Source organism: Heptranchias perlo, chromosome 4 (assembly GCF_035084215.1).
Source record: "Heptranchias perlo isolate sHepPer1 chromosome 4, sHepPer1.hap1, whole genome shotgun sequence".
In the NCBI taxonomy this organism is placed as follows: Eukaryota; Metazoa; Chordata; class Chondrichthyes; order Hexanchiformes; family Hexanchidae; genus Heptranchias; species Heptranchias perlo.
In genome coordinates, this window is record NC_090328.1 from 29,259,135 (window position 1) to 29,331,223 (window position 72,089).

At 42.6% G+C, this 72,089-nt stretch overlaps 2 protein-coding genes across 2 annotated transcripts in view; both read right to left on the bottom strand.

Moving 5' to 3' along the window:
* Nucleotides 1-28,570: 28,570 nt before the first annotated feature.
* crhbp (corticotropin releasing hormone binding protein) lies at nucleotides 28,571-52,440 on the bottom strand. Its single transcript, XM_067982149.1, has 7 exons — nucleotides 52,339-52,440; nucleotides 51,420-51,492; nucleotides 49,615-49,772; nucleotides 46,363-46,570; nucleotides 38,134-38,282; nucleotides 36,254-36,371; nucleotides 28,571-28,750 (listed from the first exon to the last, which is right to left on the bottom strand). Exons 1-7 carry the CDS (start codon nucleotides 52,438-52,440, stop codon nucleotides 28,593-28,595), a joined length of 966 nt encoding a protein of 321 aa, XP_067838250.1. The 3' UTR covers nucleotides 28,571-28,592.
* An 11,439-nt stretch (nucleotides 52,441-63,879) lies between these two features.
* The window catches only part of s100z (S100 calcium binding protein Z), a 19,284-nt gene continuing 11,074 nt past the window's right edge, over nucleotides 63,880-72,089 (bottom strand). The window contains exon 3 of the mRNA XM_067982150.1: nucleotides 63,880-64,170. Within this exon, the coding sequence (XP_067838251.1) occupies nucleotides 64,006-64,170 (165 nt within the window). The 3' untranslated portion in view covers nucleotides 63,880-64,005. The remainder of the gene's footprint in view (nucleotides 64,171-72,089) is intronic.

The following is a 72,089-nucleotide window of genomic DNA, read 5'->3' on the forward strand; positions in this document are numbered from 1 at the left end:
GTTTACTGGTCTGCTTTTTCTTAAATTAATTGACACAACACCAAGGTGCAGCCAGGGACAACCATAAAAACTTTCTCATAACTATGGCTCTGCTGGTTCCTGGTCCTCAGGAAAATTAAGGCCGTTGCTTTTGTCATGGGATACTCGGGATCGATTTTTACTTGCCGAAATTGGTGGTAATGGGATGGTAACAGCCTCAAAATGGGGTTGGTAAACTTACTGCCCTGTTAACACTGTGTTAATGTCACCGATCCGACCGCTGCCACTTTCAGAGGGGCCCACCGTTGGGTGGCCAAAGTGCCTGCCTGTTCAAGCGGGAGTTCACTTTGAATATGCAAATCGGGGTCCTACGTACATCGTGCACTTTCCGCCCAGTTTCACTGGCGATAGAGCCGAACAGGTTCTGGAAGAGTATGTTTTAAACTATTTTTATGGGGCCAGGAGGAGCTATGATTGCCACAGCCCCCTTGGATGCAGCCTGGTGCCGGCTGCCAGGCCGCCCAATATTAGGCCAGCCTGAATCCGACAAGCTGCATCGGGACGCCCATTTAGGCACCTGCAGCTTGCCAGTTCCATTTAAATGAGACCGGGGCCTTAAAACGGCTCTGGCCTCTTCGTCCCCTGCACAGGCGGGCTGTCCAAACGTTAAAATCGGCTCTCACTAAAATAGCTGAGACAGCACTTTCAGCTTTGCACATAAATGGGCCCATTTTATTTCCCCCCACCCAACCCTCCTGGTGGGATCTGTTTGGCGGGAAATGGGGTGGGGGGTGGGCTCTCGCTATCTTCCTGCCTCCACCATTTTTACTTACCTGACTTCAAGCATGGGAAGGCCAGTGGATCGAGGACCTAATTTAAATGGCAGTATCATGTCCCAATAATGCTATTGGGACTTGCACGCTATTTTAACTGCAGGCACTCGTGCTCCTCCTGGCCATATAAGGATAGCTTGGGCCTCCCCTGACCTGGCTCCCCCCACCCCTCCCCTTTTGATCACGGACTTGCTGTCCCTTTCCCCGCCAATCCATACTTATCATGCAGGGGCCGCTTCCGTGGGTCCCTAGCGCTGGCCTGAAAACCCCCCTACCTATTTTGACTCGTACCCAGCCACCGGTGATGTCATTCCCGCCAGCTTCAGGGGGTAGTTAGAGTCGAGGCATGAAAATGAGGCCGGGGAGTTAAAATCTCCCAGGGCTCACACTCTGGGGGTGGCAGGGGGGAACCGGATGGTTTGCCCTGCACCTCCCTGCACCCCCCCTCTCAGTTAAAATTGGCCCTTAATAACAAATCAACAAAGATGTTGAGCCACATAGCTAAAACAGTAGAATGTGATTCTGGGAAACTTTGGATTAAGCTGTACAGTGTTCAGGTTGGACCATATTTTAAGTGCTGCGTCCAATTCTGGTCGCCGTGGAGACATTCAAGCACTGGAGGCAGCGCAGAGAAGAACCACGAGGCCGATCCCTAGTGATATGGATCCGAGGTAAGACGGACGCCTGGAGAGGCTTGAGCTTTTCAGCCTAGAAAGAAGGCCTCTGATAGGTGATCATATAGAGACTCTAAATTCACAGCCTTCACTTGCACCCAGCTTATCCAATTTATCTCTGGGAATAAGATCCCTGACCAAACCCTGGAATTTTTAAGGGAGAGTGAAAAAGCAGTCCACAGGGTCCAAATAATACCACAGCAAGAGAGGCTTGGAACAGAGAGTTGCCGAACTAATACTACAGCACAAATGGCCAGTGTTGAATTGCCCTGATCCAGGCCAGAGGAGAGTTAAACCACCTAAAGGTAGATTTTCCTCCTCACTATGTCTGGGGAATACTCAGTTCCCAGACACAGTGAAGAGGAAATGGCGGTGGACACTTGTTATGTCAGGTCTATGCGCATTGAGCGTGCTCATGATGGTGTCATCCATTCTTCTACTCTCGGTGAACAGCATAGCTGGATGGGCTCTGCTTTGCATCTAGGAAGTTGTTGCTGAATATAAGACAGTTTCAGTCAGCACTTGGTGGTCCTTTATTGTGGGTGCTTTGCTTTTAAGATGAAGATGCTAAGAGGGGAGGAGAGACTTGTATTAGCTGCTGCAGGTGGGAGGAAAATGAATAGCCTGAACCCAGGCAACAGCTTCAGTTGACATAAAGTCAGGAGACATCCAGCTGCTGGCTGGATCTAGTTAGCCAGGGTGGGGGCAAAAGGAATCATTCAGCCCCTCTCTTTCCTCCTTCCTCAGAAGTGAAGGTGAGCACTTTTGGGGAGCGAAGGGTTCGTTCCCAAATGTTGACTGTAGTTCATTGAGTGTGCTTCCCCTGTGAGTCTCAATTGTATACTTAACAGGACCTTAAAATCCTCTGTCAGTGGATCAGCAAGGGGGTCATTGGATGCTGATTTTGCCAGGTGAGTGATTGTAACTTTTAATGTTTACCCACTTGGGAATGTTGAGCAGAAGTCCAGGCTTGAAGTTTCCATTCTGGGCTTTGTAGAGGGAGGTGAGTGGGGAAAACATAGAAACATAGAAAATAGGAGCAGGAGTAGGCCATTCGGCCCTTCAAGCCTGCTCCGCCATTCAATATGATCATGGCTGATCCTCTATCTCAATACCATATTCCCGCTCTCTCCCCATACCCCTTGATGCCTTTTGTGTCTAGAAATCCATCTATCTCCTTCTTAAATATATTCAGTGACTTGGCCTCCACAGCCTTCTGTGATAGAGAATTCCACAGGTTCACCGCCATCTGAGTGAAGAAATTTCTCCTCATAAACAATGAAGAAGGTGAAGAATCTACCCCTTGCGTGACGTATAATCCCATTTCCTTCTGTTGTTTTTGCTGAGCCGTGTACTTGGGTATACCTGCAGCTGAAGTTATGACAAGATAGTGACAAGCTGCACTATACCTACTCCTTGTCTTCACATATCATCAGGTCTATATTCAGGGCTGTTTTTAAGCTGTCACATTTTTTTTAGGCTGTGTCAGCTTTTTTGTAGACGTTGTTCAGATCTTGCTAGTTTTCTAGCTTGATATGTGTGCAGAATGCCTGGCTTACATTCAGGCCTTTGTGCATGGAAACCATTTACGTTCTTTCATGGTCAGCTGGGTGTCTGACAAGCATGGAAGCCCACCATCAGATATGAGACTCCAAACAGGCTGCTGAGAAATCTACTTGTAGGATTCCTGTTTATCTTGATATGGAATGCACATTCTCCCCCCTAAGTCCAGAAATCTTTAGGTTCAGGTTGGCTTAGGGACTCTCAAGTGTGTGCAGGGTCACTGCTGGAGTTTAACCAGCTAGATGATTGTCCAGCTGCAACAACCCAGAGCATTGGCTTGCAGGGTTACCTGGGGCTGAGTGGGAAGAATCCCAGCCACCAGTGATAGATCTTGATTGGCACCCCATCCACCACCCTAAACATTCACTCCCATCACCACCGGCGCACAGTGGCTGCAGTGTGTACCATCCACAGGATGCACTGCAGCAACTCGCCAAGGCTTCTTCGACAGCACCTCCCAAACCCGCGACCTCTACCATCTAGAAGGACAAGGGCAGCAAGCACATGGGAACAACACCACCTGCACGTTCCCCTCCAAGTCACACACCATCCCGACTTGGAAATATATTGCCGTTCCTTCATTTTCGCTGGATCAAAATCCTGGAACTCCCTTCCTAACAGCACAGTGCGAGAACCTTCACCACATGGACTGCAGCGGTTCAAGAAGGCGGCTCACCACCACCTTCTCAAGGGCAATTAGAGATGGGCAATAAATGCTGGCCTTGCCAGCGACGCCCACATCCCATGAACAAATAAAAAAAAAATCTAACCTCCTAACTTCCATTAGAGAACCAAAATGGCTAGTCCTGGAGTACTGCAGACCTGTCTGGTTCACATATCAGTTTACTGAGTCTGCCATAGACGATTGGCATGGTTCTAAATATCCATTGTCAGTTGTCATCTCAAAACTAGAGAGCCCACTTACTCTGGCCTTACCATAACTTATCTACCTCTGTTTTTGAACAATATGGATAGTTACCAGTCCCTGTATGCATACCACAGCAGATTTGTATAAAAGCACTTTCTAAGGAGTTTTCACAGAGCAATAATAGCAGAATATGATTGGAGAAGTATTTTATCTCATTAGGCTTTCACATTTTTGCATCATTGCTGCTGGTCTTCAGCTTGCTTTGGTTTCAGTATTAGAGCTACTGTGTATTGTTGGGAAACCAGTGTTGTGAACATTTCTTTGTGAAACTCGATCTGTGTGAATCATAGAATTTACTTTTTACCAGCCTTTCTAAACTACACCTCAGTAGCTAAATGCTGAAAACCCACGACTGATGTCCAAACGCGCCCCCTCCCCCCCACCACGTGATGTCAGACTTACCTCCAAACTGCACCCTGGCTGCTTTCTAGCTCGCCAGACACCAGACTATCAATCTGGCTGGCTGTCGGGTGGGAAACCCATTGAAAAAATTTAATGAGTCTTGCTGTAAAAATTGGCAGGGCCTTACTTCCGGGTTTCCCGTCCGCAAACCATACCCCCTCTCCACCACCGCCCCCCACCACCGTCGCTCTCTTCCCACCTCAGAATTATTATCGGGGGCAGACTGTCTGCCATTACTCAAGTATCTGGCCCCAAGTGTCTATGGACCTTTTCAGTGCACCCCTGGCATAAGTCCACTGGGAGTGAGGTGGACGGTCTGGGATATACCAGGTCCAAGGGGAGGTCTATTTGGGGCAGATCCTCATGTGAAGACTTGGAGTTAGACTTAAGAGTACAGTGGGACATAAGCTTATTATAAACTATGCTGCAGATATACCCACCATTACATCACTTTTATTACATTACACAAAGGGTAGTTAGCAGCAGTGATTATTTAGAAATTACTGAAGGAGGATGTGAGTGCTGAAGATACGAGAGATTTTTTTTCTTTGGGTCATTGCCCCCCCCACCTCCAACAGCATTTTGATTTTTGGTACCTGATTTGATGCATTTATTGCTCAACCCTAATCGCCCTGAGAAAGTGGTAGTGAGCCACCTCCTTGCACCTTCAGTCCCTGTGGTGATGGGCTCCCAAAATGATGTTAGGTAGGGAATAAAATAATATTGACCCAGGAAGTTTGTGCACAGCAAACAATGAGAGGAAGATTGATTCCAGTCCTGCTCACCAACCTATCTTACAAAAGATCTGATTGGTTGTTACTGACAACATCCATTGCCAGTGAGATAAAGCTGATTTTTCTTCTAAAATGCTGACAATCTAACACACGAATTAAAATGCTGACCAGCAGCTTAAAAAAGCTATGGCATGTAGGTGGTAAATATGTGGCCATCCAGGCCCCCAGACATGGGGCATTCCCCCCAAACCCAGCAAAGGACAGACGACTTTCCTCCCTTTGGGGCAGAGGTATGCTCTAGATGAGCTCTTATTGGTGCAGGTTCCTGTTATTTGCACGGCTGGAATTCGGATGGGTTTGTACCTCCTTGTGGTGGGTCACATGATGCCCTGCAATTGCCTCTGCCAAATCCACGGCTGTGACAGTTGAATGGTTCTGCCCACTTTGAGGCACACTGTTATTTACACGAGGAAGAGGTGTTGATGTGGCATCCTATTGAGAGGTAGCTACCTCAGTGGTGCCTATTCCAGCCTTAACCCTGTTGCTGAGCACAGCCTCAGCATGTCCAATGGGCTGCGTGGGAATAGACCTTGAGGCAGTAATGAGATCAGTGAAGGTTCTCTAAATCTGATTCTCCAGCAAGTTGAAGCAGACAAGATATCCTATTGGAGATTGGAGTTCAAGGCCTCTATAGCAGGAATATGAGCATTCACGTGAGACACTCCAACTGGCCCTATGCATTCTGCCACTGGGGGCTATACTGCAGAGGCATCATATGCTTGATGGTGGACTACAGTGCCAAGGAGCCACTACATAGATCTGGTTTACAAACTCCTCCACACTTTCCCAGACCTTGAAAGGTGTTTTGAACAGACTCCAGTGATTCCAGCAGATAATTCTGCTTCACTTTTCCTACCATCTTTACATTCACAGATGATGATGTCCAGCATGGCCACCTCAAATTATATCAGTGACCTTACATTTGTGGAGCCCCCTCCAGTGGGAGTTTGTTCCATCTTATTATGAGCCATTTTGTCCTGGAAACAGAAGGAGGTAAGCTCCGAAAGCTTGTGATTTTCAAATAAAACTGTTGGACTATAACCTGGTGTTGTAAGATTCCTTACATAAGTTTGTAAAGCACTGTGACACACAAGAGGCCATCTTGCATCCCAGTGTGTGTAAGTAAATAAACATTCAACTATGCCCTAAAAACCCTCCCACTGGGCATTTACTCTTGTCTATCTAAAGTCATATACTTTTGCTATTTTGATCAACTTTCAAAAGATGTTTCATAAAGTACCACATAATAAACTTGTTAGCAAAATTGAAGCCCATGGGATTAAAGGGGCAGTAGCTGCATGGATATAAAATTGGCTAAGGGACAGAAAGCAAAGGGTAGTGGTGAACGATTGTTTTTCAGACTGGAGGGGAGTATACAGTGGTGTCCCCCAGGGGTCGGTATTAGGACCACTGCTGGTATACAGGGCATAATTACAAAGTTTGTAGATGACATGAGACTCGGAAATGTAGTTAACAGTAAGAGGGATAGTAACAGACCTCAGGAGGACATAGAACTGGTGAAATGGGCAGACACGTGGCAGGTGAAATTTAACGGATAGAAGTGTGAAGTGATTCATTTTGGTTGGAAGAATGAGGAGAGACAATATAAACTAAATGGTACAATTTTAAAGAGGGTACAGGAACAGAGAGACCTGGGGGTGTACGTACACAAATCTTTGAAGGTGGCAGGACAAGTTGACAAGACTGTTAAAGAGGCATACAGGATCCTTGGTTTTATAAATAGAGGCATAGAGTACAAAAGCAAGGAAGTTATGCTAAACCTTTATAAAACACTGGTTAGGCCCCAGCTGGAGTATTCTGGGCACCACGCTTTAGGAAGGATGTCAAGGTCTTAGAGAGGGTGCAGAAGAGATTTACTAGAATGCTACCAGGAATGAAGGACTTCAGTTATATGGAGAGACTGGAGAAGCTGGAGTTGTTCTTCTCAGAACAGAGAAGGTTAAGAGCAGATTTGATAGAGGTGTTCAAAATCATGAAGGGTAAATAAGGAGAGAATGTTTCCAGTGTCAGAAGAGCACGCAGGCAGAAAGGAAATGGGTGACCGCCAGGCAGAGTAAAAGGACTAGGCAGGTAGAGCAGGAGTCCCCTGGGGCCATCTCCCTCTCAAACAGATATTCTGCTTTGGATACTGTTGGGGGAGATGGCTTATCAGGGGAAAGCAGCAAGAGCCAGGTTCGGGGCACCACGGGTGGCTCTGCTGCACAGGAGGGGAGGAAGAAGAGTGGCAGGGCTATAGTGATAGGGGATTCCATTCTAAGGGGAACAGATAGGCATTTCTGCGGCCGCAAACGTGACTCCAGGATGGTATGTTGCCTCCCTGGTGCTAGGGTCAAGGATGTCACGGAGCAGCTGCAGGGCATTCTGGAGGGGGAGGGTGAACAGCAAGTAGTCATGGTCCATATTGGTACCAACGACATAGGTAAGAAAAGGGATGAGGTCCTGCAAGGCGAATTTAAGGAGTTAGGAGATAAATTAAAAAGCAGAACATCAAAGGTAGTGATCTCAGGATTACTACCGGTGCCACGTGCGAGTGAGTATAGTAACAGGAGAATAGACAGGATGAATGCGTGGCTGCAGGGATGGTGTAGGAGGGAGGGATTTAGATTCCTGGGACATTGGGACCGGTTCTGGGGAAGGTGGGACCTGTACAAGCGTGACGGGTTACACCCGAGCAGGACCGGGACAAATGTCCTCGCGGGGGTGTTTGCTAGTGCTGTTGGGGAAGGTTTAAACTAGAGTGGCAGGGGGATGGGAACCTGAGCGGGGAGTCAGAAGGGAATAAAGTTGAGAGCAGCAAGAGAGGGGAAGACCCAGGGGAAATCTACAATACAAATATTACAAACAGTTGTTCAAGAACAAGTGAAAGGGAAAAGCATAGAGCAGTAGAAAGAAAGTGTACTTTAGGCACTTTAGGTACTTTAGGCACGACAGATAAAATGAAAACTAGAAGGCGTAAGGCGATTAACCCAGCATCAAAGCTGTGGCAGGGGGTTGGGAACCTGAGCAGGGAGACAGAGGAAAGCGTATCAGGAAGGGACAGAAGGTATGGAGTAAAAGGTAAAGTGTTAAAAAAGGAAAAAGCAGGAACTAAGTGTCACAAAACATATTTGAAAGTTCTTTATCTGAATGCACGTAGCATTCGTAACAAAATGGACGAGTTAACAGCACAAATAATGACGCATGGGTATGATCTTGTGGCCATTACAGAAACATGGCTGCAGGGTGACAATGACTGGGAATTAAATATGCCAGGGTATTTAACAATCAGGAAGGACAGGCAGGAAGGAAGGGGAGGTGGGGTGGCTATGTTAATAAGGGAAGGAATCACTGTAATACAGACAAAAGATATTGGGACAAAGGATCAGGATAATGAAACAGTTTGGGTAGAGATAAGGAATAATAAGGGGAAAAAAACACTCGTGGGCATAGTATATAGGCCTCCTAATAGTTGCAACTCTGCTGGAAGAAGTATTAATCAGGAAATAGTCGGGGCATGTAATAAGGGAACAGCTATAATTATGGGGGATTTTAACTATCATATTAACTGGACAAATCAAATTGGGCAGGGCAGCCTTGAGGAAGAGTTTATTGAGTGTATTAGGGATGGATTTCTTGAGCAGTATGTAACTGATCCTACAAGGGAGCAAGCAACCTTGGACCTGGTCCTGTGTAATGAGCCAGGATTAATTAATAATGTCCTAGTTAAGGATCCCCTTGGAATGAGTGACCATAACATGGTTACATTCCATATCCAATTAGAGGATGAGAAGGTTGGTTCTCAAACAAGCGTACTGAGCTTGAATAAAGGAGACTATGATGATATGAGAGCGGAATTGATTAAAGTGGACTGGGAAAATAGTTTAAAGGGTAAGACGGTACATGAACAGTGGTGTTCATTTAAGGAGTTATTTTACAACTCTCAAAAAATATATATTCCACTGAGGAAATAAGGGTGTAAAAGAAATGACAGCCATCCGTGGCTAAGTAAAGAAATTAAGGATAGTATCCGACTAAAAACAAGGACATATAAGGTAGCCAAACTTAGTGGGAGGATAGAAGATTGGGAAATCTTCAAAAGACAGCAAAAAGTAACGAAAGGATTGATTAAGAAAGGGAAGATAGATTATGAAAATAAATTAGCAAAAAATATAAAAACAGATAGCAAGAGTTTCTACAGTTATATAAAAAGAAAAAGGGTGGCTAAGGCAAACGTAGGTCCCTTAGAGGATGAGACCGGGAAATTAATGGTGGGAAACATGGAGATGGCAAAAATGCTGAACAAATATTTTGTTTCAGTCTTTACGGTAGAGGACACTAAGAATATCCCAACACTGGACAAACAGGGGGCTCTGGGGGCGGGGGGGGGGGGGGTGGTGGGGGGCGGGGGGAGAAGCGAAATACGATTAAAATCACTAAGGAATTGGTACTCAGTAAATTGATGGGACTCAAGGCAGATAAATCCCCTGGACCTGATGGCTTACATCCTAGGGTCTTGAGGGAAGTGGCAGTAGGGATTGTGGATGCTTTGGTAATAATTTTCCAAAATTCTCTGGACTCAGCAAAGGTCCCGGCAGATTGGAAAACTGCTAATGTAACACCCTTATTTAAAAAGGGTAGTAGGCAGAAGGCTGGAAATTATAGACCAGTTAGCCTAACATCTGTGGTGGGTAAAATTTTGGAGTCTATTATTAAGGAGACAGTAGCAGAACATTTGGATAAACATAATTTAATAGGACAAAGTCAGCATGGCTTTACGAAGGGGAAGTCATGTCTGACAAATTTGCTTGAGTTCTTTGAGGATATAACGTACAGGGTGGATAAAGAGGAACCAGTGGACGTAGTGTATTTAGACTTCCAGAAGGCATTCGACAAGGTGCCACATAAAAGATTATTGCTCAAGATAAAGAATCACTGGATTGGGGGTAATATTCTGGCATGGGTGGAGGATTGGTTATCTAACAGGAAGCAGAGAGTTGGGATAAATGGTACATTCTCGGACTGGCAACCAGTAGCCAGTGGTGTTCTGCAGGGGTCGGTGCTGGGTCCCCAACTCTTTACAATCTATATTAACGATTTGGAGGAGGGGACCGAGTGTAACATATCAAAGTCTGCAGATGATACAAAGATGGGAGGGAAAGTAGAGAGTGAGGAGGACATAAAAAACCTACAAGGGGATATAGACAGGCTGGGTGAGTGGGCGGAGATTTGGCAGATGCAATACAATATTGGAAAATGTGAGGTTATGCACTTTGGCAGGAAAAATCGGAGAGCAAGTTATTATCTTAATGGCGAGAAACTGGAAAGTACTGCAGTACAAAGGGATCTGGGGGTCCTAGTGCAAGAAAATCAAAAGGTTAGTATGCAGGTGCAGCAGGTGATCAAGAAAGCCAACGGAATGTTGGCTTTTATTGCTAGGGGGAAAGAATATAAAAACAGGGAGGTATTGCTGCAGTTATATAAGGTATTGGTGAGACCGCACCTGGAATACTGCATACAGTTTTGGTCTCCATACTTAAGAAAAGACATACTTGCTCTCGAGGCAGTACAAAGAAGGTTCACTCGGTTAATCCCGGGGATGAGGGGGCGGACATATGAGGAGAGGTTGAGTCGATTGGGACTCTACTCATTGGAGTTCAGAAGAATGAGAGGCGATCTTATTGAAACATATAAGATTGTGAAGGGGCTGGATTGGGTGGATGCGGTAAGGATGTTCCCAAGGATGGGTGAAACTAGAACGAGGGGGCATAATCTTAGAATAAGGGGCTGCTCTTTCAAAACTGAGATGAGGAGAAACTTCTTCACTCAGAGGGTAGTCGGTCTGTGGAATTTGCTGCCCCAGGAAGCTGTGGAAGCTACATCATTAAATAAATTTAAAACAGAAATAGACAATTTCCTGGAAGTAAAGGGAATTAGGGGTTACGGGGAGCGGGCAGGAAATTGGACGTGAATTTAGATTTGAGGTTAGGATCAGATCAGCCATGATCTTATTGAATGGCGGAGCAGGCTCGAGGGGCCGATTGGCCTACTCCTGCTCCTATTTCTTATGTTCTTATGTTCTTAACCAGAGGACACAGATTTAAGGTAATTGGCAAAAGAACCAGAGGTGACATGAGGAAACATTTTTTTACTCAGCGAGTTATATAACATGGAATGCTCTGCCTGAAAGGGTGGTGGAAGCAGATTCGATAGTATCTTTCAAAAGGGAATTGGATAAATACTTGAAGGGGAAAATTTTGTCGGGCTTTGGGGAAAGAGCAGTGGAGTGGGACTAATTGGATAGCTCTTTCAAAGAGTCAGCACTAACCCTAACCCTTCTGTGCTTTATCACTCTATGATTCTATGATTTTACTTCCCTGAAACTGCTTGAAATCGGGGGTTAAACCAGTGGGAAATCCAAACCTTACCGTCTGTACCTGCTGCTCTATACTCAGTCACTAGGAGGAACTTGAGAATTTTACAGATTGCTCTGTGGGGAAACACCTCCACTTGGGTCCTCACTCTAACAGTGTGACGAGGATGGAGAATGCACTGTGGGGAAGCCACAGGTGCAAACCTGCTTTCTGCTAACTTGTGACATCACCAAATCCCTCCTTATTGATTTGTTTGCCTTGTAAGTGATTCATAGCTTCATTGTTTTTGTATCTTGACACCATTCAGGATTTCCACACGTTAATTTGTGGAAGATTTCTTCAAGCTTTTGTACAAATTTAGTGAATGACAAATAAAATACAATATGAATGAAAGACACATTACACTTCTTAATGTGATCACTGTTGAACTGAGCTCTATTTGACTTGAATGGAAAATGTTATTTCCAGTAACAAAACAGGTACAGGTGCAATATTAATAATCCTTTTGTTTTGCCAATTCCCGGAATAGCACCTGCAGTATAATTAACCTCTTAATTAGCCAGGAACTGATATGTTAGACTAATCATTTTTTGTTGAAGGTGAGGAAGAAATCATGGAGCCCTATTTTTTTCATTCATTCACGGGATGTGGGCTTCGCTGGCAAGGCCAGCATTTATTACCCATCCCTAATTGCCCTTGAGAAGGTGGTGGTGAGCCGCCTTCTTGAACTGCTGCAGTCCGTATGGTGAAGGTTCTCCCACAGTGCTGTTGGGTAGGGAATTCCAGGATTTTGACCCAGCGACGATGGTGATATATTTCCAAGTCAGGATGATGTGTGACTTGGAGGGGAACGTACAGGTGGTGTTGTTCCCATGTGCCTGCTGCCCTTGACCTTCTAGGTGGGTAGAGGTCGCAGGTTTGGGAGGTGCTGTTGAAGAAGCCTTGGTGAGTTGCTGCAGTGCATCCTGTGGATGGTACACACTGCAGCCATGGTGCGCCGGTGGTGGAGGGAGTGAATGTTTAAGTGGTGAATGGGGTGCCAATCAAGTGGGCTGCTTTGTCCTTGATGGTGTCAAGCTTCTTGAGTGTTGTTGGAGCTGCACTCATTCAGGCAAGTGGAGAGTATTCCATCACACTCCTGACTTGTGCCTTGTAGACTGTGGAAAGGCTTTGGGGAGTCAGGAGGTGTGTCACTTGCCACAGAATACCCAGCCTCTGACCTGCTCTTGTAGCCACAGTATTAATGTGGCTGGTCCAGTTAAGTTTCTGGTCAATGGTGACTCCCAGGATGTCGATGGTGTGGGATTCTAATGCTGGTAATGCTTTTCCATTAACATCTGTGAAGATTGTGGGAACAAAATACACCTGGAAGTCCTGGCCAACATTTATCCCTCAACCAACACCACCAAAATAGGTTATCCAGTTATTTATCTCATTGCTGTTTGTGAGACCTTGCTGTGTGCAAATTGGCTGCTGTGTTTACCGACATTACAAGGGTGACTACAGTTCCTTTATTAGCTGTGAAGCGCTTTGGGATGTCGTGAGGACATGAAAGGCTCTATATAAAAATTAATTCTTTCTTTCTTGATATAATGTATCCCCAAGTTCAACTGTAATATTACACTGTAGCAAACAGAGAGGTGCATGGACTATTCCTTGCATCCCCAAGGGAGAATTCATTGGTCATCACCACGAGCAAGGAGCTTGCTGTGCGCAAATTGACTGTCGCGTTTCCTACATTACAACAGTGACTACACTTCAAAAGTACTTTATTGGCTGTGAAGTGCTTTGGGATGTCCTGAAGTCATGAAAGGAGTTATATGAATGCAGGTTTTTCTTTCTTTCTTTCTTTACATCAGTTATGCTGTCATCAGATTAAAGCGATTACATGCCTTTGTTATAATGTTATTTTTCTTGTAGAATACTGATAATATTATTTTTTGTTACTGCACAAAATTATACAAATCTTTCTGTGTGATGTTTTCAGCACCATAGGAATTTTGTTCACTGCTAGTATAATATGTGCTACAGCAATAGAGTGAAACACGAATGTTGTTTTATGGATGTGTGATACTTTTGTATGATTTAAGAGTCAATGTGCTGTCATCATGACACAGATTTGGCACAATTTTGGCAAACACCGAATGCCTGAGATCAGTGAGTGAGATTCATAGGGATAGTGCGGGAAAGTGGAGTTGAGGTAGAAGATCAGCCATGATCTTACTGAATGGCGGAGCAGGCTCAAGGAGGTGTATGGCCTACTCCTGCTCTTATTTCTTATGTTCTTATTCCTTCACCCCTGCCAAAATGTCCCCTTAGTGAAGAATACAATCTCTTTTGATTCGGTCAACCCCATCCTCAAAGTTGTTTGATGAATTAATCCCATGTCCAAAACAGCCAAAATTAGATCAGGGTGTACCTCTGCCACTATGTAGCCATATTCACTATGTGACAGAAGAGCCCACTATATTAGGTAACAACCAATGTAGTCATGTCTTATCCAGGAGAGTGTATATCTCAGCTATTGAGTCTTGATGATTGTCCAGTATTTGGCTAATTACATTCTGGAAATGGAGATTGGCATTCAGGTTACTGCTTTCGTCACCCACTTGCTCTTCCGTGTGTGCCTGAGATGCATGGCACCTGCAAACTAACACAGATCTCTGATTTGTTTTCTTCATTGGTGGTTCCTCTGTGTTAGGTGATATTTCTGGCAGTGGTTCGATGTAGGGATGGAAGAGAAGACAGGGTGGAAAATGTGGGTGGGGGTGGCGAACACTATGCAGGAGACAATTTTTTTAAATTGAGGCCTCTCCTTCAGTGCCTGTTCCAAATAGTTTCAGGTCAAACAAGGTCAAAGAAGCCACCTACTGATCACCACTTATCGCCCCCCCATCCTCCCAAATGAAGAACCATATTCTTTCACATTGAACATTACTTAGAGGAATCTCTAAGGGAAGCAAGGACTTAGAATGTACTTTGGGTGAGTTCTTCAATGTTCACCACCAAGATTGGCTCAGTAAAAGCACTGTTACTGAGCTGGCTGAGTCCTGAAGGACACAGCTGTCAGACTGTGGCAGGTGATGAGAGAACGAACATGAGGAAGTAATCTACTTAACCTCATTCTTGCTAACCTACCTGTCGCAGAAATGTCTGCCCATGATAGCATTAGTAGAAGTGACCAGTCTACACCAGTGTTGTCCAATAGAAATCACTGACTAGCCACAGGTGTGGTTATGGCGACATTGTTTTAGCCACATGCACTAATTTTAGTAGCAAACACCTTATATACCCTCACAATACAGGTAAATGTACTTCACGTGTATATTTACTTAACAAATATCCACAACTATTCAGTAACCAAGGAAGTAAAGCACTCTGTGTTTCCTCTTACTATTTTACCAACAAATGCACAAAAAGGTTAAAGTGCACATGCATGCACTGTGTGAATGTGAGTATTGAGATCACATGCCCAATTATGATTTTTATTGTTCATTTTTTATTTACTAATCGGAAATGCAATTAGCCACATCTGGATTCCCAATTCACCACATGTGGCTAATGGCTAATGTATTGGACAACACTGCTTTATACAATGGAGGATGTGATCACGGTGAAGGTGAAAGTTTGTGAAGAGAGAGTAAGGACAGATCTAGCAGCCCAAAACTAGGCATCCATGAGGTGCTGTGAGCCATCAGCGGATGCAGAATTGTACACCACAACAATCTGTAACCTTGTGACCTGGCACATCCCCCACTCCGTGATCACCATTAAGCCACGTGATCAACCCTGGTTCTTTGAGGAGTATAGAGGGCATAAAAGAAGAAAGAAGGAGAGACTTGCATTTATATAGTACCTTTCACAATCTCAGGACGTCCCAAAGTCCTTTACAGCCAGTGAAGTACTTTTGATGTGTAGTACCAGAATACTCCCACAAACAGCAATGTGATAATGACCATATAATCTGTTTCAGGTGTTGGTTAAGGGATAAATATTGACCAGGACAACTAACATGAGGAGGAGGCTCCTTGCACCATATCTTTCATATTCTTCTTCCTCCTCCAAATAACACAAAAAGAGAGAAACCCCCCATGGAATTCCCATATTTTTAACTGGAGCAATCCAAAATATTGGTGCAAAAAATCTGAGCAAAAAAAGTGCTAAAAGCAAACATTCAAGAAAACCAAACTTTTAGTATTCCAGCTCTCAGAAATTCACTGTTAAGGTTTACTTTTGAAAGTGAGATGGGGAAAACGCTGAATTTTCTTTAAGCATTCACTTGTTAACTGCCCTGAAGTGGTTTAGCGGGCCATTGGAACACCCCACAGTGTGAGAAAATTGGAGAATTATAATCATTATACTGACATAACCATTAACTTAATTTGAAATGAAGCTCTTATTTGTGCAAGAGAACTTTGGGCTGGTGTAAAAGGTCAGTTGAAAGATCACATACTTTGCAAAACAGGCAGCAATCTGACGATATGGATCTCTGCCAGATTTCCTGGTCCCGCATTTCTATCCCTTAGTCCCAGTTTATACCCCCTGCTCTTCTGACTCTGGCCTTCTGCGTTCCCCCCACCCTCCGTCCCTCCACTTCCCATTATCAGTGGAACTTTCAGTCATCATGTCCCAGCCCCTGAAACCCTCTCTCACTGCAGCTCTCTCTACTTTCAACAGCCTCTTCAACCATACCTTCACTTGCCTCCCCTAACCCTCCTCCCAAACTCTGTATCCTGTTCCTCTTTCTAAAGTACCTTGAGATGTTTTGCTAAATTGAAGTTGCTATATAAATGCACCTTGATGTTTCCAGTGTATTAAAATTCATATTTTGACAGAAATTATTCATGCCATTATTATATTCAAATTATTTAAACTGTAGGATAGTTCATCTTTAAAGTAAAGAACAGATAATGATGTGATGGTTGACTCAGTGAAAGTTATATTATCACATTGGACCAATACAAAAAGTTCTGTTAGGACACCAGACCTTCCTTGTTACTGTGTTTAATATAGATCGCAGCATTTAACATGCCCCCTTAGAGAGTGTCCCCGATAACGACAGCGTCATTAACCAGATGGGATGGCAGAAAGTACAAAATCACTATTTCCCTACTGAATGCTCCTTCATTAATTCATCTCCTGTTTACAAGTACCAACTTGTTCATCTATCTGCATTCATTTGACTTAAAAATACATTTTGCTAATAACAGAACCAAGCAGTGATTTAAATTCTTGTGACGAACGAGCCTCACTGCATGCATGCTGTCTTTTTAAGCCCTTTTATTATTTAGAAACAAGCAGTTATTTTCTTGTAAGTGCAAGATTTGCATTCAGGAGACATCTACACTAGCATGCCTATTTTGATACTGCACTATTACAACTTGTGAGAAACAATAATTTTTCCAGTTTACTGAAAACAAATCCTTACAAATTGTTTTGGAAACAGCAGTAACAGTAACACTATTCCCCAGATGTAGCAGATACTTCTTTAGAAAGTACAAGGCAATAGAAGAAGGTGTGATTTATAAAGTGCAACGACGAGTTCTGACAGCTTTTAACTTGGGGATGTGAATTACTGCAGATATAAAAATAAGCAGAAGCACTACAATGGAATGTTAAAGAAAGTCCGGCCAAATATTTATGACTTTGTTTCTTCAGCTGAGAGCTGCCAGTGGGTAACATTTGTCTCTCCTTTGGAAAAATAAAACATAGTCCTGGAATTAGAATTCTATACCGTTTTTCTAACCAAGTAGATTTGAAAATTGATTGAGAAATCTGAAGGTTAAATTAAAATACATTTTGCTAAAAAAAAACTTGAAATCAAATGCCCAAATACTGGACTGGGCTATTGCAGATTAAAAGGGCTTTTTGGAGTTTATCAATGAGGTGCATATTTGATTGTAAATATTATACATTTCAGATATTATAGGATAGAAATATGGCATCGTACTAATCCTTAATGTTCTCATATCAAATCCCTCTTTAATGGAGGAATTATTCTCATTTATTTTAAACAGATAAATGCCTCTGTTAAAATGGCAAAAAGACATAATTGATCGGAACACATTAAGCGTCCACACAATAATGTTGCCAAGAGTAATTTCGACCAATATATTGTAAATATAACTTGTAAAGTATTAATTTTCTAGAAAGAAAGATGTACTTTAGTGTCAAACAAAATAAAGGTTGCTGATTTGAATTCTTGAGATATTGTATAGATCCTTTAAGGCCCATTACAAAAAAAAAACGTTTTTTTCTCCTTTGAATTAATTGAGAAAATACATCCGTGCAAGTGACTGCATTCATCATACACTTGGCATTTGGTAACAATGGAGAAATTGCTAAATGGACTGTGAGGATGTGATTAAAGTTGATTACACCAGCAAAAGTGGAATATTATTATTGATTATTCCAGAAGAGCCTGATATCTCTCCGTCACAAGGGAATATGTGAAATATTTTGATATCATTAACTGAAGAATATTTCACTGCCGGTATCTGATATCTTTTTGAGTCATTAATGAGTTTTATTCTGTGTGCCAAAGAATTACAGGCTGAAGTAAAAAGAGTCAATCTCTCATGGAAATGTCTCACTGCCTTTTCCTCAGTTTCTGGCTTACAATACAAAAACCATTATCTAATGTTATTAAATTAAATAGTTACACGTGACTTTTTTGTAATTTTAAATCCTATCAAATAATAGCACATATCATCAAAATTATCAGAAGTAAAAGAGCTATTCATTGAAGGACAATGTAACTCCTGGTGCCTTATGTCATGTCTACTTTGGTTTTGCTTTTCATTTTATAAAGAGCTAAGGTTCATCATTTGTATAACTGGAAATGGCTGGAAAAGTTGAAGCCTCATCTAGATTTGCCACTTTTTGCCAAGTTCAGAACTATGCAGCGGACAGGATGGGGCAGGGCAGACGTAGGATTGTGGCTTGGGTTTTTTGACGCTTGCTTCACTGCTGATGGCACTTCATTGAAAATCTTAGTAAATTATAGGGTAGAGTCTCTGCTTCTGCACTCCCAGTAGTTGCAGCTTTGTGCCAGGAACACAAAGGTGGATTATTTTCCCTTATGTGTCCATATCTTAGGTCAGATTTTCCTCCCTTAGGGCTTGGGTGTAAAGGAACGCCTGGGCAGAGCACAAAGAGGAACATCTAGCGGGTTCTGTTACAGGAGCATGATCCTCCCTGCCTGATTTTCCTCTTGGCACTTCTCTCAGGCAATCCTTTATGCCTAAATGCTAAAGGATGAAAATCTGCCCTCATAAGGCACTGAAGTAAATGGAAAAAAAGAACTTCTGTCTTTAAAAAAATGGACATATTATTTGGCTTACATCTTAGATATTTCTGGAGCTCCCACTCGAAAATTAACAACCTGATTCAAACTAAAAAGATGGCATCCCTAACACTATCTCATCCATTCTAGTGCATCTGATTTCTGTTTCAGTGCAACCAGAGGACTCCTTACCCAATCCTCAATATCATTACCTGTTGAAAAGTTAGAATCCAATTGACGTGGCCCTGCACCTCAATTACCTTCCTAGGGATAGAACTGGAATCCAAAGCACTGGATTTCATCCCAGCAAAAGACAAAATTCCAAGCTCTTGTTATCCTTCCATGTCTTCGGGTTAGGAAAAAAATATTAAATCAGACTGATCTACAAAGTATAGTTGAGCCATCTCAGCAATTCAGCAGGGGCCGAATGGCCTACTCCTGCTCCTATTTCTTATGTTCTTATGTTCCTGCTTGACCATTCTGTTTGGCTGTTCCCTTAGCAGGGCACTCAACCACACAATATGCAATTCCTTACCAACTATTTTCTCCTGATGTAGTCTTAGTTTTTTCTTCAGACAGCCCAATAGGTGCTGTTGTTATTTGGTGAACAGACCTCTACCTTGTGGAGGCTGAACGCCAACTTCTCGACACCTTCTCCTACCTCCCCCTGGACCATGACCCCACCGCCGAACATCAAGCCATAGTTTCCCAGATCGTCACTGACCTCATCTCCTCTGGAGATCTCCCCCCCCACAACCTCCAACCTCATAGTCCCCCAACACCGCACAGCCCACTTCTACCTCCTTCCCAAGATCCACAAATAGGACTGCCCTGGGAGACCCATCGTTTCAACCTGTTCTTGCCCCACGGAACTTATTTCTTCCTATCTCGACTTTATTTTTTCTCCCCTTGTCTAGTCTCTTCCGACTTACATCCATGACTCTTCCGACGCCCTCCACCACTTTAACAGTTTCCAGTTCCCCGGCCCTAACTGTTTCCTTTTCACCATGGATGTCCAGTCCCTCTACACCTCCATCACCCACCAGGACGGCCTGCGGGCCCTCCACTTCTTCCTTGATCGGAGGCCCAACCAATCCCCATCCACCACCACCCTCCTCCGCCTGGCTGAACTTGATATTATGTTGAACAACTTCTCCTTTGACTCCACTCACTTCCTCCAAATAAAAGGTGTCACTATGGGAACCATGTGGGTCCTAGCTGTGCCTACATTTTTGTGGGATACGTGGAACAGTCCTCCTCAGGTCCTCTCCCTCACCTCTTTTTCCAGTACATTGATGACTGTATCGGTGCCGTTTCCTGTTCTCACCCTGAACTGCAAAATTTCATCAGCTTTGCTTTCAATTTCCACCCTTCGCTCGCCTTCACATGGTCCATCTCCAACTATTCCCTTCTCTTCCTCGACTTCTCTATCTCCATTTCTGGGGATAGGCTGTCAACCAACATCTATTATAAGCCCACTGACTCCTACAGCTACCTTGATTACACTTCCTCCCACCCCGTTTCCTGTAAGGACTCTATTCCCTTCTCCCAGTTTCTCCGTCTCCGTCGCATCTGTTCTGACGATGCCACCTTCCACACCAGTGCTTCCGCTATGTCTTCCTTTTTCTTCAGCCGAGGATTCCCCTCCATTGTGGCTGACAGGGCCCTCGACTGTGTCCGTCCTATTTCCTGTACTTCTGCCCTCACCCCTTCCCTTCCTTTCCCTCCCAGAACCATGATAGGGTCCCCGTTGTCCTCACCTTCCATCCCACCAGCCTCCACATTCAACGTATCATCTTCCACTATTTCCACCATCTCCAGCGCGATGCCACCACCAAGCACATCGTCCCCTCCCCTTTCAGCTTTCCGCAAGGACCGCTCCCTCTGCGACACTCTTCCATCACCCCCAACAACTGCTCTCCTCCCCATAGCACCTTCCCAAGTGAGCACAGGAGATGCAACACCTGCCCTTTCATCTCCCCCCTTCTCACCGTCCAGGGCCCCAAACACTCCTTCCAGGTGAAACAGCGATTTACTTGTACTTCTTTCAATTTAGTATACCGTATTTGCTGCTCACAATGCGGTCTGCTCTACATTGGGGAGACCAAACGCCGATTGGGTGCTTGCTTTGCCGAACATCGCCGCTCAGTCTGCAAGTGTGACCCTGACCTGCCGATCGTTTGCCATTTTAATTCCCTGTTCCACTCCCACTCTGACCTCTCTGTCCTCGGCCTCTTACATTATTCTAATGTGGCTCAGCGGAAGCTCAAGGAACAGCATCTCATCTTTCGATTAGGCACTTTACAACCTTCTGGACTCAACATTGATTTCAATAACTTCAGATCATAACCACTGCTCCCATTTTTTTGGACAGCAAATGCTGGTAATGGTTCTGATATTGCCATTTACAGCTCCTCTAGACCCATCTTTTGTTTCTTTACTTGTCCCATAACCACCCTCCTTGCCTTACACCATCATCCCTTTTGTCATTAATCACTCCTGCCTCCACCCTATCAGAGACCTTCCCTTTTTTTCTTTCCTCCTCTCCCCTTGCTCCCCCCACCCTTTCCCTAGCTCTGTACTTGCTTAAAAACTGTTTAATCTTCAACTTTTTCCAGTTCTGATGAAGGGTTATCGACCTGAAACGTTAACTCTGTTTCTTTCTCCACAGATGCTGCCTGACTTGTTGAGTATTTCCAACATTTTCTGTTTTTATTCCAATAGACAGTGTCTCTGGAATGATCAGGAAATGGAAGGGAAAACTCTTACTACTCAGAGAGGTGGTAGTGAGTACTGGTATTGGTGCCACAACCATAAACAATGTGCAGTCGGGAAGGCTTCATAGCTGAAAAGCAACACAGTATTATGCAGTGATCACATTATTAGAGCATCTTCCATTGTAACCATGTTGACTAACAAGAAAATGGTAACTAAAAATGAGTAATACATCCCTGAAGTGGATTATCAATACACAATCTAGACATGCCCAATTGATTATAACATAATTGAAAAAATTAGTTAAACTGTACTGCTTGACAACATCATGTTTAAACTGAAAATCTACTGAGAGCTTATGATACAATAGATGAAATCCTCTCTTAATTTCAGTGGGATTGCTTCTAACTTCTGAAGCTTTTCCCAGATATTGAGGCTGAAAAAGGACCAGCTGATTTGGCACAATTACTTGTACTAACCTGTACTGAGGCTACATGTGTTGTCCCACTCCTCAGCATACCTCGAATTGAGTGCCAGCAGAATACTTGGCCACTCTTCAGACACAGGCAGTCTCACCTAACACTTCACATTCATGAGAGTAAAAGAAGCAAGAAGGAAGCAAAGGAGCAAGGCAAAAAGAATAGTTATGTGATACCCTGTCATCGTATATACCATCACATTTCATCGCAGTCCCAGCCAGTGCTTGCACCAGCTTGCAAGAGATATTACTATTTAAATAATATTCCTTATTGTAGGATATTGGGGTACAGGAAATGGAGTTTTTACAATGTGTGAAGGACTCCTCTTATCAAGTCTGTAAAAAGCCCAACAAGAGAGGAAGCACTGCTGGATCTAGTAATGGGAAATAAACCAGAACAGATAAGAGAAGTAAGTGTAGGGGAACATCTAGGCAATAGTGATCACAAAGTAATAAGGTTAAAAATAAAGATTGAGAAGGACATAAGTAGGACAAAGAAAGTAGTACTAAATTGGAAAAAAGCTGATTTTAAGGGATGAGAATGGAACTATGGAAAATAAAGTGGAAAAATTTACCGACCAACAAAGCAATAGAACAGCAGTGGAAAACATTTAAAAAGGTGATCAATAGAGTCCGGGAGAAATATATTCCAGTAAAAAGCAAGAACAAACACACCATGGATGAATAAAGAAATAAAAGCAAAATTGAAATTAAAGAAAAAGGCCCACGCTAAGTACATAGACAATAAGGGATGACAAAAGGGAATACAGTAAGGTTAGAAAAGGAGTCAAAGCAACAATTAGGAAAGCAACGAGAAACTATGAAATTAAATTATCAAGGAAAATAAAAAGAAATAGTATAGTATTCTACAGACACATAAATAATAAAAGAAAATCAGGATAGGGAAAAGGCCACTAAGGGAACCACACGATAAACTCACAGGTAATGACAGTGAAATGGCAGAAATATTAAATAATTACTTTGCCTCAGTATTCACCAGGGAGATTGACATGGTGAGCATGACATTGGAAGAAGAGATAAAAAAAAGACATTTAAGATATAAAGGGGGGAGATAATTGATAAACTAATCAAACTTAGTGGGAATAAAACTCCTTGCATCCGTGCATATTAAAAGAAGTTAGGGAAGAGGCAGCTATTACATATATATAAAAACTCATTAGTAAAGGGATCTGTGCCAGAGGACTGGTGGACAGCTAATGTTATTCCTATATTTAGAAAGGGAGATAGGACAAGTCCAGGGAACTATAGATCAATTAGCTTAACAGGAAAGATAATGGAATCCTTACTTAAAGATGTAATAGAAAAACATCTAGAAACTGAAAATATAATAAAGAATAGTTAGCACGGATTTCAGAAAGGAAGGTCATGCTTGACCAACCTTATTGAAGTCTTTGAAGAAGTAACAGAAAAGGTAGACAAGGGTAATGTAGTAGATGTAATATATTTGGATTTTCAATAAGCCTTTGACAAGGTACCACATTGTAGACTCATGACTAATGAGTCAGGGGACAAGTAACAGAATGGATAACAATGGAAAACAGAACAGAGAGTAGGGATTAAAGGTAGTTACTCAGACTGGCAAAAGGTGGGAAGTGCTGTTCCACATGGATCGATACTGGGACCACTGCTGTTCACCATTTACATAAACCATTTGGACTCAGGAATCGGAGGTGCAATTTCAAAATTTGCAGATGATGCTAAATTGAGGGTATAGTTAATACTAAGGAGGACTGCCACAAAATACAGGAAGACATTAATAAACTCGCAGAATGAGCTTGTAATTGGCAAATGAATTTCAATATAGATAAGTGTGAAGTGGTACATTTTGGTAGGAAGAATAAGGCGGCCACATACTTCTTGGGAAATAAGAGTCTAAATGGGGTAGAGGAGCAGAGGGATCTGGGGGTGCAGAGGGATCGGGGGTACAGATGCACAAATTACTAAAAGTAGTGATGCAGGTTAATAAGGCCATTAAAAAAAGCAAACAAAGCACTGGGGTTCATTTCTAGAGGGATAGAATTGAAAGGCAAGGAAGTTATGTTAAACTTGTATAGAACCTTGGTGGACCACACTCGGAGTACTGTGAACAGTTCTGGTCTCCGTATTACAAAAAGGATATAGAGGCACTGGAGAATGTGCAAAAAAGATTTACTAGGATGATACCAGAACTGAGAGGTATCATCCTAGTAAATTTATCAGGAAAGATTGAGCAGGTTGGGGCTTTTTTCTCTAGAAAAAAGACTGAGGGGTGGCCTGATAGAGGTCTTTAAGATTATGAAAGGGTTTGATAGGGTAGACGTAGAGAAGATGATTCCACTTGTGGGGGAGACCAGAACTAGGGGCCAAAAATATAAGATAGTCACTATTAAATCCAATGAGGAATTCAGGAGAAACTGCTTTACCCAGAGTGTGGTTAGAAAGTGGAACTCGCTACTACAAGGAGTAGTTGAGGCGACTAGCATAGATGCATTTAAGGGGAAGTTAGAAAAACACATGAGGGAGGAAGGATTAGAAGGATATGTTGATGGAGTTAGATGAAGAAGGGTTGTTTCTCTATGTAATTCTATGATCAGAGTAGGCCCATTTAGCCTGCTCCACCATTTTATGAGCTATAGCAGCTATATCCTTTTAATTCTAATTGCTGCCTTTATCCATATTCCTTAATCCCCTTAGGGTTAATTTTTAAGATTTGGTACTCGCAGCACAGTTTTGCGTAATAGAATAAAATAAAATGAAGAGATGTTATAATATTAGGTGATTATTGTAACAGTTCCTTTGTAGCTTTTGAAGGTGCCTGATCATATTGCTTGGAGGGAAAGGTTCACTTTCTTGGGGCATTGGAGTGATTTCTGGAACAAGGGAAGGATATACTGAATGGGGTGGCCTTCACCTGAACTGAAACAGCACTTGCAGAGTATAAATAGAGCAGTGGAGGAGATTTTTAACCTATATGGCAGAGGGATGGGGAAACACCTAGATTTGAGACTAGAGAGAGTGCACGATTAATAAGGCTATTGGAATAGAAGTGGAAAGCTTAGCTTAATTAGTGAGAAAATACTAGCAGAAGAGAAAGGGGGGTAAAAACAGGCTATGATGTAATGATAGATAAAACAAAGCAAGGGATATCAAAAAATTAAATAAGAAAACCAGGAAAAAGAATAAAGGTCAGTGGTCCCACAAATTTGGAGGCAGGATTGAGTGGTATGTATGCGAATGTACAGAGCAGTCAAAACAAAATTAGAAACATTGGTGGCGGATTTTCAATTTTGGCCTGAAATGAGCGTGATGTTAACAGTGAGCCCGCCCAAGGCCACAGTCGGGAGGCCTCAACCCCTTTCAGGATCGGGCCTCTTTTGAATTTTACTGGTGAGCTGCGGGCACTCTGCTGCCGGTGGAAAATCTGCATGAAGCCAGCCGGCAGGTTGGGCATGTTGGCAAGGGAGGGGGGAGACATTCGTAGGGGTGGGGGTGGGGGGGGCAAGAACAGGCTGGCAGCAGGCTGGAAGATTTTTGAGGGGCCTGGAGCAGCGTGAAATCAAGAAAACATATCTTTTCTGAGTGGCCTCCAGCAGTCCATTTAAGGAGCTCAGTTTGGACCACTCAACTCCAGGTACAACTGGGACTGGCATGTACAACTCCGCCTTCTGCTTGTTTTGGGTGGGACTGTTGGACACCCATTTAAAGGCCTGCCTGGAAATTGAATCAGGCAGGTAAATGGGTGTCCAAGTTGCCTACCAGATTTTCCTCTGCCAGTTGCCCAATTTTCAGGTGAGAAATGGGAAGCTGACAGTTGAAATTACCCCTCCCCCTTACTTAATGACTATGGAAGGATATGATATAGCAGTTATCACAAAGATGTGGCTTCAGTTTGGACTTGACTCGTAATATAGCATTCCTAGTCATAAAATATTCAGAAGAGATCTGGCGGGAATAAAAGGATGTGAGGTGGCAGTGTTAGTGAAGGATAATATTATAGTGCTGGAACATAACTCCTCGGGGGTTAAATTAGGCAGAACCCACGTAAATAGAGTTAGGAAATAGGAAGGGAAATGGTACAATCTTTGGTGTGCATTATGAGGCACCAAACAGTGAAGATGAGATGGAGGTGGAGATCCACGAATAGTTTATAGAGAGACATGCAAGAAGAACAGGGCAACAATATTGGGTAATTTTAATGATCTCAAGGTAATGCACATGGTCAAAGTAGGGAACACTTTTTAGAATGCATCCAAGACTGCTTGCTAGATCGGTATGTTTCTAGTACAACAAGGAAATAATTAATAGCTTGATTTAGTTCTGGGAAATTAGTAAGCATTTGGTTAGCATTCAGAAATGCAAGACCAGCCAGCACAGATTTGTTCAAGGCAAGTTAGTATAGTTTTTAGAAGGCGTTTGATAAGGTGTCTCACAAGAGGCTTATTATAACGATTCAGGCATATGGTATAATAGGAAACGTAGCAGCATGGATAGAAAGTTGGTCGATGGACAGGACACAAAGAATTTGGATAAACGGATATTAGTGGTGTATTCCAGGGGTCAGTGCTGGAGTCATTTTTGATCTTAGTATGTTTAGATGATTTGGACTTGGGTATAGGGAACACAATCTCAAAATTTGCTGATGAAAAGTAGGAAGTGAAGAGGACAGTAAAAGAAGAAAGATGGTCCTATGTGAAATCTACTGGCCTTGTGAAAGTCACAAGAGTTAGAAATGTGGGTACCGGATTTGTGCTGCACACACAGCCTGTGCCTGAACACGTGGGTTTCTTTAAGTAGTGAAATTGGTCCCCATGCCTCATTTACATTGAATAGGTTGTCTGCCAGCACTAGTTGGGGCCATGAAAATAATGTTATTCTCTATTTAAATACAACCTACATTTCTTAAAGGGGAGGTGCACTTTGGTTGCTGAACACTGGAATCTGCCATGAACACTTCAGATATGCCTGAGACAGCTGCTGTGAAGACCCCGGGTCCTCCGACACACCTTCGGTGGGTTTTGATCACGTGTGATCTACGGTGTGTATTGGTATGCAGTGGACCTGTTTCACGCCCAAAAAACAGGAGAAGCGAGGTCCAATTTCCCCCCCTCCCCCACAAGACATCAAATAAATGTTCGGGCTATAAAATCTGGCAATTGCACTGTGCAATATTATCATATGAGTATTCCTCTGTCCACTATTTCACAGAGGTGTTAGCTTGTTTATTTTAAGAATTTGTGCAATAATATCCCATAGTAAATTTGAGGCTATTGTGATCCAGTAATAACTCCAAGTACAGAAGATTAACTCTCTTTCACTTGATATGCATTTTCTGCACTTTCTGTTTTTAATACAGCATTTCCTACTGATAGAGGGATTCTTAAAAGTGAATTGACATCTGCACTGATCACGTATTGGCTAATGAACCTTTAAATATGGAATGGCGCAGAATCAATCTATATAAAACATGCTAGATTGTAGCTCGAGTTAATAAACTGCGACCTGAACTGTTTTACTGAGTATAATAACTTTTATAAGAATTGTAGGGTACAAGGAGGGTGTCATGACTAGTGATACTCGTAGTCAATAAAACAATACTTTTGAAAAAGATAGATGGTCTATACTGCTTTATTTTTTTCTTTGGGTTAAATATAGTTGACTGTACCTGAAATAGTTTATTTAAAATGGTTAAAATTCTAGTTATATTAATAATCTGATTGAAAAGTAGATTTACATGCCATTAAAGATTTATTAAAAAGGATTTCATTACAAATAAATATTAAATAACATGACTATATACAATAATGGTAAAATCTCTAAATAGGAATGCTATATTAGTGAGTTACAGAGGAATATTTGTCTAATCTTTCCTTTCTCTCTTTGATTTTTTAACCAATAATTTAAATATAAATGTGCTTAGCTTTTGAAATTTTCAGATAAGTTTGATTCCTGCGAAAGTTATGTTGTTACCCCATTATTATTGACCAATACAGGTCTTTTAACACAACTTAAAAGGGAATACAGCTCCTCCCTCTGAGGGATTTTAACATTGTCAAATGTTGATTTTTCACTTTCTGCCAGAACAAAACAAAACGGCTGTTCTTTGCAGCGCATGGCACAGAATAAAGACATTGCTGTTAATTATCTTTATTTACACAATATTTAATTTCCTCACAAAGTGTTTTATACAGTGCTGGTGGTCAGGTGTAACAGAATTGTTTCTAAACAATAAATAAAAAGTAAGTATATTTTGACATCACTATTGAATCAAATACAGTCTTAGCAAGCAATGGAATATTTTTGTGTCGGCCTATTGAACATCCTGGCTGCTGATCTAACTAGACATTTGCTGACTAATTGACTGGCAAAGTAGCGGAAGCCCACCACAGAGTTCATCAATTAATCAGAAAGATAAAGCAGCAGCTACCTGGCAAAGTTCTAATAAATGAATTAACAAAGTAGTAGGAGACGTCCACCAGAGATCCCATTACGTATTTTTGAGAGAATTACAGCTGCACCACAGCTTTAATCCTTTAATCGGAGCGTAGGAGGAATCTGCACAGAGACGTCCACTCAATCAGCGGGGTAGCAGAAATCCTCAACCCCATTTTCATTCTGTTTATCCAACTCGTGTTGCCCCAGCTGGCGGTACTCGAACGTCAGGCGATTAATGTACTTGCCGCTGGACACAATGCGCACCACGGTGTTGTCACAACCGATCTTCATTTGTGCTGCAATGAAAGATTTTTAAGTTAAAAAAAGAAATAACTTTCAACTGGTGCTAAAAAGAATAAAAGGCAACTGCTGTGAATCTGACTGCAGTGGTTACCTGGAAGCACAAAAGGATTTGAAGGAATTGTACGGCAGTCTAAACAATAACTCAAATTGCTCAATCCCTCTCTCCATTTTCTACTTATAGAATCAAGAAAGAACTTGCATTTATATAGCGCCTTTCATGACCTCAGGACATCCCAAGAGTGGCACAGCCAATGAAATACTTTTGAAGTGTAGTCACTGTTGTAATGTAGGGAAACGCAGCAGCCAATTTGCGCACAGCAAGGTTCCAACAATAGTAATGAGATAAGTGACCTGATAACCTGTTTTTGGTGGTGTTGTTTAAGGGATAAATGTTGGCTAAAATGCAGGGAAAACTCCCCTGCTCTTTTTTGAAAAGCGCCCTGGGATCTTTTACGCCCACCTGAGAAGGCAGACTTGGTTTAAAGTCTCATCTGAAAGTTAGCATCTTCAATAGAGTCAGAGTATTGAAGTTAGGGCTTAAGGAAAATAGGATACACGGGCCTATCAACACGGGCCTCCACCACCCTCCTCCTAACAATACAATTCACAAACTTGCACACTTACCCCGGTGTCCAGACACATTTACCTACCTTGCGGACCCCCTCAAATGTACATCTTCCAGATGGGGGCAGCCATAGCTGCAGTCGTGACCTCCTCGGAGGGTGAACAGCATCACCAGCCTCGCCGGCTACGCCGTCCACCTCTGACACATGGAGCTCCACACCACAGTGCTGTGACACATCCACCTGCACAGCAGGAGGGAGGGCAACCGCAGAGAGAGATGCATCGCAGAGGGCACTACCCTTGCCACAGGGTCCACAGACCGAGGCTCAGCCTCCTGGACCTCTCTGAGAAGCCGTGCACATGGAGGCACAGAATCACTCGACATGTAGTCGTGGACATCTGCAGCCTCCTTCATGCCGAGCTGCTCCCGGCTGGCCCGAGCACCATCTTCTTACCTGTCCCTGTCAAAGTCACCACTGCCCTCAACAACTTCCCCTCCGCATCCTTCCAGGGTGCCACCGGGGACATCGCCGATGTCTCTCAGCCGTCTGCACAAAAGAGCCCTGCAAATACACCTACACCCACTCTGCAGTGATACAATGGGTGGCATCAAGTGTGCGTGTTCATGGTGAACCCCATGAAAGGGACCTATTCCAGTCAAGAATGGGCAAGACGTGGCAGTAGTGGTGATAATAATATTTATTGTGCATGTGAAAGAAAACAGATATAAATAAATAACATGACAAATCGTCAGACACCCTTGTGCTCACAAAACTTTTGCCTTGCATTTCCGGGAACCCCTACGTGGTGCTACCCCTGTGGCTTCAGCAGAGGTAGTGGCAGGTTGCTCTTGTCCATACCCTGACCGATGAGATGCTTTGGGCCGACGCCCTCTGGGTTTCGGTGCCCATGAGGGCCCCTCCAAAGACTGCTCCACCTGCACCTGTGCAGGGGCAGACTCGGCCACCTGGAGAGGGGGCAGCATTGCGGGTACTGGTTGAGAGGGGGGCAATGGGTGAGACGTGGGAGCGCTTTGAGTGGCGTCCCCACTTCCATGTCCCCTTTCACCATCATCCCTCTCATGGCCCAGGCTCACATCACTCCTTCCACCCTGCTGGACGGCAGTTTGGAGGACTTGTGTAAGGCCTTGGAAGGCCACTTGTAAAGTATCTGTCAGCCTGTTCAAGGCGGCAGAATGTTGCTCACCCTGAATCCGAACGGCTGCTATCAGGGCCTGAATGGACTCAATGTTGAGCCGTGCTTGATGCTCGAGGGAGGCTAGCCTTTCCTCCATCGCAGACATTCCCGCACGTACCCGCGACACTATCTCAGAGATGCCTTCACATCCCTGCGACACTATCTCGGAGATTCCCTCCTGTATCTGTGCCACCATCCACCTCATGCAGGAGTTGGACTCTTCCATCCTCTGCGCGATTGTGGAGATTGCGCGTGGCACCTGTTCCAGTGCCTCACCAATGTGCTGCTGCCCCTCGACGACTCTCCTTTTCACGGCTGGCCCCCAGTGTTCAGCATCTGGGTCCAGCTGAGCAGAGCCTGGAGAAGAGTGCTCCCACCGTCGCAGACTCTCCACGGCTGCCCCTGCCACCAGGGTCTGCTCGTGCTCACATGTGCGTGGTGACTCACCATGTGCAAGCCCAATTAAGTGAGGACGGGGACCCACCGAGGTGTGTGTATCTACGCTAGTGGATGCATGGCTCAGATGTGACAATGGACCCTCAGAGGTTGGCAGGTCCTCTGAGGAATCGCCCTCCACGGTCACGGCGCTCGCAGATGGCCCGGCAAGAGAACAGAAAGCAATATTAGGCATGTGGACAGATGTTGAGGTGCTGCAGATGCCAAGTGATGCTAAGATCAATCGCTATCATGAGTGCTGAGTGTTAGCTTTCTGTCACCGGCCGTTTGTGCAATCCCAGCCTCGGCATCCACCTCGGACAGGCACTCCAGCGTGCGGCTGATGTCCAATGCCTGCTGCTCTGCATCTGTTAGTGCCACCTGGTGTGGCGGGCCCCCTGCGGTCCATGCCCTCTCCCGGGCATTCTGGCATCTCTTCTCCTATCAAGGCAAAACATAGAGGCGCGATTGAGTGATGGTTACATGGTGAGCCGCTGCATGCATTGGTGTGGGTGGGGTTGAGCGTGAGGGAGATGCATGGGAGGGTGCGTGTGCAACATAGCCATGATATTGTATGAGGATTGGGTTGCGCGGTAGTGTTCGAATGGGGACAGAGACGGTGAGTACGTGCAGGCAAGGTGAGGATGATAGTTGAGTGGATGTGAGGAGTGATACGAGAGCGTTGTGGTGGCAGTGCAGAAGGGGTTGTGCGGTGGTGGAGGTGATGTGGAAGACGGAGTGTGAGAGAATGCGTAAGTATACTCACTTTGGCTGACCTTGTTAGGTCATTAAATCTCTTCCTGCACTGGACCCAGGTTTGTGGCACATTGCCGTTGCTGGTGACCTCCTCGGCCACCTCCAGCCAGGCCTTCTTCGTGGTGGAGGGAGGGCACTTCCTCCCATTGGACGGGAAAAGGATTTCCCTCCTCCTCCTCACCCCATCCAGCAGCAGCTGGAGTGAGGAGTCCGAAAATCTTGGGGCAGCCTTCCCTCTGGCCTGCTCCATGGTTCAGCATTGGTTGTTTGCTGCAGGAGGAGCAATGGTGGACTTCCCCTTTAAATAGGGCTCCTCCAGCTGACAGACCTTGCTGCGCATGCGCAGTCCGCCCGCCGCGCTGCTTACCAGTGGGAAACCCGGAAGCAAAGGTAAGTGGCTCCAATTATCCTGTAATTCCGTGCGGAGCACACTGATTTCACCGGGCATGTTACCCACGCGCCCAGTCGACCCCCCGCTGAGAACCCGCGCCCCCTCCTAATATCGGGCCCATGGTGAGAATTTCACATGAGATTGCGATTCCCTGCAAGTTCAGCAAGTTTATACTATCGAATTATAGAATCTTGCAGCATGGAAGAAGGCCATTTGGCCCATTGTGCTAGTGCCGGCCCTTTGAAAGAGCTGTTCAATTAGATTCACTCCCCTGCTTTTTCCCCATAGCCCTGCAATTCTTCCTTTTCAAGTATATATTCAAATCCCTATAGTTGTAATGTGCGTCTTGCATTGGCACAAGAAACCATCTCACACTGACACAGGACATGCAGTATAGCAATGGTAAAAGAGGTTGCACCAGGACTTTAGTCAAAAAATTAAACAGCATTAAAATAGTCAGAATATTCATTTACTTTACATAATTTTTTCACACCTTTTATGTTTTGTCATGCTTAGCCTATTGCATTCAAAAAAAATCTATTTTCTTCCCTACAAATGCTTAGTGCCATATATCCAGCAGAGGCTGGCGAACAGGACTGTCTGGGCTACAGATGTCTCAGCAACTGTTGTCAATTTTACTTGATGATATGCCAGCAGGAAATGAAATCTTCAGATGGGTGAATTGGATAATGGCAATTTTTCATCTCCTGAGAAAACTACTGGCAGCCTAAAAGAGAACTGATGAAAATTTCCCAGCTGAAGTTCCTGAGTATGAGTGACAAGGCTGGGCTTCTGACTCACAATCTTCAGGCTGGGGTTCTACCACCAATGCTACCAGATTGCTGCAGGCTCCCAGCACCAGCAGTGGCATTTATAACAGTGACTACACTTCAGAAGTCCTTCATTGGCTGTAAGATGCTTTGCGATGTCTTGAGGTCGTGAAAGGCGCTATATAAATGCAAGTCTTTCTTTCTTTCATTTTGTTGGCTTTTGATGATATGTGATTGCCGCTACCTGACAGAGTATTGCAAAAATTCATGGGGGTCAGTTTTCGGATGGCTGAACGGGTGCGTTCGTGGCGGGGGGGGCTGCTAAAGTTGGGGATTCCCGGGGTGGGTCCGGAGCCCGGCTCCAACCCGCCCACTTCCGGGTTCCCCAATGACGCGCTTAGATGCGCGCGCAGCCCCCGCATGCGGGACTCCCACCGGCAATTAAAGCCAACGGGATCCCACTTAAACCAATTAATTACATAGTTCAGGTCGTTTGCAGACCTGATTGGGAGGATATTTTAAGAGGGGTGGGATTTTCATGTCAACTGAGGGAAACTGGGGGAAACACTCCCAGTTGAAACAGATGTGTTGCAGCCACCAGCCTGAGGGAGCTGCAAAGGTCCATTTGACAGATGGTGGGGGGGGAGGGATCCTCAACTCATTGCAGGAGGCCACTCTGTCACTTTGGACAAAGTTTGTCCTGCACCACCCTCCTCCTAACAATAAAATTCACCAACTTGGAACCTCAACCCCGGTGTGCAGACACATTTACCTACCTTGCGAACCCCCTCAAATGTACATCTTCCGGATGGGGGCCGCCATAGCTGCAGTCATGACCTCCTCGGAGGACGAACAGCATCACCAGCCTCACCGTCCACCTCAGACACATGGAGCTCCACAACACTGTGCTGTGACACATCCACCTGCACAGCAGGAGGGAGGGCAACCGCAGAGAGAGATGCGTCGCAGGGGGCACTACCCTCGCCACAGGGACTACAGGCCGAGGCTCAGCTTCCTGGACCTCATGAGGAGCAGTGCACACGGAGGCTCAGAGTCACTCGACATGTAGTCGTGGACATCTGCAGCCTCCTTCATGCCGAGCTGCTCCCGGCTGGCCCGAGCACCATCTTCTTACCTGTCCCTGTCAAAGTCACCACTGCCCTCAACAACCTCTCCTCCGGATCCTTCCAGGGTGCCACCGGGGACATCGCCGGCGTCTCTCAGTCGTCTGCACAAAAGAGCCCTGCAAATACACCTACACCCACTCTGCAGTGACACAATGGGTAGCATCAGGTGTGGGTCTTCATGGTGATCCTCAGGAAAGGGAATTATTCCACAAACCAGACAAGATTTGCAAAGATGTGGCAGTAGTGGTGATAACAAAATTTAATGTGGTTGGCAAAAGAAACAAATCTAAATGAAAAACATGACATTCCGTCATAGACCCTTGTGCATCCCCTGTGTGCTCACAAAACCTTAGCCTTACGTTTACGGGAAACCCTACATGTTGCTACCCCTGTGGCTTCAGCAGAGGTAGTGGCAGGTTGCTCTTGTCCATGCCCTGACCGATGAAATGCTTTGCGCGCACGCCCTCTGGGTTTCGCTGCCCTCCAAAGACTGCTCCACCTGCACCTGTGCAGGGGCAGACTCGGCCACCTGGAGAGGAGGCAGCATTGCAGGTACTGGTTGAGGGGGGGGCAACGGGTGAGACGTGGGAGCGCTTTGAGTGGCGTCCCCACTTCCATGTCCCCTTTCGCCATCATCCCTCTCCTAGGCCTTCTGGCATCTCTTCTCCTATCAAGGCAAAACACAGAGTGGCGTGATTGAGTGATGGTTGCATAGTGAGTGGGGGTGACCGTGAGGGAGATGCATGGGAGGGTGCGTGTGAGACATAGCCATGAGATTGTATGAGGATTGGGTTGCGTGGTAGTGTTCAAATGGGAACTGGTGCGGTGAGTAAGTGCAGGCAAGGTGAAGATGATGGTTGAGTGGACGTGAGGAGTGATGCGAGAGCGTTGTGGTGGCAGTGCAGAAGGAGTTGTGTGGTGGTGGAGGTAATGTGGAAGACGGAGTGTGGGAGAATGCGTAAGTATACTCATTTTGGCTGACCTGGTTAGGTCATTAAAGCGCTTCCTGCACTGGACCCAGGTTCGGGAGATGTTACTGCTGTTTCTGGTGACCTCCTCTGCCACCTCGAGCCAGACCTTCTTGGTGGCAGAGGCAGGCCACTTCCTCCCGTCCGCTGGGAAAAACGTTTCCCTCCTCCTCCTGACCCCATCGAGCAGCACCTGGAGTGAGGAGTCTGAGAACCTTGGAGCAGCCTTGCCTCTGGGCTGCTCCATGCTGCCAATTTGGTTGTTTGCTGCAGGAGGAGCATTGGAGGACTGCCCCTTTAAATAGGGCTCCTCCTGCTGACAGCCTTTGATGCGGGTGTGCAGTGCGCCCGCTACGCAGGTCTGCAATGGGAAACCCGGAAGCACACGTAAGTACCTTCAATTAGGCTGCAATCACGTGCAGAGCACACCAATTTCACTGGGGGCGTTACCCACGCGCCCAGTCGACTCCCTGCTGGCAACCTGCCTCCCTCCTAATATCGGGCCCATGACCTCAGGACATCACAAGAGTGGCACAGCCAATGAACTACTTTTGAACTGTAGTCACTGTTGTAATCTAGGGAAACACAGCAGCCAATTTGCGCACAGCAAGGTCCCACAAACAGTAATGAGATAAATTACCTGATAACCTGTTCTTGGTGGTGTTGTTTAAGGGATAAATGTTGGCTAAAACACAGGGAAAACTCCCCTGCCCTTTTTTGAAAAGAACAGGGACAGATTAAAGGTGACGACCATTGAAACAATGACCACTGATCACTGTTGTAGATGAGAATTATACTAAAACTATCAGACGCTGATGTTTTATACAGTGAAACAAAATGAGTACTTATTCATTAGACCAAAAATCTCTCTCCTATCCCAGATTCAGTGGGCAGACATAAATTAAAAGGAAGCAAAATTCTGACAGAGATTACTCGAGATAAGACAAAACTGAAGTTAAAAGGTTGACATCATAGTATCATACAGCACAGAAGGAGGCCATTCAGCCCATCATACCTCTTTGAAAGAGTTATCCAATTAGTCCCATTCCCCTGCTCTTTCCCCACAACCCTACAAATCCTAATAGGCATCACAGTAGTTCAGCACAGAAGTAATTATTGCAGTTATTCATGAGTAAATTAATAAGTAAAATATGCAGATGGAAATACATATATGTAGCTTTTCAAAAGAAGTCCCTCCAGACATAGAAAAATGAATTTTTAAAGTTGAATTGAACTTTTAAGCCATCTGTGGGTGATTGGATTTATGGAATCAAACTCTCTCTCTCACCTGGCCCACTGAATGAGTAGCAAATATCAATCACTGGGTGCATCCTGCTGGGGTCTAGTCTATTCCCTCCCAAAAGTTGCACAAAATCAGTTGCTCCACCACAGCTTTTAACAGGTATCTAAGGGGAGACACAAGGAAATCCATGAAGCTCTTCCATATACAATACTCCACAGAGGGTATATCACAAAACAGAACAAAATAAGCTAACCAAGCACCACATTTCACAGAAGATAAAGACATTGAGCAGGTAAGTTTAGATTAATTGAAAATGCAAATTCTAACTGAAAAACTTTGTGTTGGTTAATGTTTACATTGATTAAATGAATCCATCCTGTATTTGTTCTAAAAATGTGCAATGTCAGACTCCTCGGGTAAGACAGTTGTGGAATTATGTAAATCAAAGTTTGAATTATAGCTCACAGAGTATAACTTGGAAACATGTTCCAGACATCATATCTGTCAGAGATATGTGACATTTCTGCAGGAGGTTCACGTTCAATTTTCTGAACATTAACAGGTAGGCTCCTCTGGGACTAGAAATGGTAGAGATGTAAAGACTCTATCTGTATTGAAACAGCTGTCTCTGTTATTCCAGTCATACTACGCAGCTTACATAAATATGAAGCAGTTTTTGGCTTTGCATCAACACAAGCTGTGGAGTATAATTCAGATGTCAAGTCGCCTGAATTCAATTTATCAAAGTGGTGCGAGTCCACCTCCAAGGGGTTGTGTCATACTGCTTTGGTTTCTCACCAGCTGCAGTATAATTCAAAGATGAAATTGAAAATTGCTTCGTTAGCAGAGAGCCAACCAGCATTTGGTTGTCAGTGAGCAGAGTTTTGCGTGTGTATGCAAACTCACATGAGCAGAAGTCCACATTCCCTGGCCAGAGAATGACACTGCGTCTAATGACTCCTTGTCATTTTCAGTAGTTACCTTCAGTACAATGATGAGCTGATTCTTAGTGTGAGAGTGGAAGACTGACTATACAGTATTCCTATGTAAAGGATTATGTAGTGCAGATTGCAATTAATGATTAGTGAAGCCAGGCAGCAGGGTACATTCAAATGGTGGGTTGGTTATATTTGTACAAAATGAATACATTGCAGATTCGTGATGTGGGCTATTTTTTAGTATTTACTATTAACAATTATCATATGAAAGGAGTTATGATCCCCACTTAGTCATGCAGAGAAATTTGCTGAATTTTATCCAATTTGCTTTTTTTTTGTGTGGGTGTGAATTTTTTGCTCATCAAGCTGAGAAATGGAACATTTTCCATTTTTTGCATCAAGTATTAGCAACAAGCACTGTAGGTCAGGTATAGTCATGTATAAGCAGATTATAGCTATCTCTACTCTACTACCTCTACTCTATCCCAACATAATGGCTTAAACCCGCCTCGGGAAAACATCCACTAGTGTCACATTTTTCTTTCCCATATCAATCATCCTTGTGATCTCTGGAGTGAGATTGACAACTTACTGCCAATTAGTGCCAAACTGGGATGATTTTGTACTTTGGACCCATGCCTTTCAGGACCAGGATTGAGAGTGCCTAAACTTAGGATATCTGGCTGACATAAGGGGAGGCTTCAATCAGTTATTCCGATCTGGAGAAAACAATGTTCTAACCTTTTGCTCCAGTCAGTGCCCGGAAAGTTTGTGAGCAGCTTTAATGTGTTTCCATGTATTTGCTTCTGTCTCTAAAATATCCAAAATTCTGCAGCATTCTGGCCTGTAAGATTCTTCAGATTTTGCAGGATCCAGCAGCATGCTTTTTAAATCATAATTCAAAATTATATATGTATGTGCTAAATTATTATGTGATGTGATAAATTATATGATATTACAATCCAACCAGAATCCTTTGTGAATCACCTTTACCTGCAGGTCATTGAAATGTCCCAAGGTCAGATCAGATATCTTGATTTCTACTGGGTAAATGATGGAAAAGCTGCAGTTTCTCTTCTGATGAGGAATGACCATTGTGAACCTTCCATCAGGAGTCTGGGAAATCACATTGCAAGCTTTGAAGAAGAACAAACAATATTTGAGAGTCAGAATAGATGCAAAGTACAAACTCTTCAGCTCTTAAAAGGTCTGCAGTGGAGTTTTGCTTCAAATGCCAAAGTTTTTCCTCTCCATCATTACCTAATTGGCCCGGAAATTGTTCTGAACTGCAAACAAACCTCGCCCGCCGCTCGTTAGTTAGAAACTCACCCACAAACTATTTGCGGGCTTCTGGGTGCCAGCTTGCTTCAGCGGTGAACTGCAAAAAGTTTTTCCCGGGCTTCTGTGAGCTGTGAGAGCGGGGAAAGGATCTCTCTCTCCCCTCAACCAGTCAGCTTGAAGCCTCCTTGACCAACTGCGCAGTCAGAACCAGGAAGTGAAAGCTACAATAGTGAATTCAATTTTAAAATCAGTTAGAGAAAGCGAAATAAAGAGAGGGTAAGAAATATCGAATTAAAAGACAGAGATAAAAGAGACAGACAGAAAAAGTTAGAAAAAATTTACATTTTTAAAATTGTTTTTCAATAAATGTCCAACAACAATTAAAATCGGAAGTAACGAGACTCCACACTATTAAAAGTTAATTTTCAGTACCAGAGAGGTTGTTTGGTAGTTAAAAGTTAGTCTAGACCTAAAAAACCTAGCATACCTTTTTTATGGAGAGATTAGTTTGTTTCCAGCTGGGCAGTGCAGCAAGTTTGCGCTGGTCCATTCATTCAGCCGGTGAGCTGTCCTTCCAGCTTTCAAACGAGCAGGGCAAATGGTAGAGCAATTTCTGGATTTCTGTGTTTGACTGCGCAAGTGCGCTCACCAGAATTTGCTCTTCCATTTGCCCTGAAAAAACAGTGAGCCCTGTTAGTCTCGCCGTTATTTCATGAGCAATTTCTAGGCCATAATTTTGCTAGTGTTTCCTATTTACATTCATCTTTATTATATTTTTACTCATTATCGACAGTCCATTTTCTAAACATGGTGAAACAGAGTTCTCAACCTCCCTCCGTTGATCTGTCGGGTGAGAGTGGGAAATAGATCATGGATGTGCTTCGCCATGTCCCTCCCATTTCCCAGCAGAAAATACCCGTAGCCTACAATATGCCAATCCATTTTTGGGTGAGCTATTGAAAAAAATATGCAAATGGCGGAAATACATTGTCTGATGAATTTTTCATCACTTGCACCATAGCAATGCTAGATGTCAAGGATGCCTGTTCACCCCTGGAGCCAAGCATTGCTACAGGAGTGGAGAGAAGGATTTTGAATTTAAAAAATCCAAAAAGCCTGTAAAATCAATTGATTGCTTAGACCAGAGGGGAGATTCCAAAATTTAAAATTTTTTTCCTGGTTTTACCAGCAGCTTGGAGGCCTTCAGAGCGAAATTCTGTCCCCAGCACAGGTGGACTCTTCAGTGCAGGTCAGGCAACCCACCAAAAAGAAGTTAATGGATAATTGGCCAGAATGAGGAATGCACCAATGTGGTAAGTGGATGTTCTGCCATGCTGAAAACTTCCATGAGAGCAGAAAACCTGGGCCAAAGTATTCTAAAGAAACTGAAGTTCATTACTCCTGTTGGTCAGCTCAACTAAAATCAGTTGAGTGAGACATTAAATCTGACCTTCAAACAAATGTGGGTATGTCGTGTGCCTCTTTTAGGGAAATGTTCCATCACAGTTAACATATAGAGGGAGAAATTGCTTATCGTTGTGCCCATTTCCTTGGGCGAAAAATCAACGTTGTGTGACGAATTTTGGGTTGCGACCTCCCGCACCCAATCTCCCCGGGAAGTGCGCTGGCACTTGATGTGCTGGGAGTTGAACCTCTCCCTCATCTACCTATTAGTACATACTTAACACTGGATTATTCCCTATTCTCACTTGTTAAATTTTTCAAACTATCCATAAATCCATAAAACAAATTACTTCAAACAATTTTAGTTGGATTTAATGACCCAACAAAATTGCGTGCATATTCAGTTAATATAGTTTGCAATCTTGAAAGGATAAATGACTTTATTCTAATTTTTATGATCTATATATTATATTTGTAACAACAGCATTTGCTTACTGATTTTTTTCCAGAAAAAGTGTTCAGTGTGTTGTATTATTTCTGTCTGAGGAGACGATATACAAGTCTCATAAAGCATTCGCTCAGCTACAGCCATAAATTGACTAATGGCTGTATAATCTTTGAAAGACATCATGCATGAAGCCATACTGAATGCTAGTTTTGCTAAGCAGTGCACGTGGTAGATATGTGGTAGATGAAAGCTTCATATCTTTTGGTTAAAGCATATTGTTTTAAAAAAACACTTGGTTTTCAGGTGAGATTTGTGTTGATTTAATCACCAATCAATTCCCAAAGATGAGTTCTTTTTGAGATATAGGGGTAGAAATTAGTCCTGGCCAGTTTTCGGGACCAGACTCAGTGCTGCGGAGGCAATGTGTGGCCAAAGCAAAATACATAAGGATCGATAGAAATTGTTCCTCGGGCCTCACCTGAATAATTGGGGTGAGCTGCCGGTGTTGGTCGCACCTCCATGGGCAGCTCGTCCAACAAGAGACGTCAATGGTAGCGACCCTCAGGTAAGTCCTGAGAGGGGGGTTGCTGGAGCAGACTATGGGACACCTAAAAAATGGGCTCTACGAATTCGGCAACGGGACCAATGCCCGCGCAAATTGGGCGCAGGTCGTCCCACTGCTAAATTGGTATTCTTTGCACCTGTTGTATGCCTGATAGACATCTAATTTGTATTGTCTTTATTTTACGATCATAAACAAAATGAAAGTTTTTGGTAAAATGTAAACATTGTACAATTTTTGCAGCTTAGTTTAACATTTTCTGGATTTTGTTTATATTAATATAATTTAGCAGCTCCACTATAAAATACTACTTCAGAAGTTTATAGAGGATCAGGCTAATGGCATACTGGTAAATTAGTTTTCAAAATGAATAGATCTATATAATATTCATGTTTATTACCATAACCTAATGGTTTCAGATTTATCAAACACTACATGTGGGTACATTTTTAAAGCTCCCAGTGGCTGTCTGTGCTACTGATGTTAGTCTAATAATGCCATTCAGTTGATTTATGGTACATGACTAAAATCTAGTTGCTACAATTTTTCATAGGGATGTGCTATGTTTATTCAATGGAACAAAGATGTCCCAACCTTTCCTCATTTTTACGTTTGTTTTATTCATGCACAAAATGTTCTCTAAAAACTATTACACTTTATTTATTTTTTATATTGCAATTGTTCTCATATTACAATGCATTTTCATACATTATATTATTACACACACATTATATATGTTTTGAGATCATGAGTGAGTCTTATAGCGCGGCTAATGGCTGACCTTGGGGGCCGATGCTGGGAATCAGTGACAGTGTTAGGGTGACAGTGTTAGCATTTGTCCACAGAGTCATTGCCAGGTAGGCATTTGTTGTGTTACTTTAGATTTATGTGTTACTTTATCAAAAAAAAGACTTGCATTTATATGGTGCCTATTACGGCCTCAGGCAGTCCCAAAGCACTTTACATCCAATGAAATACATTAGAAGTGTAGTCACTGTTGTAATGTAGGAAACACAGCAGCCATATTGCACACAGTAAGGTTCCACAAACAGCAGAGATAATGACCAGATCATCTGTCTTTTTAGTGACCTTGTTGGCCAAATATTGGCCAGGATACTGGGGAAAATTCCCTTGCTCTTCTTCAAAATTGTGCCATGGGATCTTTTGTGTCCACCTGAGAGGGCAGACGGGGCCTCGTTTAAACGTATTATCCAAAAGACGGCAACTCCGGCAGTGCAGCACTCCTTCAGTATTGCACTGGAGTGTCAGCCTAGATTATCTGAATTGGGACTTGAACCCACTACCTTCTGACTGGGATTAGGTATGAACCATTTGCACGTTCAAGTTTTAAAATCTCCCCGTAGCTAGTAAATGACCTCCCATCTTATTATTTTTATAAGTGATTTAATTTAATTTATTTTGCTTGTACTGCTGAAGACTTGTGCTCCAGAACTAGCCACACCTCTAGCCAAAGTGTTCCAGTACAGCTACAACACTGGCATCTGCCCGACAATGTGGAAAATTGCCCAGGTATGTCCTGTCCACAAAAAGCAGGACAAATCCAATTGGGCCAATTACCGCCCCATCAGTCTACTCTCAATCATCAGCAAAGTGATGGAAGGTGTCATCGACAGTGCTATCAAATGGCACTTACTCACCAATAACCTGCTCACCGATGCTCAGTTTGGGTTCCGCCAGGACCACTGGCTCCAGACCTTATAAAAGCCTTGGTCCAAACATGGACAAAAGAGCTGAATTTCAGAGGTAAGGTGAGAGTGACTGCCCTTGACATCAAGGCAGCATTTGACCGAGTGTGGCACCAAGGAGCCCGAGTAAAATTGAAGTCAATGGGAATCAGGGGAAAACTCTCCAGTGGCTGGAGTCATACCTAGCACAAAGGAAGATGGTAGTGGTTGTTGGAGCCCAATCAACTCAGCCCCAGGACATTGCTACAGGAGTTCCTCAGGGCAGTGTCCCAGGCCCAACCATCTTCAGCTGCTTCATCAATGACCTTCCCTCCATCATAAGGTCAGAAATGGGGATGTTTGCTGATGATTACACAGTGCTCAGTTCCATTCGCAACCCCTCAGATAATGAAGCAGTCCGTGCCCGCACGCAGTAAGACCTGGACAACACCCAGGCTTGGGCTGATAAGTGGCAAGTAACATTCACGCCAGACAAGTGCCAGGCAACGACCATCTCCAACAAGAGAGAGTCTAACCACCTTCCCTTGACATTCAACGGCATTACCATCACTGAATCCCCCACCATCAACATCCTGGGGGTCACCATTGACCAGGAACTTAACTGGACCAACCCACCTAAATACAGTGGCTACAAGAGCAGGTCAGAGGCTGGGTATTCTGTGGCGAGTGACTCACCTCCTGACTCCCCAAAGCCTTTCCACCATCTACAAGGCACAAGTCAGGAGTGTGATGGAATACTCTCCTGGATGAGTGTAGCTCCAACAACACTCAAGTCACACACTATTCCGACTTGGAAATATATCACCGTTCCTTCATTGTCGCTGGGTCAAAATCCTGGAATTCCCTACCTAACAGCACTGTGGGAGAACCTTCACCATACGGACTGCAGCGGTTCAAGAAGGCGGCTCACCACCACCTTCTCATGGGCAATTAGGAATGGGCAATAAATTCTGGCCTTGTCAGCGACGCCCACATCCTATGAACAAATAAAAACATTTTTGCCCTTAGAAGTCCTTTATTTGTTAGGTGATCAGGTTGCACAGATGATCTACCATATTCTTCCATTTTGATTACATATGAAGATAACATCCTGCCTCAGGGTAAAATGTCTTCCTGCCACCCCCTACCCCCACCCACCTTGTGTGTTCCCAATGTTCAAATTTCAATGTTCAATTGAAGTGCTGATAAATTTCATGGCACTTTTTAAAAAATTCATTATTGACGTGCGGGCTTTCCTGGCAAGTCTGGCATTTATTGTCCATCCCTAGTTGCCCTTGAAAAGGTGGAGGTGGGCCGCAATCTGTGTGGTGATTGAGCTCCCAAAATACTGTTAGGTAGGGAGTTTCAAGATTTTGACCCAGTAACAATGAATATGTCCAAGTTACAATGGCGTGTGACTTGGAGGGGAACTTGGAGGTGATGGCGTTCATATGCACCTGCTGCCCTTGTCCTTCTAGGTGGTGGGTCAAGGGTTTGGGACCAAAGAATCTTTGGCAAGTTGCTGCAGTGCATCCTTTACATAGAACCCGCTGCAGCTACGGTACGCTGGTGGTGGAGGGTGTGGATGGTTAGGCACATAGGCTAATGCTGCACCCATAACTCAAATGAAATATAGAGGGAGAATTTGGATAGGGCCTATTATTGGGCATAGGTAGCGTGATCCGCTATTAACCCGCGCCTAATGGCCCCTGCGCAGGCAGTATGAGAACTTCTGGGGGGAGCACCAATCTGTTAAAGGGAGGATGTCTCTTCAAATCTCTTAAAGGTAGCTGGTACCTGTTATTTGCTAAAAATAATAGTCTGCTGTCTGCACAGAGTCTGAACGGAGATCAGACATCGCACACATAAAACACAGATGCAGGTCCCATCCCTATGTTTACACACTGATGAGTTATGTTAAAACATTGAATAAAGGTTGTGCAGTACTAAACCCCACATCCTTCAATCTGCATGCCAAACCTCACCAATCTGCTGATCTGAGTTTGTACCAGGCCTGCGAGAATGCGTGCACCAAGGTTCTCTGCTGATGCACTAGAGGCCTTGGTGCAAGAGGTGGACAGAAGGAGGGACATCCTATATCCACAGTGTGGGGGGCAAGAGGCCCTCCAGACATATGGCAGTGGGAGGCAGTGGGGGACAAAATCAATGCCAGGTGCATAGCACCACGAACATGGATGCAGTACAGGAAGAAGTTCAATACTTTGACACAAGTGGTCAAGGTGAGTGAGGTCAACTGTCAAGTGGCATCTCCTACCAATTGCACCCTTAGCCACATCCACTGCTCCATGCACTACACCCCCCATCACCCACATACCAACAAACTCTTTCCATCAGTACTCAATTCTTCCAATCAGATGCTTCTTCTCACCCTTACACATTACTACTGTTGCAAGCCGCTCACCCACAACTCACAGGCCACACACACTGGCAGCTATTCAACCATGACAGGCACATCACCCACACACAGGTCCCTCTTTCTTACCGAAGAAGGTGGCACACAACAGGATGCAGCAAGTGGCAGTGGCATTTAGCCCCTCGAGCCTGTTCCGCCATTCAGTGGGATCATGCTGGACCTGTGACCTCACTCTATATACCCGCCTTAGCCCCATATCCCTTAATACCCTTGGTTCACAGAAATCTATCAATCTCAGATTTAGAATTTGCATTTGAGCTAGCATCAGCTGCCGTTGCAGAAGAGCATTCCAAACTTCTCCCACCCTTTGTGTGTAGAAGCGTTTCCTAACTTCATTCCTGCATGTCCTGGCTCTAAATGTTAGGCTATGTCCCCGCGTCCTAGTATTCAAGTATAGGAGACCTCCAAAAACAGTTACAAATGTCTAGGAAGCCAGAAGCAATAATCCTGCCACTAACCTGTAAATCCTGTATGGTCCCTTTAAATAGAACTGGTGGGGGTCATCCAGGCACTCTAAGACATGTTCAGATGGTCCTGGTTAAGACTGTGTTGAGTTGAGCATTAAGTGCCAAAATGATGTTTAAATCAGTGTTCCACACTGATTGTATCCATTTTCTTCTTACTTTACATGCTTCCGGCTTTCAGTTTTTGCATATGTGCAAATCCTATATCAAGATGGTGTCTGGCGCACGTCACGCTGGAAACGTGTGTGTGCAGCCAAGATGCCGCCTTGGATGTTCGAGAGGCCGCATAGCACTGAAACAACGGGTGCTACACAGCCCAATTTAGCGCCCATTGTATTTAGATTGTGCACACTCTTAAGAATGCAAACAGATTGGGTGGAACTGTGAACTTCAATACGGGTGGAAACGGGGGATATTGGATTGGCTGCCCATTATACACCTCCTCGATTTTTCTTTCCATTGACTTCAAAGGAAAGGAAAATCAGGCTGTTGTATAATGGGTGGCTGATCCAACATCCCCCGTTTTACACCCCCACTATAGTTACTTGGTGCTTGAATGGCAAGAAATAAGAAAGCTATTAAGGTTCAAACCCCTAGTCTGTGCTATCCATTGACCCATGTTGGAAAATGCTTTCATGTGGATGTCAGGTGAGGCTAGGATCAAGTTTGACTATGGTAACCCCCTCCCCCCACACATAGTCAAATAGCACTCACTGACTAAGATCATATATGCCAAGTGGTCCCTTAGGTGAGGGCTGCCAGTGGTAAGGGAACTGTAACCCAGCATAAATCATTGCCTTCAGGAGAGAACGGTAAGAAATTTGGAATACAGTGTTATTAGAGCAAAGGATTAACTCCTAAAAGACATCATGATAGTTTATTGCTTCTAAACAGTACTTACCATGCAAAAATATTTCTTAATACCTCTTTATACTTACGGAAAGGATTGATTAATTTCTTTACTGTAAAGGAAAATCCATTTCCAGGCATGTGAATTCTAAAGAACAGCATTGCCACATTTTGAGAGGACCTGATTATTGTCCTGATGTTGCCATCACAAAAATCAATGTAGCGCTCTGAGATGGGGAGGAGGTGGTCTATTGTGCTTGGAAACTTCTCCCCCTTTAATATCCAGCCATCAAAGACCTGTGCATCAAAACAAAATGATTTAGAAGGACAGAAAAAGGAACTTGCATTTCTAAAGTGCCTTTCACTAACCGAGGACGTCACAAAGTGCTTCACAGCCAATGAATGATTTTGAAGTTAGTTACTGTTGTAATGCAGGAAAATTTCAAGAAGAAGATTGAACAAAAGCCAATAATAGGAAGAGGCAAAAAGGAAAAATCAAATACTAGATATCTGAAATAAAGCAGGCATGCAGGAAACACAACCAGTCAAGTCATCATCTGAAAGAGAAAGATGGGATAGGGTTAATTTATCTTTTTCTCCAAGGCATTGATCAATCCATTGTGTATTTCCAGCATTTTCTGTTTTCTACCAGTACAGCCATAACCAGCAGTGCTAGTGAAGTTTGTATTGTACATAAACAAAATGGGACCTTTATTAGCTGAGGGATAGAATATAAGAGCAGGTAGGTTATGCTAGAACTGTATAAAACACTAGTTAGACCCCAGCTGGAGAGCTGCATACAGTTCTGGTCACCACTTTACAGGAAAGATGTGATTGCGCTAGAGAGGGTACAGAGGAGATTTACGAGGATGTTGCCAGAACTGGAGACTTTTAGCTATAAGGAAAGATTGGATAGGCTGAGGTTGTTTTCTTTGGAACAGAGGAGGCTGAGGGGAGATTTAATTGAGGTTTATAGAGTTATGAGAGGCCTAGATAGAGTGGATAGGAAGGACCTATTTCCCTTAGCAGCGAGGTCAATAACCAGGGGGCATAGATTTGAAGTAATTGGTAAAAGAATTAGAAGGGAGCTGAGGAAAAATGTTTTCACCCAGAGGATGGTAGGTGTCTAGAGTTCACTGCCTGGAAGGGGGTTAGACACAGAAACTCTCAGCGCATTTAAAAGGTGTTTAGATGTGCACTTCAAGTGCCGTAACCTTCAGGGCTACGGACCAAGAGCTGGAAAGTGGGATTAGGCTGGAAAGCTCTTTTTCAGCTGGCACAGACACAATAAGCCAGATGGCCTCCTTCTGTGCCGTAAATTTCTATGATTCTATACTGGTTTGATATCTTTTATGCTACATGTGCTCTGAGAACTGATGGCTTATTTATCCACTTGGACTGTTTTTATTGCTTGTCACTGTTATACTACAAGTTTTACTGCTTTTATTGCTGCTCAGATAACCACACACATTTTCCCATTCCTAAACCAAGTCCCATTTCTCCCTCTCCATCTCATTGATTATTAGAGAGAGACACAAAGGCACTTGAATTAATGGACGACTGGACCATTCATCTTACACTGCTTTTTTTCTCAACCTGCCTCTCAGCATCCACCCTTCTCCAATCATTCTACCTCCACTTTGATTCCCTCCTCTTGTTATGTTTTGGCAGCACCTCCCAAACCTGTGACCTCCATCACCTAGAAGGGCATGGGTAGCAGGTGCATAGGAACAGCAAGATCCCCTCCAAGTCACACACCATCCTGACTTGGTTATATATAACCATTCCTTCATCGCTGCTTAGTCAAAATCCTGGAACTCCCTATCTAACAGCATTGTGAGAATACGTTACATTCACCAAGTGGACTGCAGCGGTTCAAGAAGAAGGCCCACCACCACCTTCTCAAGGGCAACTACGAAGAGGCAATAAATGCTGGCCTAGCCAGTGCTGTCCATATCCCGAAGAATTCAAACTTTTCCATCATGCTGACTTTCTGACTAACCTGTTTCTAGATTTACATTTCTCTAGCCATTATCCCCACCATCTCCCCTCTCCTTTTTGCAGATTTTCATCACAGTCTGTCTCTCATTCTGCACATCTATCTAACCCCCTGGGCTGACATTGCCCCATTTGCTTTCTTTCCTCCCGAGCCCGTATTTCTGACTCCATCTGCTCCCAACTTCTTTCCACAGCTGTCAGTATGAAACTGAGCCTGGCAGTAATACACAGCCACTTTACCCAGCTTCAGACTTTAGCTTTTTTTGGGCCCTTGTTCATTCTGTAAACAATTAAATAAACTATCCTTTCTTTAAACACAAAGAAGCCTGGAAGGAGAAAGAAGAGTTACACAGTGTTTGGTTTAAGTAGAACAAATAATAAAGAGCTGAAGTTAACTGAGAAATAAACCAGCCCGCTGATCTTGGAGCACATCAGGAACTAATGGGCTGAGGCTGGATGTCACTCAGTGGGTTATTTCTCAGTAGTAAAGGAAAATATGGGAGAGGTCAGGAAGTAGTGATTAGGTGACACCAAGCTCAGGTTTTAAGAGCCTGCGGGTTATGAGAGGAAGGAAAAACTGCGGAAGGTAAGGAGTTCCATATAGTTTTCTCCTGGGAAAGAATGGGGGTACTGTTAACCTAACATGCTGGGCGAAAATGGGCGGGTTTGGGTCAGACACTTGTTTTCCACCCTGTCTGATTTTCCTCTCCATTGAACTCAATGGAGAGAACAATCAGGCGGGGTGTAATTTGGGCATCTGACCCGGTCCTGGCCATTTCCCACCCGGCAAGTTAGGTTGAAATGTGTTAGGAGACTGTAATGATCAAGAAAGGAAAGTTCAGAGACGCACTGACTAATAGTATTGATAAAATAGAGAACGGTAAGAAAGGCTCCATTAGAGAGAGAGAAAGCTTAGATTCTAGAGATGAGAGAGCAGTTGTCCATCAGGTAACATATGTTTTCTTATATTCTGTCCAGCAATACAAGTATTACAAGAGCTTTCCCTAGAGTGAGGGCAACATTCTGATCTTGGATGGATCTGGGCTTTAAAAGCAAGTTAAACATTGTGGAGGGGAAAATAAATAATGGCATGAAAGTGGAAACTGAGCTTCTTGGAGGCAACTTTAACAATAGAGGAGTTGTGAGGCTTCCATTTGAATCGTAGGAGACAGTGAGGCCAAGAACAGCAACGAATGAAAAATGACAAAGAATGGTAAGAGATGACACTACTAACCAGATTAGACTTTTTTTTAAAGATAAAAATCAAGCAATAAATGTTTGACACAGCAGTATTTCTTAAAGTTTGAATTATTTTTTTTAATAGCAAGCTTGTTTGTGCTTACCTTGAGGAAGTCTCCGCCTTCACAGTCTATGTTGACATAATTGTATTCAAAGGAGATAATCTCATCTGGGCTGCCAATGAAGAAGGTAGCACAATAGAGCTGTGGTCGATCTGCAGTGAATGTGAACTGTCCGTCTACACTCAACATGTCAATGCATTCTGTAGGCAGAATGGATTGCATTAAGATAATCATAAACTATCTGATGTGCCAAGTGGAAGGCTACCATTAAATGATGTTTACATTTACTAAAATCGAACTGTGAAACTTCCAAATTAAAAGTCTTTATCTTATGTTAACATCTGCAGATTATAACAGTAATTCTGCTAAAGATTTAGAATTGATGAATAATCTGTCTTTTCAGCATTCAGATTACATGTTTTCTAATTCTTTTAAATGACCGTGATCGAGCTCCACAACAGAATTCTGTTTTTAAAAGATCCCTGCGATTTTTGTAAAGGGGAGGCTTCACTCCAAAACGCTCCTTTTCAACAAATCAAACTCATGGGTAGTTTAGACAATGATGGCGTCATAGGGAAACTAGACTGGAGGTATTACTGAGCCCTCAGTGTAGAGGGGTAAAGTTAACAGAAACAGTTGAAATGATACAGTGGCTACATACGGTACCTTGGGCTGCTGATATTAATTCAGCTCTCGCCATACTGGTCTCAGTAACTCCTCTAAACCAATTCTCGAACAAAAGCATAATCAGCGCTCTTTATTTAAAGACAAAAGTATTGTATTCTACGAACAAACATAAAGGGATTTGGAATTATCAAGAATCTTAGTAACTGATTAGAAAAGTCATTTTGAAGCTTACTTTAAATACCAATGTATACAATTATTCCCCCCCCCTCAAGAAATCCCATTTCGGTATCTTCATTCCAAAGTAACCTCAGCCAACATGGCACTGGTACAGCTCCAACGGCTGGTACCGCTGGCATGGTGTGGCTAATTACCCCATTCGTGTGGGGAAACCTTCACCACAAGGACTGCAGCGGTTCAAGGCGGCTCACCACCACCTTCTCAAGGGCAATTAGGGATGGGCAATAAATGCTGGCCTCGCCAGCGACGCCCACATCCCATGAACGAATAAAAAAAATCGCAAACTTACCTCTGGAGCCAGTATACACCAGGATCCGGCTCAGAATCCACACCAAACCTGCCCCGCACGCTGCGCTCTAAGGTGTGGCCACTCTGACCACATCTCAGGCGCATTCTCTTCGAAACTAGAATTCAGAGTGTTTCCTCCTTTTTCTATTTTAGGTTTTCACATTTCCAACACGTGGAGTATTTTGCTTTTTGTTTCGAGTTGAGAGAGAGGCGGGGCGACATGCAAACCCCATTTATTCAAAGTTGGTTAACATCTGGACCTAACATCCCAAATAGACACGGTGATCGGCTGTGATTTAGAATTGAAAACAAGCGACAATAAGGATGGTTACTTTACATAAATCGTTTAGGACATAAGTTTTGGGCGTGAGATTTAACCAGTTGTTAACAGTTCGCGAGTCAATAAATCAATGGGCAAGATTATCACTGGAGCATCCTTATAACAAGGAGCGGGTTAAAAAAAAGGATGAACAGATTTGGTATCTAGTTCAATATCGCACCGGGCCTGAACCTAACCAAGTCGCAGCAGCAATCTATGCCGATTTTGATTTGTGGATTGCAACTTCAGAATCAGTGCTTATTTCTTTATAACTGGTTGAGCCTGAATGGTTCAGGGTGCATGAATCCTCCCAGTAGTACAGTCTGAAATCACAAACAGCAAAGACCCTCTCACCCACCCAACCCATAATACTCACTCAGACTTCGGCTGTAAATGTATTCTTGAGAAAGTTCTCGCTTCAGTTCCGAGTTTAGCAGCCCAAACGGGTCCTCGATTATTTTATTTTTCTTTAAAAAGTGGAAAATTATATGTTAAATTTAAGACGTCTGCGAAATCTTAAAAAAAGACATTTTATAGGGCCACGTTATGCTGTACTGAAAAGGAAACGTAAACATCCAAATGTGGAGAAAACAGTCTTTTGCAAACTTTTTCTTAGAAATGAAGTAAATTGGATTTCTAAAAGAGTGCGATGAATCAGATTTAGTACTGTACAAGGGTAGATCAGACACTAGTCTCTCCCTCCTGTAGTTTCTATCAATTAAATCCCGACATCTTTCAGACCCATATCAGTACATTTAACCAGCATTTATATATTGTGCAGTACCTGTGTCAGGATTTTTAACCTGATTATAGGACGCTTCTGCACACTGCTAAACTAAACTGAGAAAAGGTCTCCAATATAAATTCAACACGACGGTTAGAGGGAAAGGGGGCGGGGGGAGCTCAAAAAAGCAATGACTGAAACGCTTTCTGTAAAGTTTTTCATTGTAGTAAGAAAGCTTTAAGGAGGGAGAGAGTCCGCACATCTTACCGTCCATGAAATGACACAAGTTAAGGTAACGTTGGCACAGATATTAGAAGGAATGCAAGACAGAGAATGGGTTACTTAAATGAACTCGTACAGTGAGGATTACATGTGATGGTTATCAATAGAAAATACAAAAACACAGATTTATTTCAATGCAGAATGAGAAAGAAAAATGTACATCAAAATATAGTAACAAGTTTTTAAAAATATTTCTTAATATCACAGAAGTAAAGAAAAGACTAAAAGAGACAGATGGGTGTTTGGATGAACACATGGATGGACAGAGGAATCCCTGACTCCCAGACACTGACTGATGGTAGTGTCCCACCTCTATGTATCTGGCTTGTCCCTGGAGAATCACCATCCACAGCAGTGCGATGTGCAGCGGAACCTTGAAGCCAGAAGACATCTTTCTTTCTGTCTCGGTGTGTTAGCAGCTTGCAGTCGCTGACGAGTATTGGAGAACATGATTGAAAATTCCCCTTTTATACCGCGGTGAAAACTGTCTGTAATTTATGCTGTGGGTAGAAGTCGCTGATAACAATCGAGTCACTAGGCTACCCTATCTCTTTTACCTAAGTTACGTGAATGTGACGGTGGCAGCACACGGATTCTCATTATCATATAGACAGAAAAATCAGCCCAAATGTTAACTTTAGATGCAATGTGACACCAGAAGCGATAAACTGAACAGCGGGCTTCCATCAATATACTTTGTAACTGCAATTAAAAAAAAACAACTGGGAAATAGTTAGACACATTCCACTTTATAACTTCCAGTCCTTATCTGTGTTTTTTATTTAAGAAAAAACAATGTTAAAATAATCCGATTGAATGTTTCCTCCACTGGCCAAAACGTCCCAATTAACATTTAAACTGAACTAAAAACAAACGGGGAACTCTTCTAAACCATAGAAATGAGAATTTCTGCCCATTCTGCTGTTATTCTCCTGCATCACTTCACGGTCTTGCCGTTGCTGGGATATGTGTCCCAGAAAAGCTAAAGGGGAAAGAACACTTTCAGTTAATGCTACTCTGCTTAATGTGAGCATCTTTATGAAACATGACTACTTCAAATGTCTTTACAACAACTTGCATTTATATAGCGCCTTTAATGTAGAAAAACGTCCCAAGACCTCCACAGGAGCGATTATCAAACAAAATTTGACAGGAGCCACATGAGGAGATATTAGGACAGGTGACCAAAAGCTAGGCTTTAAGTCTTAAAGGAGGATATAGAGGTGGAGATGTTTAGGGAGGGAATTGCAGAGCTTAGGATATAGGCAGCTGAAGGCACCACTGCCGATGGTGGAGTGGTTAAAATTGGGGATGCGCAAATGTACAGATCTGGAACATTCAGTTTGTGCCTGATGGTGTACCTTTGTCTGTCTGTTTCCCTCAGTGGTGTAAATAGGGGGAAAGACCAAGTACTTCAAGGATGTGAGCTGCCATGAGTGATATAGTCTATCGTTATTTATATTTCTAAATGAAAAGAAAGACAACCCCGATTAGTTTTTAAAATTGGAAGGTATTGCATAGAATTCTGTTCCTTACACATTAATACAACAAAACCTTTAGAGGGAATCGAAGATCCCAGAGCAAACCCATTTAGGGGAAGTTTTAATAGGTATTTCATGAAGATGTTGCGACATTAAATAATACATGCAACCACAAGAGATACTTCTGATAAATTGTACAGGTACAAATTGTTGTGGACTGTTTAAGTTATCACTATAGGGAATGTATCAATGTGGTGGAAGAGTTCTATACTTTGTACTTCTTTATTTATATACCTTGCACCACTTCCTACTATTCTGGGAGAACCTGTGTCCATCGTAATCCATTTCTACTTATTCAGTATCCTGAGTTCAGTAAGAAATCAAGCTACCTTTAAGACTGACTAATGTGTCAAAACATTCTTTACTTCAACTTGTAGTCAAATGTTTTATGGAATTAAGTGGTCTACAGCCAAAGATAGGGCTAAAAAAATGAATGTGTTTCCTTTCTGAGTTTATTGGGATTATGAAGTACAACCATATCTTACTGTATCAAAAGCATCTCCTAAAATTAGTAAAGAAATATGTTAAACCAACATTCACAAAGCTTAGACAAGAGGGCCATGGAGTGGCCTTTAATAACAGACCCAGGCTAATATTTTTGTCAATTCTAATCCCAATCCATTTCCAGTCTCTAAAACAAGTTTGTTGTTTCTGTAAACTGTGATAGGAAGAGTCAATATTAGTTCTTCTATTCCTAACCCTAATGGTTTTCCCTATACCCAACTTTCATATACAGTTTGCATTGTCATGGATTCTTCTCAATTCATTTAATATCATTAGGGAGATAATAACAACAGGTAAAACTCTATGAAAAATTAACCAAAAGGTAAATCCCAGAATGTCACCAAACATTACAATCCATGATTTAACTCATTGTGGTTCACAATGTTATGCCATTGTGACAAAAATAAGCAACAACAATACAACTCACACCTTTAATGTATCGAAACACCCCAAGATGCTTCACAAAAATGGGGGGAATGTATACAAAACAGGAGTAGGAGAAGGAGGAAAGTTAAAGAAATAACTGAAGGAATGGCCAAAGTAATAGGTTGTGAGCAAGTTTTTGAATGTGAGGAGAAGTGTAGCAAGGTGGAAGGGTTTAGGGAAGGAATTACAGAATACAAGGGCATGGTAGCTAAATGCTCTGCCTCTGTTGATAGAATAGTGAGAGAGGGAATGCATAGTAGGCCAGAGTCAGAAGAGTGGAGGATGCAAGCTGGTTCATAGAAGAAGTTACAGAGATAGGTGGGGTGATGCCATGGAGATTTTTGTAAAATAAGATGAGAATTTTGGAGTCTATACATTGTGGAACAATCAGCCAATGAAGGGCAACAAAGACAGTGGTGATAACTGAGAGGCACCTAGTTTGGGATAGGATGCAGGGAGTAAATTATTGGACACATTAGAATTAATATACCATGGAGTCTGGGAGGTCAGTGAGGAGAAAGTCACAGCTTGATGGTGTTCCATAGTGTTGATCATCTGTGTCAATAGAAAGAGTTGATATAACAGCAGAAACAATATGAATAGAACTGAGTAATAAGGGTGGCAAGCTATTAACTGATAACTGCAATAGACCACTAAGACAAGGTGAGCAAACAGATGGGGAGCTGCTTACGCTGGTACATAGGGCTGTGGAACATTGTAATGCACTAATCATGGGGAATTTCAACATCCCACAGGTTGAATGAACATACCAGGGTACGATGTGAAGAGAGGTGTGAGAATATTTTAAAACAGGCAGGAGTGGTTCCTCACACAACTTGTGATTCAGGTTACTAGAGTAGAGGCTGTGTTGAATTTGGTATTTAGCAATCTATCAGGGCTGGTTAGTAAATTGGAAGTAAACCTTTAAAAATGTGTTACTAATGTGCTAAGAAATGTGCATAGATCTTAACTTCTATAACCTGGCAATACAATCTTTACCACTATTAAACTAATTTAATAATTTAATCTAAACAAAAGAAAACACCCAACTAAAACATGACCTACGCAGAATTGATCAGACTTCTGAAATGTCTTTATGAAAAATTTGGCAGTAGATTAACCCATATTATGTTGAGCATTCAGAATTGAATAATTGGATCACATCTTACTCTTGGCTCAGGATTTAAATTGGAATGGTTTCCTTAGTTTTGGAGTCCTGTATAATTAGAAATGGGGATGGGAAATGATGTGTTATATTTAAATTTGGTACTCAATTAGGGTATGCATTTATTCTGAGTCAACAGTTGAAAGAGGTCATTTCCCAACTTTGATTACTTGCGGGAAGCCTACCTTGCTGAGAGCGCATATCAGAAATTCCAAAGCATGCTACACATGACTTTACGATCATTTAAAAGAATGGTTGAAAGCCTGTGAGCAGAGCGGCTGGAATATATCCAATAAGTTGGTGGGCAATGTTCCTCCAAGTTGTATGCCTAACCTTGGGGAAAGAAGGACATAAATCTGATTTAGCAGTTGTATTGTTTTTGAGTAATTGCTACAGAACTTTCTGTACTTCTGCTTTCAAAAGTTTGACAGGAAGAATGAGTTGATCTGCTTATAGTCTACTGGCTTTGTAATCCTCACAGCAAATATCACCACATTTGGTATAAATGTCATAAGAGCATGGAAAATGCATCTTAAAAGATTAAAAAATTTACCTTCAGGTTTATGGATTTATATAAACAGTGGCTGAATTGCGAATGGAATATCTGATTAGTAACATCTGTAATACTCAAGGACAAATCAATGCACATGGGAAATTGTGGGCTGACATTTGGTGATTTTCCAACCACTAGGATGGAAATTCACAGATCGCGCGGTTGTGATTTTCAGAGGTGTGCTCCCTATAAGTGCAACTCCCCTCTGGCAATGGCGGATCACAGAATCACCTTTTCAATGTCTAAGCTCATACTATAAAAAATCATCACTTGGGCAAGGTACCAGAGGCATTTGCAACCACATCCTACCACGAGTCAATGACTCCAGGAGAGGAATGGAGAATATAAAGAGAAAACTATTAATGCATTTAACAATATTTTCATGGTGTGAATTTCTCAGGCCTGTTAGATATAAGTCTGTAACATATAAAAATTTGAGGGGTTATTTTCCGTCTTTGTGGTTGAGAGTGCATGTTAACAGGACCAGCCTCATAAATACTGTGGCTACAAGAGCAGTTCAGAGGCTGGTTATTCTGCGGTGATTGACTTATCTCCTGACTCTCCAAAGCCTTTCCACCATCTACAAGGCACAAGTCAGGAGTGTGATGGAATATTTTCCACTTGCCTGGACGAGTGCAGCTCCAACAACACTCAAGAAGCTCGACACCATCCAGGACAAAGCAGCCCGCTTAATCGGCACCCCATCCACCACCTTAAACATTCACTCCCTCCACCACTGTGGCTGCAAGGCTTCTTCGACAGCACCACTCAAACCCGCGACCTCTACCACCTAGAAGGACAAGGGCAGCAGGTGCATGGGAACAACACCACTTGAACATTCCCCTCCAAATCACACACCATCCTGACTTGGAAATATATCGCTGTTCCTTCTGGGTCAAAATCCTGGAACTCCCTACCTAATAGCACTGTGGGAATACCTTCACCACATGGACTGCAGCAGTTCAAGAAGGCGGCTCACCACCACCTTGTCCAGGGCAATTAGGGATGGGCAATAAATGCTGGCCTTGCCAACGAAGCCCACATCCCATGAATGAATTTTAAAAATGTCATAAATTTGGGCATGTCCACAATTTTGGTTGAACAATCATGGTCAGTATGCACGTGAATTTCCAATATATATTCTTGATGGATGATGTTCCCTGCTGGGAGCATGCGGTCATAAATTACTCCTTTGTTGTCTTATAATTTACTTCAAAGAAGAATCTTTATGAAAATTTACATGCTAGTGATTTAGTCCTTCAAAATTTGGTTTCAGCTTTCCCCGTATATTTAAAATGTTGCTGTCAAAGTGACATCTTTCATTTTTTTTTTGTAATTTACAAAATGTAAATTAAAATGGCCTTTTGCTAATGACCTTGGATTTGAACTAGTAAAGTAGAATGGTTTATGTTGATCTTTTCTTTGTTTATAATCCTATGCATCTACCTATATCCACACATTTTCTTTGGCCACAGGTATAATCCTTTTCTAGCAGGTTAAAGTTTAATCCATGTTTACTTATCTATGGAACATGACTAAAAGCAGAACTGATAGCAGTTCATCCCTGTCACTCTTGAAAATTGACCAAAATCTAAAAGACAACTAACGATGTTCAGGTTGAATGTTATGAAGTCCATTCTCTTTGCCATAGTTATTTTCAAATACATGTGAAAATGAAACTGATTTCAGGGGTTATCCTCAGTAAATGGAATGACACATGCTACAAATCTGATTTAGTGTTATAAAGTATGAAAAGGCAAAACATTGCCTTGAGGACAGACAGGTACTGATGTGCTCAGTGGCATATATCACTTCTAACCTTTCAATATCTGACAGACCATAACAGTCGTTGCTGAATATTGATTAGTAAACCATAGAAAGCAGTGAGTGCAACAAATGTCATTAAGAATTCGCTTTCTATACAGAAGTGTCTTCTGATAGTGGATATAAGAACCCAGTTCAAGTATTGATGAAATTGTTGGATAACAGGCAGGATACAGTGAAATGTCAGTGGGTGTGTTTTGCCCAGCCATCATACCGTTTGGTTGAAAAAAACATCAAACTTAAACAGTAGGTTGATGATTCGAAGGGAATGAATCTGAAACTTTTTACATTCAACAACTTCATAAAGCAAACACATGAATTTAAATACCAGCTGCTCGATACATTGTAACCCATGTAATCCGATTAGTCTTATAAATATAATCAGGGCTCTCTGCTAGATGGACAATGGTAGCCAGAGATCTTAAAGCACACAGTTATGTATAATATATTTGTTTTATCATTGCATTTACCTTTGTACTTGTATTAGTGATTATATTAGTATTTCAGCATGTGCTCCCTGAGCTCTGCATGGATTCTTAGCTAGTCTTCCATTTTCTATCCATCAATGATTTAATTATTTTGAACTTAACTTTGATTGTTTACATGTAAATGGGTAGCACTAGAAAATGTTTTATAAATTGTCAAACTGAAAATCTGATGACACTAAAGACACAGCTTGTTTAATCGAGGTGCTATGTTTACAAATGACTTCTTGCGGTTTCTGCTTAATTCATTAGCAATTGCAGCACCAATTGTTTCCTAACTGCTCCATTCATTCAGTCCTCCGTTTTGAATAATCCAGCAACAACTTTAACATTGAAAGATGTCGGGGGTGAAATTAGACCTCGCTGCTCCCGTTTTCGCGGGTGGGAAAGGGGATCAGCCCCGAATGGCAACGGCCCAAATCTTCTTTGTGGGGCCCGGAGATGCTCTCTTACATTACGGTATGTTTTCCATTTATCTCCGCATGGTGTTCGCCAGGTTTTACTGAGCGAGGCGCCCGGGGAGGATGCCTGTGCCAACTGGACCATCTTGGAGCTGCAGACTGTGCATCTAGCTCCAAGATGGTCCAGTTGGCACAGGCATCCTCCCCTTAGATGGAGACTGTTTCTGATCATTGTGACACCATCACTAGTTGTTACAGACAGAAGTATTTTTGTTTTATTTTGTTTAAAGAAGTGTGAGCCCATCCTGATGGAAAGTGTGAAACTGGGCAAACACAAGTAACAAAAAACATTACAGTTGGAGATACTTTCAAACCATGGAATGGATCGGATTTAAACTCAGGTTACAGAGGTGAAAGTGCAGTGTGCTCACCTAAGCCACTACCTTTGAAAATCTGTTTCCAATACACTAACTTTCCTCTAAGATTTGTATTGTTTGATATTGAACTGGCCAAGAATCTCTTGAAAGACTTATGGTAAAATGTTTCAATTTTTGGTTTGAATAGTACAAAAATAGTTACAAACATTTTAGTGATGTTTGCCAGGCTTTCAGTGCTAGTTTCTAGGTTCCCAGATTAAGTTTACGTTTTTGTAATATTTAATATTGTGATGAATATGAAAATATTCTTTACCATGGTATGAGACAGCAAAGTGCTTCCTTAAGCTTTGTCCTTCATAGATGTTTCCTGTAACTAGTTATAAAAATAATGGGTGAGGTGACTCACTGGTTTTAACATTTAAAGATGCTCTTGACAGAATATGAGTCAGCTACTTTATTTAAAATATGGCATTCTTTTATTGTTGATCCACTTGAATTGCAGGCATGCAGGTATGATTATTTGGTGTTTCGTTGCTTGAAAATGACTCTTAGCATGGGATGCCTGAGAGGTAACCAAGCTTTTTTCAGTTGTATCATAGGCCAGTTGGAACCAATGCTCAGAGATAAGTGGAGTCCATTACACAACATGCTATCCATCATCTATGCTATCTGAAAATGCCTGATGGGTGTATTGGTGATTAAACAAAGAAGGGTCAAAAAATGTAATTAATATGCACATTTATCACACAGCTGAGATAACTATCTTGAATCATCAAGTTAATAGGTTTGCATAAGACTTACTAAATGTCCCTTTTATGTAGGTTAGCAACAGGCTTTATAATGACTGTTTAAACTATATTTTCAGGTAAATATAATTTTGTTTGTTTAGAGAGCACAATACTATAGACCTCTTTACTTGTTTCCAGGTACAGACACATGACACTTCAAAACACCACTGAACTTGATTGTGAATGGATTGTAAAGCAAATTTCAGTTTTTGCTCTTAATTCCAAGTGTTTGGTCATCCTTACTGGATGCTGCTAATTAAACAGTTCTTAATTCACCAACTATTGGTAATCGTGCTCAGATGCCAAAGGATGCCTGGTTTGTCCAACCTTCACTGATGCCATAAAGCTGCAGTACTGGACACTTTACAGTAGTGGTAATAATTATGGGGGAAAAATTGGATAGGGCCGTTATTGGGCAGGGGTCGCGCGATCCGTTATTACCCCGCTCCCAATGGCCCCTGCGCAGGCAGGACGAGACTTCCGTCACGCCTGAGGACTTACCTGCAATTTGCGTTGGAAATTAGCGTTGAACGAAGATTCCATGCAATTCGCACTTTCCACCAGCAGGAGGAGCTCCAATCTCTTAAAGGCAGGCTGTTGCTTAAAAATCTCTTAAAGGTAGCTGGTACCTGTTATTTGCTGAAAATAACAGTCTGCTGTCTGCACAGTCTGAACGGAGATCAGACATTGCACATGCAAAACACAGATGCAGCTCCCGTTCCTATGTTTACAAACTGATGTTAAAACATTGAATAAAGGTTGCGCACTACTAAATCCCACATCCTCCAATCTGCATGCCAGACCTCACCAATCTGCTGATCTGAGTTGGTACCAGGCCTTCGAGAGTGCGTGCACCCAAGGTTCTCTGCTGATGCACTAGAGGCCTTGGTGCAAGAGATGGACAGAAGGAGGGACGTCCTTATCCGTGGGGGGGTGGCAAAAGGCCCTCCAGACATATACCCAAAAGGCAGTGGGTGGCAGTGGGGGACGAAGTCAATGCCAGGCGCACAGCATCATGAACATGGATGCAGTGCAGGAAGAAGTTCAGTGCTTTGACATGAGCGGTCAAGGTGAGTGAGATCAACTGTCAAGTGGCGTCTCGTACCAACTGTACCACTAGCCACATCCACTGCTCCACGCACTACACTGCCCCCACCCGCCCCCCCCCCCCATCACCTACATACCAACAAACTCTTTCCATCAGTACTCAACTTTTCCAATCAGATGCTTCCTCTCACCCTTACACATTACCACTGTTGCAAGCCGCCCACCCACAACTCACAGGCCACACACACTGGCAGCTTTTCAACCAGAACAGGCATATCACCCAGACACACATCCCACTTTCTTGGAGGAGAAGGTCACAAGGCAGCAAGTGGCAGTGGTATTTAGCCCCTTGAGCCTGTTCCGCCATTCAATGAGATCATGTTGGACCTGTGACCTCACTCCACATACCCGCCTTAACCCCATATCCCTTAATACCTTTGGTTCACAGAAATCTATCAATCTCAGATTTAGAATTCGCAAGTGAGCTAGCATCAACTGCCATTTGCAGAAGAGTGTTCCAAACTTCTCCCACCCTTTGCGTGTAGAAGCATTTCCTAACTTGATTCCTGCATGTCTTGGCTCTAAATGTTATGCTATGTCCCCGCGTCCTAGTATTCAAGTCGAGGTGACCTCCAAAAATAGTTACAATTGTATCAGCAGCCAGAAGCAGTAATCAAGCTACTAATCTGTAAATCCTGCATGGTCCCTTTAAATAGCGCTGGTGGGGGTCCTCCAGGCACTCTAAGACACGTTCAGATGTTCGGGGTTAAGACTGCGTATTGAGTTGAGCATTAAGTGCCAAAATGATGTCTATCACTTTAAATCAGCATTGCACACCGATTGTATCCATTTTCTCCTACTTTACTTGCTTCTGGCATTCGTTATCTGTGCTTGCACTAACTCCTACACCAAAAAGGCGTCCGGCGCACGTCACGCTGGAAATGTGCGTGCGCAGCCAAGACGCCACCGTGGCACTTCGGGAGGCCGCATAATGCCGAAACAACGGCCACAATTTAGTGCCCCTTGGTCTCTTGTATAGCACTTATGCAGCAAGTGGCTTGACTTTCGGTACACGTCCTGAGTGTTGTCAAGATATTTCCATCTTTTTCTTTTTGTAGAGTTCGGAATCTAGCTATAAATATCAGCTCCATGAGTCATTGCAGAAAGAAGCAATTGATGTTGTGGCTGAGATATGCCTATCAATTTAAAATACTGTGGATGCTGGAACCATTACCAGCACTTGCTGTCTGAGAAAATGGGAGCAGTGGTTATGATCTGAAGTTATTGAAATCAATGTTGAGTTATGGTTCTGCTGTTGCCATTTACAGCTACTCCTGACCAATCTTTTGTTTTTTAACCTGTCCCATTCCCACCCTCCTTGCCTTGCACCATCATTCCTTTTGTCATTTAATCATTCTTGTCCTCCACCCTATCACAGATCTTCCCTTTTGTTCTTTCCTCCTCTCCCCTCCCCTCTGTCCCCCCTTCCCCTGGCTCTGTACTTGCTTAAAAACTTTAACTCTTTAACTTCTTCCAGTTCTGACGAAAGGTCTTCGACCTGAAATGTTAACTCTGTTTCTTTCTCCACAGAGGCTGCCTCACTTGCTGAGCTTCTCCAGCATTTTCTGGTTTTATTCCAATCAATTTAAAACTTAATTTAGAGGATTTTTTTCAGGATGGTGACCAATTACGTCTGGAGAGAAGCTTGAAAGCCACTTTCAGTGTCAGCTTAGCTCACTTGGTGGCACTCTTGCCCCTAAATCAGAAGATTGTGAGTTGAAGCCCTACTCCAGGACTTAAGCATATAATTGTGGCTGACATTTCAATGCAGCACTAAGGGTGTACTGCATTGTTAGGGGTACTATTTGTTAGATAAAACATTAAACTGAGGCTCTATTTTAAGTAAAATACCCTCTGGTACTATTCAAAGAAGAGCTAGAAGTTCTCCTGCTGTCCTAGCCAATGTTCTTTCATCAACCAACACCACAGAAATTGAAATGACCAGATTAACAGGTCATTCATTTTATTTGCTGTGTGTGGGATCGTGCTGCATGCAAATTGGTAGTCGTACATATTTTTTCTTTTCAATACTTTGAATAATACTGATTAATATTAAATCAAAAAATATCCAATTTAAACTGAATTTCAAATCAAATTATTCAAAGTGGAAGAACACTAAATACTCAGCTTATCCCATGTGTGGAAGGCATTCATTATGGGGCGATTTTACAAATGCATGCTACTGGCTGGGAGTCTCGACTATTAGCCACACATATAGAGGAATCAAGGCAGCATGCTTGTGATTTCCCAATGAACATATCCAGCTGATAAGGCTCCCAGCTGGTAGCATGCATTCATAAATATTGGCCTGATATGTGTTTGTGACTTCATGGTTCAAGGGTTCTGTTGGCTTCCTCACATATGGAATAAACTAAGTATTTCATTGTTCGCCATAGTGTATCATCTATGTAGAACTATTTCAACTCTCATTTTTAATAATATAATTGGAACAGACACTGGGACAGGAGCTGTACTAGATGGCACTGCATTCTACAGGCACATGAGCTTTCTTCATGATTAAGTGAGACATGAGCTATCATCATCCTTTGATCTCTGGATTTTTTGGGAGGGTTTTCATTGATATAAACCGGTGTAAAATAATTTTTTAAAAAGCCTTTATGTAACTTGCAGACATTTTATTGCCTTCAAAGTGAGTGATATTTTTTTACTTACAAAATACATAGACATAGAAGTTATAGCAGTTCTACATGGGAAAAGGGACAGGCCTTTATAATTTCTTTAACATGGTGTTCACCAAGATGCCTGTTTTATGAAATTTTCATTTCTAGTTGGCTTTCCCTTTTTTTCTAAGTTTCTCTTCAAAGAACTCATTGCAGGCAACAGTCAGGGCAGAAACTAAAATAACAAATTCATTGAAATCCACCTCATTATCTTTATTTGTATCAAGATCTTTCATGATATTGTCCACTAGAGCTGGGTCCTTCTGAGACTGAAAAAAGAAAGGAGGAAGATAATTAGGCACATTTAACATAATAATCGGTATGACTCTTTGAAATACCACTAAAAAGAATTAATAGCATACAGAAATTGTTTAGATACCCCTATCCCACACAATATTGCTGAATATTAAAAAAGGAAAAAAAAACTGATGACAATAGCATAGAAAACAAAATGAATAAGAATTAAAACTTTTATGAAAATGTGGCTCCTAAATTTCAATTGGAGATGGTTGGGTTATCCCCAGCCTTGAACTTATACACTATTTTGTGTCACAAAGACACCCAGAGGTAGGAAAACACTTGCATTAAAGCTTTATTTAGCAGTAGGCACAGAATGGAAATTATCGCATATATCAAAATTATAACAGCTGCCATACTGGCATGGGTTAGCTAATTCATTTTGAACAAACACTAGTTCCAGTGTTAAAAACTGTTTACTGAAAAGGTTGCATTATTTCATCACATACACCCCTCAGCCCTTCCAATAAGCTATTCTTTTATTAATGATTATGTGCAGATATGTCAACCATGTGTATTTTTTGCTGACAGTCAGCATTTTAACTCACATATTAGCATGTAAGCATTTTACAAGAACATTTTTTTTCCTTGGGATTGAAACCTGTCAGTATCAACCAGATTGGTTGAATGCTGGGATGCTAGGCTGGTAGAATCAATGGGGGTAATTTTAACCTAACCCACCCGGCAGGAAACCAACGGGATCGGGTTGGTCGCCTGTTTTAAACCCCAACCAATTTTACTGTTTATTGAAGTCAATGCAGAGTAAAGTCGAGCAGAGTGTAAAATGGGTAGTCCACCCAAACCTGCCCATTTCCTGCCCACCGGGTTAGGTTAAAATTTCTTCCAATGAATCAAGTGTTACTTTCTCCAGTTCTGACAAAGGGTCATTGACCTGAAACGTTAACTCTGTATCTTTCTCCACAGATGCTGCCTGACTTGCTGAGCATTTCCAGCATTTTCTGTTTTTATTTCAGATTTCCAGCATCTGCGGTATTTTCCTTTTGATTTTGTGTTACTTTCTCCCACTGTTAATTGCTCACAAACTTGGGGCAGAAATTATTTCGGGTGAGCTGATGGGTCTGAGAGTTGCAATTACAGGTGAGCTAATTTAGTGTTAGTGTCCGACGCTGTATGTAATAAATAACTGCTAAATGCTGATTTTAAATAGTTTTCACTTTCCTCAAAAGAACTTTGTGGAGCATGCCAAATAATTGAGTTACGTGGAAGTTTATTTTCTTCAAGACTAGCGGCAGAGGCTTTTTTGATACTAAGAGGCTGTTCCTGTTGTGACTAGATTAACTTTCCTTACTTGAGCATTCCTGTCATTGTATTTGCACAATTCCGAGAGTATAGAAACAAAGTAGAGAGTGGGCTTGGAAAGGTGATGAGATTTACTTAGTTTAACAATTACCCTGAGATCCCTATATATAGGATTTTACTGCATTCTGCTACTATGATGTATGATTCAGGCTGGTTTGGGGTGAGTTGTAGCACTCAGGAAGGTTCTGTAACTTTGAAAGCAGTTTTCAGTTTGTTTGCACAAACTTAATTTAGTGGATGTACCTTTATTATCATGCATTAACAGTGAGAGAACTTACATCATCCATATTAGAGCAGACTTCATCCACAGAAAAATATAAGGAGGGATCGATTACTTTCCAAATCCTTCCCGGGGGGAAGAAAATAGAGCTACTTTTTTTCTGCCTTCCTTCTCAGGTCTTGGGTTCCCCCTGTCCAAGTAGCATCGGGGTGGTCCCCTCAGTTGCACCTCTGCAGGACTCTGTCCCCACAATTTGAGATGGAGGTAATTCCAGGGAACAGTGGCCACTGGGATTTTCAACTCCCCTTCCCCCACAATTCAAGGAGGGGAGCAAGGACACCAGAATTTCAGATCCCGTGTTTTTGCGCATTTTTAGTGTCTTTTTTTAATGATTGCAGTATGGGACAGGTTTTTATTTCTAGTACAATAAACCTTTTTGACAGTGCCAAAAGAGCAGAAACAGAAATCACTGTTAGTGATAATAGCAGACGAATGCTTAGCACTTTCAAATGACTTTCCTCTGTCTGCTATATTAATGGTGAACATTAACTCCTTTGTTTTAAGTAGGTTAAATCACTCTGTTAGAATAACAGACAGAGGAATATCATTCGAGCATATTAATCCTGAGTCTGCTATTATCACCAATGGTAATTTGAGGTTTCATATGTTTGAAAATACTTGAAATGTGCAGCATGTTGACGAGCATCTAAAAGCGGAAAAAGCCGGTTAATGTTTATGTGTGACCCTTTATCAGAACTCGGTTCTATTTTCTCTTTTTCAATGATATTGACTCACCCTTTTCCATCCTGAAGCTACTCAAAAATAGAGGTTGTTTATTTAAAACAGTTACATCAGCACACTCTCAATTCATGTAATTCCATGCCTGTTTCAGGGCTGCTGGGGGGTTGGAGACAGGGTGCAGATGATATAATGAGCCAGCTTGCTTTGTACATGTAGATTGTATCGCTGCTTGAGATTATGGTAGGTGTGTGTTGTAAAAGATTTCATGATGTATTTGGCGTCAGTTGTGCAGCTATTTTTCTTTTCATTTTCACATTTAAAGTATCTGTAATCCATTTCAGGAGAAATTATTTTCAGCTCAAAAGGAAGTTTTACAGTCAGCTCCAAAATGTCAGAAAACAAAGGAGGTGATTTTCAACTGTCGGCCGCCTGTTTCTCTCCTGAAAATTGGGGGGGAGGAGGGTACTTTGACATCCAAGGGCCGCCTGATGCAAGAAGGCTACTTAAATATGTAAATTGGGGTCCTACCCCGGCTGCAGTATCCCAATTGCAATCTTCAGGAACAAATAGGTGGGCTGTGTGCTGTGAACACTCTGCCCAATTGTACCAGACGTTGAGTGGTCCAACCAGCGGCCCTTCAAGGGATCACTGGTGGCCATTCAAAAAATTGCCTAGCAAACTTTAAAGGATTGCTCCTCTTGGGCATCCAAGAAAACTCCATCCTGCTGCTGACCCATTCGAGCCTCCTGATAACGCCTCCTTTCCCCAAACTGATGAACAGCTCAGCATAGGCCAATTTCCCATCCTCTAACAACAGGTGAGCTGTAGCGGGTCACCCGCTCGTCTCCCATAGCTCACTGGTTGTATGTTAATGAGGCCTCGGCTCAGGCCTCATGTCAGCACCAATGGGCGGGCAGTGCGGCTGCTCTGCCGACTTTGTGGCCATTTCAGGTGGAGGTTGAAGATCGCCCTCAAAGTATTTAAATTAAACTTTTCTGGGGATGCTCCCAGGTCCCCCTAGAAAATTAATTTTTTGTCTTCAGCTCTCATACTTCCCTTTAGTGAGTTCTAAGTCCACCACAGCTGCAAACTGCACTACTGTCCTGCATTGATTGTTGAGTGTACCTGCAGCTTAAGTTGTGACAAATCTGTGTTCCCCTGCACTTTCATTCTAGCCCCTAGCCTTCACGTGTCATAAGGTCCATATTTATAGGGCTGCATCAGCTTTTTCGAAGCTGTCGGTCAGCGTCTGCCAGTTTTCCAGATTGACATGTAGGTGCATGGAGTGACTTCCCATATCTGTAACTTGCCGCTAAAATTATTGGCCCTGAATTTCCGTGGGTGTTGTCCCAATCTCCTGCTGTAACTTCAGCGGGACACCGGAGATCTGGATAACCCCCATGGGCATTTAGGGCCACTGACTTGTGCTTCAAGTATAGTTACAAAAGCAAATGTGTCTACTTTAGTAAAACATTAATCATGTTTAAATAAATCAAATGTATACTGTGAAAGGAAAGAAAAAGACTGAAAGAATTTACAACTTGCAGGAACATGTCAAACCCAAATGGGAACTTAAACAGAAAAAAAAGCCCTTTAAGAACTAATAAATTGTTCAGTTGGTTAGATTCTGAGTTTTAATGTAAACAAGTTTGCCTGACATGGCTAAAGCACATTGTATTAAGACAAGGAGGAAATAATCGCAAGCTGTTGGGAATCAGTGCAAACTATTTTGTTGTCTGACCATCCAGTTCTTTCTGCTGCGGACAATAATTTTAGCACTTCCAGTCCGTTCACCAGCAGCAAGTGCACGCCTGAACGCACAGCACACTTGCCTGGTTAGGTTATCTCAGCTTGAGCACCAGCAGTGTGAGTGAGGCCCTGTGCCCCTCATCCCTTCTCAGCTCATCATCTTTAGACCAGTGAGGATGGCGTTATATGAAAACAATTTAAAACCTAATTTTTTTTTTATTCGTTCATGGGATGTGGGCATCGCTGGCAAGGCCAGCATTTATTGCTCATCCCTAATTGATCATCACATGGCTTTTGACAAATTTCCAGTAGATAAAGAGATGAATTTCTTGGGTCCAATTTGTGGTGCCCACACACGTATCTAGGTGGCCTGTGCAATAATCTCTGCTTTGGTATAGCAAATCAGACACAATTGGATGAGCCCATAATTCACTCATACTTTGTGGAGGCTGGATTCTGATGGATTAGCAAGAAAGAACCAAGTCATGTTTGTAACAATGGTGTAAATAGTATGAAAGTTTTATAGTTACAGATCACCACCACTTCATATCATATAATATTCCCTTATTATTTTGACACTTTGATATGTTCTTTTAACAGCTTTCTTAAAATAGATCTTTCAAAATTCAGGAATAGATTCAATGTTTCAAATGTTTTGGCTTTTAAAAAAAACTTTTGAAAACAAATTCTTTATTATGAGGGGTTGGAGGTGCATATTTGAAGAAAAGCCAGATTGATTAATCCCAGGGACACAATCAGAAGTTTCCACAGAGATAGCCCTCTGTGTCTGTGCTGACGAATAGATGAATGAAAGTCCCATGCCACCTCACATTAACTAAATTGGTGGAAGGGACAGATCAGCAAAGGCTCTCCATCGGCCAAATATTTTCACCTTCCTCAAATCTTGTACTGTATATTGGAAGTATTGATTAATATTGGTCCCTCTAAAATGACTTGTTTTCCAATCCCCACCCAAAGCTGAGAAATTCCCAGCTCTACCCCAAAGGGTGTGTGACCATTTATGACGCTAAAGATGCACCAGCCATTTTTCTCAGACCCTTTACTACTACTTTACAAGTACTCTGACCAAAGTGTAATTGATTCCTTTTAAGTGGACACGATGCAGTTCATACACTATTGTCTAGGATGACCATAGGACCAAAGGATCATGGGAATGCTAACGTTATTCAACGTTATTCAAAATTAGCTGTTAAAAAATTGAGCCATCAAATTTTAAAAGACTTTTGAAACCAAATGAAAATAATTCTGAATAGAAAAAGAAAATGAAGTAGCAAATATTATAGGGTCTTGTGTACATAATCCTTTGGTTAAATTGGATTTTTCACCGTTGAGGTCCAACTGAAATGGTTTGTACAAATAATTCATTAAAAAAGGTCAATAGATAACAATCTATTAGCAAATTTTGCACCAAATTATACAGGGACAAAAGGAACACAATTGATCACTTGTATGTGTTATTCTGGTATTCCACTGGACAGCAATGTTACTAGTCAGTGGTACAATTGGTTTGCTAGATCTCCTCAAGGTAAAGGAGTTTTATTTGGCACCCACATGGGTGGGAATGCATTACTGGGTGTGGGAGTGAAATGTTTTATTGAAGGAAGGATGTGTCTCCAGTTTTGCCAATAAGAAAATAACACCAATGTAAAAATAGGCCCTCAGCTGGGTAGGCTAAGCACCAGTGTAGAAGTAACACCCTTGGGTTTGCAGGTCAGAAAAATCTCTGTGAAGTGACAACTTATGCAGTAGGTTTTAGTGGTGGTGTGACAAAATGGGCATGCTGGAACTACAGCAACAAAATTAGGTGTCTAAAAATAAAATAATTTATTTTAATTACCTGGTAGACTAGGGGACGACATTGGATTCTAAGTTTAGTAGATGTATAGGGCCTATAGTTTTAAAGAGGGCATTCAATGCCGTACAAGCGCTGTCACAAGGACTTTAAACTAATAAATGAGCTCAGGTGGAAAAGGCAGTATAAATAATCATTCTAAAACAAACAAAAAGGAAGAGAGTAGAGTAATAGTCAGAAATTATGCTTTAGGCACCACAGGTAAAGGGAAAACTAAAAGATGTAAACTAATTAAATCAGGAGAGAGAAATAAGAAATGTGTGAGAAAAACAACATTAAAACAGAAGGTTAGGGTGTGTGACCCAAATAAGTGTTCTTTATACAAACGCACAAAGTATAAGGAACAAACTGAATGAATTACAAGCGCAAATTCAACTTAGAGGCTATGACAGGGTAGCCATTACTGAGACTTGGCTGCAAGACGGTTCAGGACTGGGAACAGAATATACCAGGTTATAAGGTCCACAGGGAGGACAGAGAAACTGGTGGAGGGGAAGGAGTAGCCTTAGTGATTAAGGATGAAATTACTTCAGTGATAAGCGAGGATACGACGAGAGGTAAGCAGGCAATGGAGATTTTATGGGTAGAATTAAGAAATAGAAAAGGATTTAAGACTGTAGTGGGAGTTGTGCATAGGTCCCCTGGTAGCAGCTGTGAAGTGGCAGAATTTATATATTAGACAAGCATGTAGCAAAAGCAGAGTGGTTTTAATGGGGGATTTTAACTTTCATATAGATTGGGATAAGCAGACGAGCTCATGTCAGAAAGATAACACATTTCTTGGGTGTGTTTAGAACAGCTTTCTGCAACAATATGTCCGAGAACCAACAAGAGGGATGGCCATATTAGATTTAATAATGAGTAATGAGCCAGATTTAGTTAACAGCCTATTGGTGCGTGAACATTTATCTAATAGCAATTATAATATGATTGAGTTCAACATTGTGTTTGAAAGGGAGAAATCCGTATCAGCTACCAAAATTCTAAATTTAGGTAAGGCTGACTTCAACGGGACGAGACAGAGACTGTTCACAGTAAACTAGGCAAATCTGTTATTGCATAAAATGACAGAAGATCAGTGGGAGGTGTTCAAAAAAGAATTTAAATGATTCAGAACCAGTTTATAACCCTAAGGGGCAAGAGCTCTACTTGCCAAAAAAAAACAGCCATGGACAACAAAAGAGGTAAGGGACAACATAAAACTAAAAGAAAAAGAATACAAAAATGCAAAAAATAGCACAGATCCTGGTGGCTGGGAACAGCAAAGAACAGTAAAGGGTGACAAAACAGATAGTAAGAGCTACAAAAAGGGAGTATGAAAAGAAACTTGCAAAGGATATCAAAATCAACACAAAAATGTTTACAATTATATTAGGAAAAAGGGGATGGGCAAGAGCAATGTGGGCCCCTTAAAAACTGATAATGGTGATATTGTAAAGGAAAATAAGGAAATGGCGGTCATGTTAAATAATTACTTTGCGACAGTATTTACAATAGAGGAAGAGGATAGCATGCCGGACATACCAAGGAAACTAATTTTTAATCAGGGATGAGGACTCACCATAATTAACGTAAGCAAATTAACAGTGATGAAGAAAATAATGGCACCAAAGAGTGACAAACCCCCCAGCCCAGATGGTTTCCATCTCAGGGTTTTAAAGGAAGTAGGTGAGAACATTGGAGATGCCCTAACTATAATCTTCCAAAGGTCTCTCGATTTAGGAACCGTTGCTTTAGATCGGAAAATTGCACATATCACTCCGCTATTTAAGAAAGGTGAGAGAGGGAAACCAAGAATTATAGACCAGTTAGCCTAACATCTGTTGTCGGGAAATTACTAGCGTATATAATTAAGGATAGAGTGAGTGAACACCTTGAAAATTTTCAGCTGATTATTGACCTGGTTAGGTAATTGGCTGAGCGGCCGGAGACATAGAGTAGGAATAATGAGCAGGTACTCAAATTGGCAGGATGTGACTAGTGGTGTC

Excerpts from the sequence above, each read along its gene's own strand:
- crhbp (XM_067982149.1), bottom strand. The coding sequence starts at position 52,440 with ATGTCTTCTGGCTTCAAGGTTCCGCTGCACATCGCACTGCTGTGGATG. Across the intron at positions 46,571-49,614 it reads AAGGCGGAGACTTCCTCAAG|GTCTTTGATGGCTGGATATT; the intron begins GTAAGCACAAAC and ends TTTGATGCACAG. Across the intron at positions 28,751-36,253 it reads CTACTCATTCAGTGGGCCAG|CACAAATGAAGATCGGTTGT; the intron begins GTGAGAGAGAGA and ends CTTTCATTGCAG.